This window comes from Brienomyrus brachyistius, unplaced genomic scaffold (assembly GCF_023856365.1).
Source record: "Brienomyrus brachyistius isolate T26 unplaced genomic scaffold, BBRACH_0.4 scaffold96, whole genome shotgun sequence".
NCBI lineage: Eukaryota > Metazoa > Chordata > Actinopteri > Osteoglossiformes > Mormyridae > Brienomyrus > Brienomyrus brachyistius.
The window spans coordinates 660390-721488 of record NW_026042371.1 but is presented as its reverse complement, the minus strand read 5'-3'; the positions used below and the strand labels follow the sequence as shown (position 1 = coordinate 721488).

Below are 61099 nucleotides of genomic sequence, written 5' to 3'. Positions count from 1 at the left end.
AAGGCCCCACAGCAATTAAAAATAGTTCATTTAAATTGGAAAAAAAATCTACAAAAGTCTAAGTCACATATTGAAGAGCTCATTTTTAAATTTAATGCTAGCATTTCATTATATTATGTTATGTTCTATACTTTATCCTTACATTTTAATCTTGCGGAAAGGTACTTGATGCAACTAGAAATAGTTTGTCCATTAATTGTCAGAGATAATGAGCAGGAATTGTTTGCAGATATCTCTGGATTAGGAAATGCAAGAGCTTTTTCCTTTATCTGCAATATGCTACGAGCTGAACACTTGGAAATTCAACATAAAAAAAATGCATGACCAAAATCCTGCAAGTTTCTTTTGGTGAGAAAGCATTTGTTTTGTTACTTGAAAAAAGGTGCATTGATTAATAGTCGTGTATTTGTTGTGTTCTGCATATCATCTCTGCATACCCTCCTTAAAAATGCAGAAAAAACGTTTTATGAGTTAACCGAGAACTGAGACAACTGACCATTAATTTAGGAAAAGAAATGACAGTGTATGCTATGAATGAATGATTTGTACAGTGCGATTTGTCAGTTCAATAATTATTTGTATTATATAAAATATATCAAAATAAAACTTTCTGTTCTTCAAAATTTATACTTTATTTATATGGGAAAAGGTACATGCTTTTTGAAATATAATGCACAAATCTCTTTCATCTTACAAAAAAATAATACTCTCTCAAAATAAATGAAACGCATATTAAAATACTTTACATTGGACATTAATTCTTATCTAACAAGGGAAAAGACGGATTGACAGGATAACCTGACCTGGTTATGGCCATGATAACCGATAACAGATAACTCTGTATAAATTATTTGCCCGTTTTGTTTGTTTAAAGCTTTTTTTAAGTCATACACTGCAAGTTCATTATCCAAGCAAAAGTCATTGTGACATCGAAATGTGATCTGGTACATTTAATCAAATACATGATTTATAATGGGTGTGGCAACAAAAAATCCCTTTAAAAGGGTCTCTTGCATGCCCTACCAGTCACACCACAGCAGCCATGAGAGGACTCATTTTAGCCCTCGCAGTAGCCCTTGTGGGTGAGTACTTTACTCGTTGTCATTATGGGGACATTTGCAACCAAAAGATTCTATATTGAATTATTTCTTTCAGCGACTATATATATATATATATATTTATATGCATTTCAATATTTTACATAACATTCCTAATGTTTGTGTCCTCTTAAAGTTTTTTTTATCCAAATTTCATCAAAAAGCACATTTTTATACAAAGATATTGCATTTTTTTCTGTCAGTATTTATCAATTCAGACTTTGTAATCTTTTTTTACCTTTCAGCAAGTCAACAGATAAGTGAGTATGACCTGACAATCTCTTAGTATTTCATTGAATAATTATGATTTTTAACATTGACTATTTGAAATATCTAAACGATTGCATGTCTGCCATGAAAATTGAATTGTTCTTTTACCAGCACCAGATTTTAGTACAAGTAAGACCTACGTGTACAAGTATGAAGCACTGCTCCTCGGCGGACTCCCTAATGAGGGCTTGGCCAGAGCCGGAATGAAGATTGTCAGCAAGGTTCTCATCAGCGGAATTGCCCAGAACACCTACCTGCTTCAAGTAAGCCGTCATCAGAGCGTCGGAAGTGTCCTTAGCACCTTCTGCGGAATAACATCTAGGACTAAAATACATAATGTTGAATAAACTCCTTCATTGACTTTCTGTTCATTTTCTAATATTCCAGATCGGTTTATCCATTAAACCTGTTTCTGTGCACTTCTAGCTCTCGAACCCTGAGATCTTGGAATACAGCGGCAACTGGCCGAAAGATCAGTTCACCCCGGCCCAGAAGCTCACCGAGGCCCTGTCTGCCCAGCTGCGCACCCCCATTAAGTTCGAGTATACCAATGGTGTGGTGGGTAAGGTGTTTGCCCCTGCGGGAGTGTCTGCTACTGTTCTCAACATCCACAGAGGAATCCTCAACATCATCCAGCTCAACATCAAGAAAACACAGAAAGTCTATGAATTACAGGAGGTGAGGCATTCCACTCATTCCACTCATTTAACTACTTGACATTACCCAGTGTTCTATCTTGCCACAGATAATAATAATAATAATAATAATAATAATAATAATAATGATAATCTTCATTTATATAGCACTTTTCATACTTGAATTGCAGCTCAAACTGCTTCACATAAGGGATTAATATAGGGGACAAAGACAAAGAAAATGTATAAAATATACAAGGTATAACTCAAAGAAAGTGTAGGAAGAAGGAATGGGAATTTTAAACAGACTGAATTAAGTAAATAAGAATACAATGCTTTAAGTAAGAATAAAGCAGAATAAAATTGCCATGTCTTCTCTTCCCCAGGCTGGAACTCAGGGAGTATGTAAGACTGACTATGTGATAGATGAGGATACAAAGGGTGAGCACATTTACGTGATTAAGTCCAAGGATCTGGATAACTGCCACGAGCGGATCGTTACCGATGTGGGAATGGAATACATAGAATCATGTGACCGATGCCAGCAGGTAAAGAGGACTTCAACTTTTTCTCCTGGTCAGTTCTCCTTGGTCATGGTAAAGGTCTCAAGAAGCTGTTTCTCCTGATCAGAGAGTAAAGAACCTGAGAGGAGCTGCATCATACAACTATGTGATGAAACCAAGTGGTGCTGGGAGTCTGATCACTGAGGCGACTGTTCAGGAGGTACACCAGTTCACACCATTCCACGAAATGACTGGAGCTGGCCAGATGGAAGCAAGGTAGTGCGCGTCTGTATATCAAAACTAAAAGGTTGTACCCAAATAGAATTCACATTTCCTATACCAATTAATCCTTTTTGTTTCCTAGACAAGTCCTGCGGTTTTCTGAGATGCAGAATGTCCCAGTACAGCCCATACAAGCAGACTATATCGCCCGTGGATCCCTGCAATATGAATTTGATACTGAACTTGACCAGACCCCTATTCAACTCATTAAAGTCAATAATGCACAGACCCAGGTACTACTTCTTACTATCTATCTTTTATGCTCACTTATCCAGTAGAGGGTACCAGTCATGGGACACCCTGGGTAGGCTGCCAGTTTATCACAGTATATGCATACATTCACAAACTATAAGTAATTTAGAGATGCTCGCCTTGTTTGTGGGAGTGCAGAAGTCAGAGATTACAGTTTCCCTATACTCTTGTTTCACTACCATTGATGTTATAATTTTGGTTGTTTTATACAAAAAGAGCTTGGTAGATGCCATCTTCCCATAGTCATACTCTTCTTCTCTATGTTCACAGATTGTGGAAACCTTGACTCATCTGGCCACAAACAATGTGGCCCAGGTTCATGAAGATGCTCCATTAAAGTTTATTCAGCTGGTCCAGCTAATGCGTGATGCAGAAATGGAGACTGTTGAGACCATCTGGACTCAGTTCAAGGCTAAACCAACTTACAGGTACATATCTATATTTAAAATTTTATTTTTAATGTTATAGTGAAGCTGACATGTTGCAGAAAGGCATGGTTACAATTCTGCACACTGAGGCTGTGGCTTCACAAGGAAAAATTGTTCTGCTTTAGACGTTGGATCGTGGATGCTGTTCCTGCAATTGGAGATGCAAGCGCTATGAAGTTCATCAAGGAAAAGTTCCTGGCTGGTGATCTAACAACACCTGAATTCATCCAGGCTCTGTTGAGTACTGTGCACCTGGTGGACGCTGATCAGGAGACCATGAACATAGCAAAGGTATGTAGCACGTAGTATTCCTCATTGCATTCAACAATATAATTTCATTCTCGTTGGGTAAATAGTAAAGTGTTACATCTCTCCCATCTCCAGGCTCTGGCATTTCATCCCAGAGTTCAGCAGCACAACATTGTCAGAGACACAGCCATGCTTGTGTACGGTTCCATGGCATTTAAGTTTTGTGCTGAAACCCCGAACTGTCCTGCAGATATTATAAAGGTAAATGCAAAGAGTTTTTTTTCATTTGTTTCATATTTTTGATTTTAACTATAAATTTCCTATATCGTTCATTTGATAATTTTTTTTTACCATACTATACCTTTTTTCCCCTCTACAGCCAGTCCATGACTTTGCTGCAGATGCCATTGCTAAGGGAGATGTTGCAGATATTGCCCTAGCCGTTAAAGTCATCGGCAATGCTGGTCACCCTGCCAGCATGAAGCCAATCCTGAAGGTGCTGCCTGGGTTTGGTTCTGCAGCCGCTTCGCTCACAGTCAAAGCCCAGGTTGATGCTGTCATGGCCCTGAGGAACATTGCCAAAAGGGAACGCAGAGCGGTGTGTTTACCATTAAGCCCAAATTTATTAAGAGTAGCAGTGATTATCCAGTGATTTACTATATGACCTTCCACTGACATCTGTGCCTGTTGCTTTGGTTCAGGTTCAGGAAATTGCCCTTCAGTTGTTTATGGACAGAGACAATCACCCAGAAGTACGGATGGTTGCCTGTGTTGTGCTCTTTGAGACCAAACCCACCATGGGTGTGGTAGCTATAGTTACTCAAACTCTGCAGAAGGAGACCAGCTTGCAAGTGGCTAGCTTCACCTACTCTCATATGAAGGCCCTGACCAGGAGTACAGCCCCCGATCTTGCTCCAGTGTAAGACAGTAATCTCCTTGTAGCACATTATTCTCTCTTGGTTGCTGATTTTCCATTTTGAGTCAAATTATCTTCTTTCTATTTAGTGCTGCTGCATGCAATGTTGCTGTGAAGATCCTCAGCCCCAAACTGGACAGACTAAGCTATCGTTTCAGTAAAGCCATCCGTGTGGACTACTTCAAAAGTAAGAGCATTTTTGTATTTCTGTTGTTTTGTCCTCGTGTTAGATGTCTGGACCAACTATAGTCAGACAACCCCCACCTAACTTACTGTATATTTTGTTTACTTTAATAATTTTGCTCATTTGTTTTGATAGATGACCTGATGGCTGGTGCTGCTGCTAGCGCTTTCATCATCAATGATGCTGCCACCATTTTGCCCAGAGCACTTGTGACCAAAGTCCGTGCCTACATGGTTGGGGCGGCTGCTGATGTTGTGGAGGTGCGAAGTGGTCTTCATAAGATAAGAGTATAATTCTTATGATAAGTGAGGATTCCTATCAGGTTGATTAAGCCACTCTTTCTCGCAGCTTGGGGTAAGAACAGAAGGACTTCAGGAGGCCCTTTTGAAAGCACCAGCTGCTCCTGCCAATGCTGACAGAATCACAAGGATAAAGCGTATTCTCAATACTGTGAGTCACCGCATTTGGGTGCATAATTTTATTGTGAGCAAACTAATAGAAATATATCTGGATATTTTGGCTCTTGTGTTTATATGATATAAGCCCTTCATTTTCATTCTGTTTCCCATAAAGCTATCAAACTGGAAGGCATTACCCACAGACCAACCGTTGGCTTCCATGTACCTGAAACTCTTCGGTCAAGAGATTGCCTTTGCCAACATTGATAGGGACCTCATTGAACAAGCAGTACAGGTACTCCTAAATGTGTAATTTTGTTGTTTATTTGAAATGGATTTTTAAAGAAAATCAGTCGATGTCGTTAGCATTGTATTGATGTTCAGTCTTACTCATTCTCTTGTTCTTTTGAAGCTGGCCACAGGACCTGCAGCACAGCACGCAATTGTGAGGAATGTGCTCAGTGCACTGCAGTCTAACCTTGCGATCCAGTGGGCAAAATCCCTGCTGGCCACTGAGGTGCGTCGCATCTTACCCACTTGTGTGGGTGTCCCCATGGAGCTGAGTCTGTACACTGCTGCAGTGGCTGTTGCCAAAATTAATGGTCAGTACTCCGCACTCAGAAACAGAGAATTCATATAGTACCTGTCTTCGCCAATAAAGTATTATGTATTGTGCAGTTTTATTTTTTAATTCACACATGCCTGTACCCACAGCTCAGGCCACCCTGACTCCTCCACCTGCTGAGAACTTCCATATTGCTCAACTCAGGAACACTGACATTCAACTGCAAGCCCATATTGAACCAAGGTAAATCTACAGATGAGCTTTTAAAAATGTCATATGTTGAAACATAGAGCTACTAAATCCAGTATTTACTTTTTTTTTTTGCAGTGTTGCAATGCACACATTTGCAGTGATGGGAGTAAACACAGCTTTCATTCAGGCTGCAGTTGTGCTGAAAGCCAAGGTGCACCACAATCTTCCGATGAAAGTCAACGCAAGAATTAATGTTGCTGAAGGACACTTCAAGATTGAGACTCAACCTATTCAAGATCTGGATAATGTTTTGGATTTGGAGTGAGCAGATTTTTTTTAGTTACACAACACTCAGTTTTACACAGTATTTGCAATATTCTCAAGTTTGAAAAAGTAGGAAAAGTATAAAAGCAGGAAACTATTGTTTTGATACACTGAAAGCATACTAACGGTTCGCAGTAAGAGTGACTCCTTCAATGAATCATTTTCATCAACAGTGCTGAAGCCTTTGCTGTGGCAAGAAACGTGGAAAATCTTTCAGCTGCTAGGAAAACTCCAATCGTACCTGAAGCTTTAGCAGCCCGGATATCCAAGGAGAAATTTACATCTGCAGAATCTTCTGACAGTGACTTGGTAAACCACCAATCTGCTTTGTTTTTGCTAATTTTGTACAGTGCATTTATGATATGGTATAATGCATTTCTGACTCCTCATGCCTGTCTCAATCTTTCTTTTATTTGTAGTCAAGCTCATCGGAAATTATGTCTTCTGGTGCGATCGATACAAACCAGCCAATGGAAACTCGCGTTTCAGCCAGAATTGACCGGAAACTGTGTATCACGATGCAAAGACTTGGTGTAAAGGCTTGTGTTAAGATAGCTTCCCAGAATGCTGGCTTCATGAGAAATTCCCCTCTTTATAAGCTTATTGGAGATCATAACATAACCATTGCTATGAAACCTGGTACGTTATCTGAACGAGAAACAAGCAAACATGATCTGTTAAGTCAAACTCATAATTCTCTAGTGCTCCTTAGCCAAACATAAACCAATCTGAGAATTTTTTTTAATTTCTTATAGTTTCGGATGAAGGCATCGAGAAAATACAGGTTGAGATACAGGTTGGACCAAAGGCTGCATCGAAGCTCATAAAAACAGTCACCCTGCCGGAAGAAAAGGAAAGGCCTGTGGTATCAAAACTGAAGAAAATCCTGCAGACTGACATGGTGCATCATTTTATTTACGATGGTTCCCCAACCTTCACATAAAATAATATTTCAAACAATATCAATGAACTGGGAAGCATAAGTCTATGAACTGACCTGTACCTACACCCTCCTCTTCCTGTAGAGACAGCGACTGAAGAATTCCACCAGTTCCAGCTCGAGCAGTTCCTCCAGTTCCTCTTCCAGCTCTTCTTCAAGTTCTTCATCCAGCTCTTCTTCCAGCTCCTCTTCCAGCTCTTCTTCCAGCTCCTCTTCCAGCTCATCTTCCAGCTCCTCTTCCAGCTCCTCTTCCAGCTCCTCTTCTTCTCCCTCAAATCGGCGAAGAAAGGACGAGGACAAAGGCGCTAAAAACAAGGATAACAAGAGGCGCAGTAGCAGCAGCAGCAGTAGCAGCAGAAGCAGTAAATCCTCCAGCAACTCTGACAGCAGCAGCTCTTCCAGTTCAAGTAGCTCTGAGGTGAGGCCCTCTCACTCTCCCACCAGCTCTTTTGGGAGGTTTTCATCACATTATAGTTTAAGCCATAAAATTTCAATCTAGACATATTTGTGAATGTACGTTTTTATTTTCCTGTACAGGAAGAAGTTTATAAGTACAAATTCATCAAATACAACCAAAAGGAGGTAATAGGATTTGGCTATATTTATGTTAAGGTATATAAGTTTCAAAACTATGCAGGCTTTAAACAAAATTTCTTACACTTCCTTACAGCAAACCAAATCCAAAGCTGATGACCGAAGACGGTCCTCCTCAAGTTCTGAAAGCAGCAGCAGTAGCAGCAGCAGCAGCAGCAGCAGCAGCAGCAGCAGCGACTCCAGCTTCGAAAATATTTACCGGAAGGTAAAAACAATGATGCGCGTGACTGTAAGCCACGTTATACTGTCATAACCGAATTAAGCATTTTCTGAGCTTTCTACCTCTGTCTCTTTGTGGTACAGTCAAGATTGCTTGGAGATTCCATCCCTCCAGAATTCGCCATCATCATCCGTGCGGTGAGGCCTGACGGTAAAATGCAGGGATACCAGGCTGCCGCTTACCTGGACAGGGACACAAGCAGGCTGCAGGTCATCATGGCCGCTCTAGCCGAGAATGACAACTGGAAGATGTGTGCTGATGGTATCCTGCTAAGCATGCACAAAGTCCAGGTGAGATTCAGCACTTCAATTTGCGAGTGTGTCACAAAACGCTCTACCGGAGCAACAGAGTAACTCTACCATTTAGAAGCAGCAATTTAAGGGGCTAAAGAATAAGGGGTAAATACCAAAAAGATCGCTGAATATAAATAAAGGTTTTGTGTTGTCTTTTGCTTCTCTTCTTTTCAAAAGCCAATTTCAAGCTCAGTGTGAATTAACATTACATCCTTTCTTTCAAAATAGGCAAAGGTTGGCTGGGGAGAACATTGCCAGCAATATGGAGTAGATATCGCAGCAGAAACTGGTCTTATGGGTACAAACCCTGCTGCCCGCTTGAAGCTGAAATGGGACAAGATTCCTCGTGCATTGAAGAAGTCTGCAGATATGTAAGTCTCCCCTCCCATCATTAACAATGACCCTTTTAAAATTCCATTATCTGAAATACCGGTTGGAATCTGTCTTTTTGTTGTCTTTTTTCCACAAAGGATCGCTGAGTACATCCCAGGTGCTGCTTTCATGTCTGGACTAAGAGGTGGAAGGGACGAAAACACAAAGAGGCAGATTAAACTGATTGTAACTGTTGCTGCACCCCGGCTACTGAATGTTATCATTAAAACCCCAAGGGTGAATAAATAACACGTCGCCTTCTCTGAATGAATGAATGAAGTGCCCCATAATGAGATAACTCCATTGATAATTATATTCACTGTTTCTGCATACAATGTTTTATATGACTCCCTATAAGTTGGCTGCAGACATTCCCATTGACTTGCTCCATGTGTTTTCTTAGATGACTTTCTACAAGCTGGCTGTATATAATCCCTTTGCCCTGCCTATTGGAGATGCAGCTTCTCAAATACGGCAGGACCAGAGCTTGTCTGACAGAATCCTCTACATGTTTAATGAAGCCAATGCAGGTAAGAAGAACAAGAAAGTTTCTACAGCATTCACCATGTAACAAGCATGATAAATCTTGGGAGTTGGCTACCTAAAACCTAGTACCATTATCTTCCTTCCTGTCAGTGTAGTCTGTACTACTAATTTAAATAAAACAAACCACAGGAATGAAATATTTACTGAATTCTTGTCATTTAAAATAGGTTCCTTGTATCCCACATTGTAATGGTATAAGTGAGTTGCAAATAAATACAATATAAGGTGAAATGTGGACGACACCGTGCTCTAAATTCCAAACATCATTTAAAAATGTTCTTCCTTCATCCATCCAGCCCGCTGCAGTATGGAAAACGACATGCTGACAACTTTCAACAGAAGAAAAATCAGAAGCGTAATGCCTGAATCATGCTACCAAGTTCTGGCTCAGGACTGCACCCCTGAGCTCAAGTTTATGGTTTTGTTAAAAAACAGCAGCTCATCTGATGCACATGCCATTGTCAAGATTTCTAATGTGTGAGTACACGCTACACTAACTTCTCTTTAATTTTTCAGGTTTCCTAAAATTTTGCTCACTGCTACTTTTTACTCTTGCTTTCCCTTCAGAGATATTGACCTGATCATTGAAGAGGACAAAATTCGGGTGAATGTCAATGGAATGCGTATCCCCAGTAGCAGCCTCCCATATGAACATCCTTCAGGTGCCTCCTCAGCTCCAAGTCGGGTTAAAAACAATATCCCAAATATGCCTGCCACACATTTAGCACACATTTCTTTATATTTATACATCTGTGAGGTCAAGTGCACCTATTTCTTCTCACCTTGTTTCATCATATTTTAAGGGTCAGTCCGAATCGTACGCAAAGCCGATGGTGTGTCACTATCTGCTCCTGGCCATGGTCTCCATGAAGTCTACTTTGACGAGAACACATGGGAGGTGAGAAGCTGCTTTTAAATGAATGTGTTTTTAAGATTTATTTCCCCCATTGCACACGATTAACTCTTTGCTGAATTTTGTTCAGATTGTGGTAGATGATTGGATGAAGGGCAAGACCTGTGGAATCTGTGGAAAGGCCGACGGGGAAATAAGAGAGGAATTCCGCACCCCCAATGGACGCCTGGCCAGTAGCGCCATCAGCTTTTCCCACTCCTGGGTTCTTCCTGGAAAAAGCTGCCGGGATGCTGACCGTAAGTGTTTTTGTTTGAACTGTTTTACAAAAGCTATACCCAAAGGGCTTTTTCTAATCCTGAGAAATTCTTCTCCGATGCAGAGTGCTTCATGAAGACAGAGTCCGTTCAGCTGGAGAAGCAAATTAATCTGGGCGGCCAGAATTCTAAATGCTACTCCGTTGAGCCTGTGCTGCGGTGTTTCCCTGGCTGCAACCCACTGAAAACAACCCCTGTGACTGTTGGCTTCCACTGCCTCCCCATCGGTATGTTGTTCACCAATTCCATAGGCAACAGAAAGGCCCATTTTCTGAGCAGCAATAGAATACCGTTGTGCACTTTCATAGTTACTGGAAGACATTTAAGCTTTTGCATTTGCAATGTCTGACATACTGTTTTATTTTCCCTTTTGCAGATTCTAATGTGAACCATCTTAGCAGTTTTTGGGAGAAGAGTGTGGACCTCAAAGAGATCACTGATGCTCACGTTGCCTGCCACTGTACCCACCAATGTGCTTAATGACTGTGAATGTCTGCAGTTCTTTAAGTGAAGCTGCATATCTAAATAATGTATAATCTGTATTTAATTTTGCAGTTAATTAGTTTTAAATAGGATTTGAAGGAATCTTTGTTGCAGAATTTTATCATTGCCAAATTGCTAATCATTTATTGATTATGTAAGTTTTACAATGTGACCCAGAGGACATGCTCTTTTGTAATTCAGCCCCAAACTAAAATGTGTACTTTTATTTCAAATCACATTTAGAATCCATAATTTCCAAAAATTTCCATTATTTGACCATGTAACAATCTACATTAAGAATTGTTGACAATTCAAGAGATAGGGCTGAAGAACTTTCGTAAGATCTTAATATCTGAATATCACAAATGGCTGTCATAGGTATAAATGAATAAGCAAATAGGCAATAGAATGAATTTATGAATAAACAGATGAATGCATATATGTGTCTGTGTGATTGTATATACTATACACACATAATATACAAACCAATGGGGAGGTTGTTTGATACATTTGCTTGCTAATACAAACAGTCTACAAAGAAAGAATACATACAGCATGGAAAATCAGTCAAGAGGTTCACTTCTTGTTCAACTAAGCATTACAACAGCTAATATACTTGATGCACACTATTTTCAAAGTGCTGTGATCTTTTTTGTCATACTTGGTGAATCTTTCTCAGAAACAGCCACTTTCTTGGTATTTTCACATAATGCAGTGCCTGTTGTTCACAGAGAATTTTATCATGAACAAAAACATCCATTCTGTGACTAAAACACCCTGTTCATGAAACACCAGAGTAGGATAGCCAGTCTGATTAAACGGATGGCGAGGAAATTCAAAATTACATCTTGGTGCAACAGTGGTGTACAACAAGTAAATCAGCTTCTTTCAGCGCACACCTCATCTTCATGGAGCAGGAATTTGGACTTACAAACTCTTCCACATAAAGTGGCTACTCAATAACATATACACACACATGGGTTCTTTGGTTCTGCTATCAGTCAGGGTTAAACATAAAGTACTATAAAAATCACATAAACACAGAGGCTAATTGCTGACGGGTACAGGCATATCACAGGGCTGATTGTTACTCTCCTTCAAATGAGACTGTCCTTTCTTGGCTTCCAACCACCAAGTTTTCATTTCACCTTTACCCTGTAAAACAGAGGAAGCTGCTTGTGTCAGTCGTCCATCCTACAAACAGGTTTGATTTAAATGTAAGACCATGCTATGTGTCTCACAGGAAATACAGAAATCAAACATAAAAGGAATTGGGGAGGTTAAATCTCTTGCTCGTACTAATTCCTGGTCTATATTTATTCAAAGGTTCAGTTGCAGATCAAGTAAATGAAACTTAATTTACTGAAAGCAAAATTAGTTGCGTGTATCTATACAAAGTTTATTGGTCTCAGAGGATAAGATGGGGCTATGATGTAGATAGGATTTAATATTGAATGTTCCAAAAGAAACTTAGACTTTTGCAAATATGTTTAGCATTGGGCTGCTGGCAATAAATATTATTTATTATTTATTATTTATAATGATCAATAGTTGTGCTCTGTAAAATAAGTTAGCGTATGTATTACAGGAGCAGCATGGTGGTGCAGTTGCAGCATTGCCTCACACCTCTGGGACTCGGGTTCGAGCCTCCGCCTGGGTCACATGTGTGCGGAGTTTGCATGTTCTCCCCATGTCGTCGTGGGGTTTCCTCCAGGTACTCCGGTTTCCCCCCACAGTCCAAAAACATGCTGAGGCTAATTGGAGTTACTAAATTGCCCGTACAGTAGGTGTGCGTGTAAGAGTGAATGGTGTGCGAGTGTGCCCTGCGATGGGCTGGCCCCCCATCCTGGGTTGTTCCCTGCCTCGTGCCCATTGGTTCCGGGATACGCTCTGGACCCAGTAGGATAAGCGGTTTGGAAAATGGATGGATGGATGTATTACAGGATGCACATCGGCAATAAATATCTACCATTTGTCATCTCATAATTGCTTTATATGTATGACATAACTGCAAGTTGGCTGTTACCTTGACAATGAGTGAGCCCCGGCAGGTGAGAATGAACCCCCCCAATCTGTGGAGCATATCAGCAGTGCTGCCACTGCACTGGATCTTCAAAGCTGTTGATGCATATGAATGTATAGTAGATTATGAACCAGAAAAATCATTTTCATTTGGAAATAACAGAAATTAGAAGCTAGTTTTACAGCCATCAAAAGTAAAACAAGAAGCATTTTGAATGTGTAACATGGTATATATTCAATCTCACTATAGACTAAATCTATTTAAATTTACTTTTAAAAAGGCAAGATGAAGACTTCAATGTATGCCCATTAAATTCTTTACTAATTTTTTGTCTTAATCAGCTTTTCATTCCTTGAATGACAAATTAATGCATTATCGCCAAGTTGAATAAAAGTATTCAAGGTTTCAGAAGTAGCTCCCAGCAGAATTTTAAAATAATCAACATACCTAATATTCACCGAGCAACACTTTTTTCTACCTTCTGTACAATGAAATCAGGTCATTCAGAATGTATTTTGGCAGGTACCAGGATTTTTAAAGAATACCCACCCTGCATCCCTCCTCAATGATAACATGGATACATGCTAATGTTAGATGCCCTTCGCGCATCAGAGACTATCAACATAATCCTTAAGTCCTTGGCTCTCCCTACCTTCACTCGTTGATTCCATTCGCGAGGCCGTATTCACCGTATCGCCAAACAGACAATACCGCGGCATCTTCGTACCCACGACACCAGCAACCACAGGTCCTGTGCGAATAGGCAGAAATTAAAGTGAAAGTTTACTTTCCCTGAAATATAGTATTCTTTTATAAAAAACAATAAAGTATGGTTAGGTAGTGGAAAAATTATATTTTGAAATCTTGGCGATAAATTTGATCATGGATCCCACTCCCCTAATTTCCAAGATTTCAAAATATCAGCGTACTACTGCTTTGACAAGAACAGTTAATATACCGAATACCATGGTGCAATGTCTAGAAACTATGATGGTCTAAAAAAAATACATTCCATGAAGTCCATTATACTCAATGATTATATTGCTGACAGAAAATTATACCTGAGTGGATCCCAGCCCGTATCTTCAACTGCGTTGTGGGTTTGTGAGGTATTTGAAAAGTCTGGCACACACTGACCAGGTCAAGAGCCATGCTGGCAATCTCCCCAGCATGATTGATGCCATTTTCACTCGGAACACCTGAAACAACCATATCTGACAAAGAAAAGAAAATGTTTCTGGACAAATTTAAACATCTTCTGTCTTAAGAGCTGAATTATCCATATAACACCTAAATCAGTACAATACACAGCCTGCCCAGACCTATAACCTCCTCATGTCATCGAAATTGCAATAAGATGTTTAAAAAGGTCTTTTTTGGTATTTGTCTTCCAAAGTAAATACATAAAACATACTTCAATTCAGAATAAAGTTTATGGGGAACTGTAAATTATATGTTGGTGAGTGTGGAGTGTGCGGTAAGCCTTAATGTACTCCCAGTTGAAACTCAAAGGTTTACTTACATGCATCTCCTATAGTCTCTACTTTGTACACATCGTGATTGTCGATGATCTCATCAAAGATAGTGTAGAGCTTGTTCAGGAAGTCCACCACTTGGTGAGGTGTACTTGATCCGGAGAGCTGGGTAAAGCCTACAATATCACTGCCACATCAGAAACAAACGGTGGTCACTAACCTCTGTTTTTTTGTTGTTGTCGTTGTTTTTAACAGTAAAGAAAGCCAAGTAAACACTTGACTAAAAACAAAGTGGGACTTTTCTGAATTCCACAACACAGCACAAGGAATTAGTTGACACATCGCACATTTATACAATCGTTAAAACCTGCCTGAAATACACTGTAGCATTGCAGTAGCTTTGAGCTTCTGCTGTTCGGCCTTGGCGGAGATCATCAGCTACTGGCTTTGGTAGCATACCTAATAAAATGGATATTTCTTCTCATGTAAAAGCAAGTCTTATTTTTGTAGACGTATTGTGCAGAATTTGACAGTCATACTCACAACTCACATCTGAGTCATTTTATTTGTACACATTACAATGTATTTATATGGTCCTGCAGTTAAATGAAAAGTATGAATAGTATTCTAATTATAAAAATGAAATATATATATTTGCAGAACATAATGTCTTATGAAGTTCATAGTGACGCAGACTATTATGATTAGACTGCAAATAATAAATACTTGGTTACTCATATTGTTCATATTTCATCATATCCAGGTTGTACCCAAGCATTGTGGCCTATGATCCATGTTACCACCCCACCCCCCCACCCCCCCCCCCCCCAAAACCACTACCAACATAAGTGTTTGGAAGATGGCAGACAGCATGATACATTGCTGAAATTTAATCAATTCGCATTTATTATTAAATTAGTAACTAACCTAAGAAGAGTAAAAATGCAGCCAGCAGTAGATGAGTATCTTACTGTAAAGCAAACGATCTGTCTTCTGCTTCTCTTGAAGAAGATCCTGGGTTCTCTCTGCCACAACAGCTTCCAAATGTTTACTGTATTTTTCCATCTGGAATTGATGTGAAAAATATTTATATACGGCAGTTGGCAAAAATAATACTGGATTTTAAACTTCAAAGGTTGGTGATGTCACGAGTTATTCCAGCCCCCATATTTGGGTTTTGAATGTTTACTTAAAGGCTTTACTTGAGAACATCTCATTGAAGAATTTTCTAGTGTAAAACTACAACATTTAGTCTACATTCAGAAAATCTTTAATAGTTCCATGAAACTACAGGCATACCATAGACACGTTCTTACCCAATATTAAAACAGTAGTTTTTGTCCCGCCCAATATTTTCCAGGATTTTGCTTTTAAAAATATCAATACATTTATCAGGAGAATTTGGCTCTCCTCTAATCTACTGACTGAGAGGAAAAAACGTGTAGCTTGTATACACATGAATGAATGTATATTGTCAAAGCTGAAATGTACAGCCAGCCTATACATAGGTACCATATACAAGGTCATACAGGATAATGTGAGAGGACTGATTTGGCTCAGTCACTTAATGGATCTGTCCCTGCCCCCCCTCAATACTGAAAACACAGTGATGCCCTGGTGTGAGTTGTATGTGTGCTCATGCTGGTTGTTGAGAGTACTGTACCAGGTTCATCATCATGTCCACTGGGCTGACTTTGTGTGGATTCATCTTCTCCAACATCTTCTTCACCTGCCCGAATGTTGGCCTCATTGTCGCATTATGGGACCAGCATTTCTTTATCAGCTGGATAAAGTTTAACCGTAGTTTAGAGAGTATCACTTACCCCATGTGGTTTAAGATCACAGTGTAACAAAATTGATACTCCATTTTGTATAAACAGAAATAATTTCTTGTGAATTGATATGTATTTAGAGTATCAGCATATATTACAGTAAGATTCATTTTTAGCAGCAATTCAAAAGTTGTTTGTATCTTTAAACAGAAAAAAAATAGTTTTTGAACAAAATATAAATGTGCTAGAAAGATAATAAAAAACAGAATCAATGGATGGGGATTTCCATCTCAAATGAGATTAATGAAATTTGTATTTAATCTATTTATAGACCATATTAATTAATGAATTACGAGAAACGAAAGTAATCACAGTTGACAGACCTCACAGTAATCTGCCTCATTTGGACAGTCATTGTCTGATTTCCCAGCCTTCAGTTCAGGAAGAGGAGGACGCCACACGACATCCAGCTTAACAACCTCCATTTGACACTGCTGAAGAAAAATCATGAACAGCCCTGAGTGGCGACACCCAATCTGTGCATATAAAGGGGGCATCATCGAAGGAGTAAAGCAGAATACTCACAGAAATAAGGTCACAGCGAGTAGCAATCTCAACCAAGATAATAGAGTAACTAAAAGAGAAATAAAAAAGCAATCCAAAGAAATCCAAGCATAAATAAAAGGCATCATCCCACAAACAGGATTCTATTTGTAAATGAGATGTACAGTATAGTACTCATTTAAAAAGCTTAACAAAATCACACATTTGCTAAGCAGGCATTAAAACTACTAGAACCCAACATGACAGCAGGGTTATATTTAAAACTATGACACAAGGCCCAAAGAATCCAGTGCTCCAATCACCACTGTCCTAAGAACCAGTGTGTTGCCATTATCTTTACCTGTAGACGTCAGCAGCTGCAGTGAAAAAACCAGAGGTTCCAAGGAGGACCTCTGGAGCACAGTAGATACGGTAGAAATTACGAGACCGGTAACTATTACTCACTACCTCAGCGTCTGCTTTTCTATAAGCTGCGAGTCCATAGTCTAGAATGCAAAACAAAATATCTTCAGAAAATTTGTCGGCAGATCATTTATAACGTTTACAAAATCGAACTCTACAACACAAGTGTCTGAATACTTTTTGTAAGGTACTATATCTGTGTTATCTTACAGAATAAAAATATAAAATTTCACAATAAACACTATATATATATATATATATATATAAAAATCTCTTATTATATAAATTATATAATATTATATAAAACTCTTTAAAACTCATTGTTGCAGGTGCATGATGTCTCATTACTTAAACCAACATCTGTTCATTTTGTTTTTACGGTGATTTTATCACAATTATACCTGAAATCTTACAGACCCAACGATCATCAATTATGCAATTCCGAGAATGAAGCCGTCCATGAAACATCTTGTGCTGGTGGAGGTAAGACATCCCACGAGCTAAATCACTGGCAAACGACAGCCTGGGTGACAGAATCAGGGGTTTAGCCAGTCGTCTACTTCAATTTTCGCAAAGAATACAACAAAAATTATTTCACAGTGAGCCGTGGAACATAATAATATAAAACTATAAATATACTTACCGAAATCCCCAGTTAATCGGTATATCGTCATTTAAAAGAACATCAGCTAAGCTTCCTTTTGGGCAATACTCTGTAATAATGCTTATGTAAGGAACTTCAATAGATCCACCAATAAATTTGCACAGGTTAGGGTGGTCCAGTGTCCTGTCGGGTAATAATATTGTCCAATTAAAAACTTTGATTATTCACTTATGATTGGATGATATTGAAGTAGTCAGTCTATAATTCTTACCTTACTTCTTTCACCTCCTTTCTGATTGTTTTTGAAAGCGTGAAATGTTTCTTCTGTATAAGTTTTACTGCCACTGTTCGTCCATCACTGTAAAAAAAAAAAAACATGAATCCAGAGACATACTTACGAAATCCAGTCACTGTCTACATCATGTGCTGGAATCAATGATCCAGCCAAGCATAACCACTAATGTAGTCAGTGTTGCAGCCTTCTGTGAGATTTTCAGTGTTTTAGCAAGACCAACAAAGGAATCCATCCAAACATGGAAAAAATCTGAACATTCTTCATACCTCTGCATGTAATGACTACATGATTATATTAAGCTTTAAACTAAAAAAATCTTTAATTTAAATCAAAGCCACTAAACATAATGCCCGTAGAGATGATGACAACATGGCAGGTAATAAAAATCATACCAGGAATTACAAATAAATACTAGCACCCCACCAGGGTGTAGTCCTGCCTTGTGTTCTCGTGGCCTCCCTGTGACCCGGCTCCGCATAAACAGCTGGAAGATGGGTGGGTGGATGGACAGCAGATCTTTAAATCGGTTTTGAATGGAAATGAACATTCAAACATCGGATGTAAGGGTAGTGACCGAAACAGTGAGACTGCAGATACAAGTTTAGCGGTCTTTATAGGAAACTGTATGCGGGGAGTGATACAGGATGCAGGATGGGGTGGCAAACAAAACGGCAAATGGCAATTTTTTTGTTTTAAAGTGGGTGTCAATGATGGTGGTACCATATGCGCGCATGCATGGGTGTGTGTGAGTTCCCGTAACAGGTGTGTCCAATGCTATTGATGAGCTGTGGGATATGGTCCCCACAATGTAATGCAAACTTAACCCGCACACACAGACATTTCAGAATACCTTCCTCCAAATAATTTCTGATTATTTGCATCACAGTTAGAGGAACGGTGATAAATATTACAGTATGTGTAGTTTATTTTACATTTCAGGTGAATGAGGTCCACTTACTAAATTCCTGGCTGAATGGAGCCCTCCCTGTAGACAGTGTTGACCACAGTGCACAACGTCACATCAGTTATGGTGCTGACACTAGAGTTTCTTTTCCCCGGCTGTAGGCTGGCAGTACTGGAGAAACCCGCACAGTATGTTTTAACTGCAAAACAATTTCAATCATTACTGTCTGGAACTCGAGTCATTACTGCACTTATAGAATTTAAGTAACTACCTCTCACCGAACATGATATCTTTATAACTGATGATCCAGCTTTCATCCCAAAACATCTTCTGCTTCTGATACTGAAGCCACTAAAATGAGATAATATTTTGGCCAATGGCATATTACCACTAACGGACAGACTGTAAGATTTCTGTGGCTCTGTAAATTGAATTATACTTTGTTTTTGTCTTACCGCTACAATTAAGATGAAGCCAGTGCAGAACAGGGCCACTGGGAGGCCAGTGGACACCTTGATGGTCATGGACATGGGACAGACCCCACAGTCCGCTGGGCAAGTGAGGCAGCTCTCCCCGTGTTCACAGATGTCATCCCCGCACACTGAGAAATTGGGTAACAGAGGCAAGAAAATAATCTGAATTACAAACTACTTCCAGACAGAGACACTACACTCCCCTCCCCCCACCCCACCTCCAGTTCTGTCACTGTTACTCATCAAATTTAGTTTTCCTAAAAGCTTCAGTTTGACCTACTTCCTTTACTGCTTTCACCATGCCCTCAGTAATGTCACAATGTTTTTATGTTTTGGGATCGCCGTTCATAATGGCAGCTTTGTCTCCATGTTTCTGTAATGTTCACATATGAAACAGATAAGACAAGTTAAGAGCGGTTCCTTATCTTTCATTATGAATCTGTGCGTTACTGAAGCCAATTCACTGCACATGAACAGTGCGAGTATTACTCAAGGGTCTCAGTGCGGTTGTTTTGGTCCGCACCAGAGTGAGATCACTGTGTCCACACTGGCCAAGTGAATCGCACCATGCAAGAAATCAAACCAGAGTTAATTTTAATCAGAATAAAATGTATTGGTGTGAAAACGCAATAAGAAACGTATATCTAATGAAGACTGTAATCCTATATCGGTCAAAAACATTTTATCATGTGAATCCAGTGGCGTCACGCGCATTGAAACTGAGGTAGTACATGCACGTTCTGGCTAGTTAGCTGGTCATGACTTGTAACAGCATCTTGACAGTTACCACTTTTTGTCACCACTATCACAAGTTATACTTAGCAAAACGCTGAATTCCATTTATCTCCAGGTTAAGATGAAGGGGAAAAAAATTCAGCATCGTTTCAAAAAAAGACGGACAGTCCCAGTCCTGTCAAGTTTCAGAAAAAGGGGGGAAGACACCCCTACTCTAATTGTGCCCGCTCAGAATTTTGGCTTGCATGATGCCCCTGTATGGATTAGTATTTTATTCATGAAACTGCACCCTAAACAGTGTTACTCTTATTTTAAATGATGAAACCTTTGATATCTTAGATTTTCATAATATCATACTGTTGGGGAAAGCGCCCGGCGTTTCCACCCCAACTCCACATTTACGAGACACACACTTTATAGTTTTACTTGCAAGGGTACCCACACTCTCTGCAATGCAAACTACAGCAGAATGTGTTACAAAGGGTGGTTCCCCTTGACTCCTTTATTTATAGTCAGTGGGAGGCGCAAGAGTCATGCAGAATAGGGAGGTGAGAGAAAGTTCTGGTTTTGCTAAGGTGGGAATGCTATTATTAATATAATCTAAAGTATGAGGCTAGGGGAAAACAAAATAATGTATATACATATTTACATTCATTGCTGATCATACAGGAGTGATAACAAAATGATTAATAACAGTTTCTTCAACCTAACACATACTAAATATGTATCATGATATCTTTCTTGCTTTCATAATGTGACTGTTCCATTCGTGGCCATTGAAATTTCATGATACACATCAAACCCCCCCCCCCCCCCCCCCACTAAGAAGGCAAATACAGTCCTGCCCAATGTCAAATTGCAGCTGATGCCTTTGCCTTAAAGTAAAAGATGTAATACATATATTTGGATTAAGATACTGTTTATCAATCTGTCATAACCATACTACTCAAAACTGTACATGAGTGATTATAACAGATTGCATCATTTGCATTTATCATGGAGACATATGCCACTTCTGTTATTTATGCTCAAAAGGTACAACAAGAACACAAAATGCATGGAGTATTTTGACAAGGACTTGCTGACCTTGAGCACTGACGACCAGGACCTTGGTCTCTAAGGCTGCATGCATCTGTCCGACTTTAACGTGAGCAATGACTGAGGTCACACCTACATGGATCAGCACCACCTAGAAAGCGACAATCATAAGACAGTTCTCCAGGTGAAAAGGTGAAAAGTGTCATTTACGCAGCACATGGGCCCAACAGACTTTTTTAGTCATTCAGGCTAAAATTCACCTTTGATGTCCAGTTCTGCTGGCTCATCCGTCCAGCTTTGGACGCCGTATGTGTCACAATCTTGCCATCATCAGGGATCCAAGGTCCACAAATTCCACCTTGCCTCTATAAGAACCATTGACTTTTAAAAGACCAACTGAGTGCAATTGTTTATAGTAATCAATTTGATTTTTGTATGACAGATCTTAGAGTCAAGGTCAAATTTTGTGTTCATGACATGCAGATAATTCAAGAGGAAATGGGCCTTAATAGCTGCCTATTAAAGTAGGCAGTTCTGCCATTTATTGGTCATATTTGAGTATGTCCTCATACCCTAATCAACTTTGATTGTGTTGGTCAGATAATTGCAGTTCCGCTTTTCTCTTTGTCCTTGTAATTACTCTGATGAAAGATGCAATTAGCTGATGTAACTGCCCAATTATATTCTACATTATACCTACAGACAAAGAATGTAGCTCTGAAATATTGTTTTCTGTATGCCTTTGATGAAGCTCAGCAGTGACTAACCAAGCGAGAGAATCCAGGACACCCACCATCAGAGCAAGGGGACAGGAGTGGATGTTGGCGTGGTACACACAGCAGTTGTGCTCACTGGCACTGTTCCAGTTTGATGGACATTCATGCTCATGACAGAACTTCTTGGCCTCTGATCCGTCCCTGTTAAAATGAAACACGACTCTTGTAATAAGATACCATGTATTCCTAGAATGTATCACAACCCACATGTTATGGGACATTCGGAAGTACAGTACAAATACTCTGTTAACGATTCAGCTCAGGGTTTCTTGAAAATGTCAAAGAAGAAATTCTTATAGTCTTTTGGAATTACCTAAAACTGAATATCTTGTTCTTGACTGCATACTCATAGAACGAATCCGACGCTGTCACCGAGTAAGTCACATTAAACTCTTCGCCATTGGTGACTTTTTCCGGAGGTCGCTGCACCCACGCCATCTCAAGCCCTGCTCAGCCACAGCAATGACCACATATTATATATATATCTATATATATATATATATATATATATATATATATATATATATATATATATATATAGCACTGAATTTCACAGAATCGTTCTTTAATATAGTATCTACCTACAGTATATTGTTATAGGTTTTAAGCAGAGGTAGAGATTTCAGGTCCAGAGAGTACAAATCCTGACCACAAATCCTGAGACTTTGTTTCAACCAACCAGTTGAGTGACTGTGACTCTTTATATGCAACGTGTTGGTTGAAACAAAATCTTGGTCTGGATTTGTACTCTCTGGACCTAAACTCTCCACCTCTGGTTTTACGTGGGGAGCAGACACCTGCATTCAATGCACATCATCATTTATGAGGTCAAAGGTTGGAAGAGACAGGATCAACAAAATTGACCTCAATGTCCATACTAACCCATAGAGAGGAGAATAAAGCTTAAGAGCAACAGCTATAATTCTTGTCTTAAAAGAAATCTTTTCTTTACCTCCACAGTCGATCATATTGTAATCATTAGGTTGTGATATAGGCCAGCAGTCAAACTCTGTATTGTCCAGGTCATGCCAACAATTTACAACCTATGGAATAACATAGTATAATGTCAGAGTATAATTAAAGTCAAGAATTTACAAAACCGAAAACCTGTAGCATATGTTAGTCTTCAGTCCGTTTGCGTTATTTTTCATGTTTACTACCGATAAAGAAAATATTTGGTTTCACCCTCAATTAGCATCACTGTTACACGTCTGCAAATATATCATAAATGTGATAGTCTGAAATTCTATATTATTATATATACACTTTACAATCCATAATATGGGCTATGCATAACACAATACGTGTCAATCTAAACCCACAAACAAGAACACAAGAACTTAGAATCTTAAGGAGTGCAACAAAAGAAAAGCCACAGTTATTCCAGCATTCCTAAAACACAAAGTGCACTAATGCCAAATGTAGATGCTGCATGTCAGATGTCCCAAGTGCAAGAAAGACACTGCAAGAAAGTGTGAACTTGTTCATGGAATTTTCCTTAAACTCACTCTGCGATCTTAAAATTAATAAAAAATAATCCCAGAATAAATTTTTTTAAATGTCATCTTAAGTGAAAATTAGGATTCCTGACCCAGTTTGGAGTTAAGCAATACACCAATATACACCAATTTGCATTTTACGCTTACCAGAATGAGGGCCAAGCTAACAGCAATCCCCAGTGCCATGCGATCAGCGGTGAGCTTCTCTTCTCCAGCTGCCTGAACGCTTCTGTCGCCCCAGCTATAGAGGCCCTTACTAATAGAATCGATGAAGAGTCATCTAACCAGAAACCTGTTTTTCACTCACAGCTGTGCTCCAGCGGAAATTGTCTGACCTTGACCCAAAAGCCCATCAAGTGTAACAACAGCACTCGGTTACAGAAATCATCTGATTGTTTATTAATTTATTTTGTAGAATAGAGGGAGAGACGCAGGAGAGACGACCGAAAAAAAATGTACGAGCAAAATTGTCTGGCTATATATAATCTAAGTTTAACTGATATAAATATTGAGTGATATTTACTGTTTTTGCCAAACTTTTGGAATCCAGTTTGAAAGCAAGATAGTACACTATATGAGGGTTAGTTAATCCTGATCCTGGAGTGTCGGTATCCAGCAGGTTTTCTATCGTACCTGGTCTCTGATGACCCACACCTGATCTCAGGCAGATAGTAAGTCATCAGGTAGGATAGAAAACCTGCTGGATACCGGCCCTCCAGGATCAGGGTCACCTTCCTCTGTACTATATGAATAATATGAGAGACTGGGAGATAACCACAGACCATTCTGACCTATGTGCCTCCATTGCAGCATTATAATGCAAAAACAATGGCAAAATACATATAGCAAATAGTAGTCTAGTGAATTAATTGTGCACCATACTAGGCTTGAATGCCAGTGTTACATCTCTCTTGTGAGAGATGGGAAAGCAGAAAGGAGTGTTCAAATTAATAATACATTAATAATTTGTTTCAACCAACCAGTTGAGTGATGACAAAATACAAGGATTAAAAATAATTAGTGGCAATGAGAAAAGTCATGTTAAGGTATTATATGGCTTTATGGTTTTGTAACCAGAAGAGACAGCCTGCACTAATTGAACCATGCAGAGTTGTTGCAGGTTAGTCCCAAGAACACCTGTGATTTCCTCCACAGATAGTTTTCCAAGAATAATTGTTACTGCTGGTTCTTTTGTAACTCACTTCTGCTTTTGTCAGGTGATTCTAAATGCTTTCCTTGTGTAGATGATCTGAGATTGACAGGTGTAAATCATACGGAAAATGGGAGTTTCTGCTTTTAACACAGGATTGATTGTTCATCAGAATGCACTGTTTTCTGTCAGCTAATTGTGTTTGGTCAAGGTTTATGCATGGAAAAGCTGCAAAGTGCTAACATTAGCAACGTTGCTGCGATGTGGCAGTCTATTAAAAGGAAATAATATGTTCTGAAATAAGTAACCGTGGACATGAGAGAAGGTATGGTGACAGGCAAGACACTCATACAGTGTGAAGAATATTTAAATGTGGCATTAAAAAAGCCTGTAACCGTGACGTTGTTTTGATATTAATGAAGTGCAACTGGTTGATATGAAATCTTGGACAAAAATCTGGCAAGTTCCCTGTTTGCTTTCTTTCTACAAGTATTTCATGTTGCAGTGAACTGTGTAGCGTGCCGGCAGGCTAACAGGAACACGCCTAAATAAGCCACATTTCCCAGAACATACTGTATATCCAGTAAATGTGACTACTCTTTGCTTTTTGTTACACGCTGCTGCCTTTTTAGTTTTAATTGAAGAAATATATATGTTGTGCGAAAGAATATGAAAAACAATAAAAATCAGGCAATGATAAAAGTTTGCAGTGCAAAGGTATGTATCACAGTTGTTCTTGTGGATCAGCAACGTTATTATTATTATTATTATTATTATTATTATTATTATTACCATAATGCCAGCTTTTATCATCCCCTAATTACTGGGTAGCTTTATTTGTCACATGCACAGGTCAGGTATACTGGTAAAACTCACAGTATAGTTGATCTAGTTAATAACTAAGAAAATAATTTGTATAAGAATCAACAAAGTTGTATTGGCTCAGCCCCATGTGATCATTAGGTTGCTTTATGTCTGTGGACCCTTGAGCACGGTCCTAATGCCCCAGCTCCAGGGGAGCTGCACACTGCCCGACCCTGCACTGCAACCCCCATGTCAGTACTGCAACCTCCATGTCAGTTCTGCAACCTCCATGCCTGCACTGCGACCCCCATGTCAGTACTGCAACCTCCATGCCTGCACTGCGACCCCCATGTCAGTACTGCAACCTCCATGCCTGCATTGCGACCCCCATGTCAGCACTGCAACCCCCATGCCTGCATTGCGACCCCCATGCCTGCACTGAGACCCCCATGTCAGCACAGCAACCCCCATGCCTGCATTGCGACCCCCATGTCAGCACAGCAACCCCCATGTCAGCACAGCAACCCCCATGCCTGCATTGCGACCCCCATGCCTGCACTGCGACCCCCATGTCAGCACAGCAACCCCCATGCCTGCACTGCGACCCCCATGCTTGCTCTTACCTGTATGTGTGTCTCACGGGGAACAAGATGCAGTAGGTGAAAAGAAAATTTCCTCTCAGGCATTAATAAAGTATCATTATTCTATTCTGTTCTATTCTATTCTATTGTAATATGGTATCAAAAAGCACCAGTACCAAATGTTTATCCATCCATCCACCCATCCATCCATCCTTCCATCCATCCATTTCCCATAGCCATATATCCAATGCAGGGTTAGAGTGAACCATAGGGAGAATCCAGTTGCATAGTAAATCAGAGAAACACAAATCTGCCAAAACCAAACGTCATGGGACTGTGGGAGAAAACCAGTCTATCCAGGGAAAACCCAAACGAACAGGCAAGAACCTGCGCATTTCATACGCAAAGAAATAAATTCACCAGTGCTAGAGGTGAAGGGCACTAATGCTATTGACTGAGCCTTCATGTCCCCTCAAACAAAGCTTCTTGATTGGCTTATAATTATGTTTAACTGAGATGGAATTGTCAAAAAAAATAAAGATGGAATCTCTGTTGCGATTGGAAAATCATAATGACTATACACATGAAAACAGACCACATGAAAATATTATTATTATGACAATATTATCCACTGAGACATTATTCACTGGCATTGAAATTTCATAATTACATAGTTTTAGCCAAGGGAAATACAGCCATTAAATTCCTGTCATTAACAGTAATATTTCCAGCAGAACCACTGTTATTCTGGAGGGCAGAATCATACATTTCACAGCCTTAGTTGTAGAAAAAGCTCAGTAAGAATCAGAAACTGCAAAGTCTTGCAAAGATAAATATCACAATTACACATAAGATCCAACCTCATATATTTGTAACATCTTGTCAAGCACATGCGCTTACAGTGACAAACGCACATGCCTTCGCTAAACCATGACAACAGGTCCACTTTATTATGTATATATTTACCTTTACGTGTTTCAAATTTATATAACCAAACAATTATATTAGGAATATTCACAAATATATATACCTATCAACTTTGGCTTCCCATCCTTGCAGTGTAGTAGGTAATTGATGTCTACAGTATCTGCATGATGTCATAACATACAATTACGGAATGCTGATAAATTAAGAAAAATACAATAATATAGTGAAAAGCAATATGGAATTTAGACTGAAGAAATAAAAGCCCCCCGACTTCTATTTTTCTTCTCTGAGACTCTGCAGCTCGCTATCCTCTGCCATCCACTTCTTTTCACAGCAGGTAATGCCGGATTCAATACAAGACGTAGAATTCGCTCAGCATCGCAGTGCTATAGCCAGCAGAGAGAAGTGTGATAAAATCCCACCCCCCCCCCCTCACCGAAAGGGATCCAGAAGCACTTAGGAACACGCCCTGGACCTGCTCACCAGCTGCGAAATCGGCGCTAATCGGATCACCCGTTGTCTCTGCACCTTTATCAAAATGACCAGATTAATCTTAGGTGGTACTTCTTATTGCTATCCTTCCATTAGTTATTAGTTATTAGTTATTAGTTAGCCTTAAAGGCTACAATGAAGAAGACACTGAAAAACTGCTGCAGGAAGAGGAGGGTAAAATAAGAAAATTCTCCGTATGTATTTAAGTTGCAGTCAGGGCATAGTCTTCCCATGTTCTCCTTACCCATGAATCATACATGAGGGACCTCTTGTGACACTTTAGTGAGAATCTAATGCAGCACTGGGTGGCTCCACTCTTGACTGTTGACAGTATTGTTAAAGTTATTGTTTGTGTATTCAATAACCTAGCCTTCTGAAACATGTCAGTCCATACAAATGATTGACCATGGCAGTCATTTGGATAACAGTGTCATCTAGCAATTATTTATCTATTTACAGTAAAAAGTGCATTCTGATATCAAAAGATTAAAAAAGCATTAATGTAATAATATAACTGAATGAAATGTTCAATTTTTGATACAGAGTATTCCATGGTGCTAAATGAACTCGGATTTTCCATCTGCACTAAAAGTTATCAAATTTAGTGATACAGATTCATTGGCACCTAACAGTAGTTTACGTTTCTTCTAAAGAATACATTTTTAACAAAAAATACATTAAAACAATTGAAATAAAAAATGAATTAATCAATCTAAGAACAAAATCTACTGTTGCAAAAAAATGCAATAAGAAAGGTAAAATTCAGTACAAAATTTTTATATCAAAATAGAATTTATATAACTGGTCTATTCATTTAAACTGAAAACCGAGAACAACACATATTGAATTAGACACTTACATCTGATTTGTAAGGTTTAAATATTACAGTGAACACCTGCAGAACTGTGAACCTCTTTGTCCACACTAACAATCTGCATGTCACATTCTCTTCTTATTCCCAGTAAACCAGTTGCGGGGTGAACTCACGCCTGGAGAATTTCCTTACTGGAAACCTTGTCATCAGAGGTGCAGGGAGTGCTGCCCGGATCCTCCTTGGAGCTCAGGGCCCGGGAGTTAACCCGAGAGGACCTTTGCCTCCGGGTCCCATTGCATACGCAACGCAAGAAATTCTTGAAAGTCATCCACATTTCCTCATCCTTGTAGGAGTAGATGATGGGATTCATGACGGAATTGAGCACAGCCAAGAGGAGTAACCACCTTTTGAAGACCAGCACCATACACTTTTCGCAGTTCAGACCGTCCATCAGAAGTAACACCAGCCCTGGGGTCCAGCACACCACAAACGCTCCTAGAAGACAGAACCACATGTTGACATGCTGATAGAGAAATACTCAGAGATAGGATGATAGAAACAATTTTCAGTGCAGGGTTTAAGGATTATATTATATGGTATTATATTATACGGTAATTATTACGGTACTGGCACTAATGATTCGAAACTTCAGATTATAAAAAGTGGTAAATATTGCATGTCCCTACGCATCCACCAGTCAGAAAACTCAGTGGAAGTAAAAAAAAAGTATCAATAAGGAAGAAAATAATGTTTATTAACTTGCATTCAGTTGAATGTATTAACTTGCATTCAGTTTCATTTGTCACAATGTACTGTATTAGTTCCATTCATTTTTCAAACATGCTGCTTATGGCCCCAGCCAAACCAGCAAAGACAGAAACCCGCCTACAGATGATAAATGCTTTGACTCAAGCAACACATGTAGGAGCTTGTCTGCTTGGCTGTCTGCTGTGCACAATTTGCACAGAGAGAAAACAAGACTGATCTCTGAAAGTCAAAAACACACCCTCCCTTACAGCACCGACACCTACGTTTATATCGACACCGAAAAGATTTTTTTTTTATGCTGAAATTCAAGTACACTTGGAGACAACTTTGCCAGTGACGAGGTCTCTCTCTATTCATTAGCTCCCCTGTGGCACATAGTATGTCCCCAAAATGTGGACACACTGATTCATTTAATCCTTGTTAAAATGGGTCTTGGTCAAAGGCACAAAGAGTTTCATTCAAGATGTACAGTATTACAGCATCAAATGGTATGCAATAAAAATAACATCATATGGTGACAAATCATCCATGTCATATTCATTTAAGCTTTAATTAAACGTCTCCCATGAACACATCCCACATTTTAACCTCCTATGATGCAACTGAAAGAACACCATATGGGTGCCTAGCTGAAATCATATTATGCGTGCAATGGTTTCTTTCATTAGAATTTAACATTTACTTAATTCAGAATAATTCCTCTACTATCATTATAAACTATGTAATACTGACTTAAAAGCAAACTTGTCTCTAAAATGTCAAAAGGATTGTGGTATTACACACCTGACTGAAACTGTATCACGTGCACAAATGTGAATTAAAGCACAACACATCTAAATAATAAAGTATGGATAAGCGGTAAACAATCTGATCCTCAATTCTGCCATTGAGCTTCACCCACAATTTTAAAAGATGAAAAAAAAAGACAAAATTTTTCATACATCACAAAAATTGTGCCAGGACTGGTTTAGTAAATGAAGGCTATTCAGTTACAAAAATTGCACTGAAAAAGGTATCCCATCTTGTGACATATCAAATGTAGTTTTCGGAAAGCTCAAATGACAACCTATACCGTCTATTCCCAAGACAAGAAATCACACAAATATACACCTACTATTTTCTGTTTGCCAGCTTGTCTTTGTAAATACCGCCCTTGTGTTAGAAAATTACACTGCAGGTTCAGATGAATAATGCAGCAGAGGAGATGTGGCAGCTCCTTAACGTTTCTCTTATCTTGTGGGTGACAGAGCAGAGAGACGCCACAACCACAGAATGCAAGACATCTGAGCTGACCCTTAAACACTAAACTAAAAAAACACAATGAATGGCGCTCTTAAAGGTACATTCTAAACTCTTTACAGTAATACTTATAAGAACTTAAGAAGGACAGCGAATATCATCAAATCAGACTCGTCAAACCTGTACAGATTAGCTATGATGAGGGCGTGACTAATACTCATATTGTTGTTCCACTCATGTTGGGCTAATCTACCCTGTGCACCCAACTAAAACTTAACTATGAGGGAAAAAAATTACTACTTGAAAGACATGTGGAAAAAAACTCTTATTCACAAAAGTCACTCAGCCTGTTTTTCACGCATTTTCAGGTTTGTTTCTCACTGCATTTTACATCTTATGCAACAAGGGATTAAACAGAACTCATCCCATAATTCGCAATTAACAGGTGTTTCGGGTTAATAGGATCCTTATATGGTACATGTTTACTTTTCATCCTTAGGACGTGATCCCATGAACTATTATAAAAAATCCAGGACTCCACAATTCAAACTCCCTAATAAATAATATGTAAGAGTTCTCACAGTACATTTCAGGACACTGTATACCATGGGCACATGTGTTCATGTATTTTTTTCATGTTTTTCTTCTTTTATGGAAAAATTTGTACTATACAATGACTGCACAGGTTTCACAGAAGGTTCTAATGATGCAAACAAGACCCTCTATAGGGATGTGAAGCCTTTTCTCTGCAAATCACACAGCTACCCCAGTAGCCTGTACTACGAAGCAGAGTTACTGGCTTATCGGGGTAATGTGTCGGACTTAAGGCAGTCTGGGCAAAATGTAAGTGAAAGAATATGCAGTCCATTTAAACTGTGGTACCTTAAATCCGACAAGTTACCCTGATAAGCCAGTAACCTCGCTTCGTAGTACCGGTCCCAGGACATCTTAAACTGAGAGTACAACTGAATCTATACTGACCACCTATAACACTGATCGATTAACTTTAAATCATAACTTATATGACTTATCTCATATCTTCTTGAGCTATGGATTTGTTCAGTGCCAAAGAAAGAAAATGAAGATGGTAGTTTCATTTCATGGATAAAACTGTTAAAAAAACTGTTAATCACATCTGTCCTAATATTCATTCAGACCCTGATCTCCCCTCAATAACATCGACACAGTGCTTTCAAATTCATTTTCAAATCCAGAAGAACAAATCAGTGAAGTACACTGTCTGAGATCAGAATTTATTTTGTTTCCTTGCACCATAGAATTATTTCTGTTTAGTTGACACATGTGGTGTTGCTAAATGCAAGGAGCTCTCTTCTCATTGTCATGTGTGCAATACTATAATAGCTACTTGCAAACCAGCTAGCTGCCAGCACCAAACTCAAAAACAATTGGGTCTAACTGACCCCAACCCAGCTTCTCCATACTTGATTTTTGTTAATCAGCCACGTATGCTGAGGGCAGTGGATTACAAATATTCTTTTAAAACTTACAGCTACATCTGGGTACATTTCGAACAGGAGAAGTAACACTACGACTCACCTAGCACCAGCATTACAGTCTTTATGAGCTTGATAGGCGTCCTCTTGCGGTTTAGAGACCCCTTTGTGTGTTTGGACAGAACCGCCGTTTTTCTCTTGACATAAATGTATATCCTCAGGTAGATTGCTACCATAATTAGAAACAGCAACAGATTAGACAGAGACCAGAATACCAGGTAACTCCTGCTGTATATCGGGGCGAGTGTGGAGCATGTGTCCAGATTACAGATACAATTCCAGCCAAGGCTGGGCACGGCACCCATAAATATAGAGAGCGCCCAGACCAGCACGATAAGTAGAGTGACTCGCCGCTTCGTAAGGTTACTGTGCACCTTCCAATTCAGGACAGATATGTAGCGCTCCAGTGCAATAACCAGTAGGTTAGCTAGGGAAGCTGAGAGGCTCGTATCCAGCAAGGCTTGGCGAACGAAATACATGGGAATAGTGAGCTTTCTAGAGACTCCACCTGTGTTGAACATGAGGTAGACATAAGCTATACCAGCAAGAAAGTCTGAGGCAGCAAGGCTGGCAAGCAGGTAGTAAAATGGATAATGAAACCTCTTGTTAGTAATCACAGCAGCAATGACCATGGCGTTGGACAGAAGGATAAAACAGCAAAAGACTGATCCAACGATCTGGACAAAGACAATTTGTGAAGAATCCCAGTCTCCTGTCTGGTTTCTGTTTTCGTAGAAAAAGTCCATATGCTGGTCAAAGTGGCATTCAGTCTGGTTGCTCATCTTGCATCAGCTTCTACAGAAGATGACTGAGAAATACAGAAAATATTATATGAAGAAAGCGTAATTATCTATATTGTAATATTTAATTGCAAATTAATTCTTACTGTGATATGCATACTGCAAAACTGAATGCGCCGATTTCACACATTGCCATACGAGGTTGAATGGCATATACGAATACATAAAATAAGATGAATTATATTACTTTAATATATTTAAGGTGATTTGATACAGATCGTAAATGGCTATTGATAATATAATTTAGTTGCATGTTGTTTGCCTTGAAAACGTCTATCTGACTGTGGGAAATAAAACGTCAGACTGGGTGCCAAGTACAAAGTTCACAGGGATGTAAAAATGATCTCTGTAAACTGTGTAATGTGGACCGCCGCTACTTCGCTGTATGTTTCACACTTTACATCGAAAAGGTAAAAGAAAGAAACAAGCGCAAACAAAGCACTGCTTCTTCGGCAATCTGATTACACCACCAGGGTTACGCATGTAAAATTCGTATACAGTCGAATATAATCACGAATAGATATATATCGCTTTCGAAAACACGACTAAATAGGCTATATGACAGTAAATCAGAGAACCTACCTGATTAATTATATTTAGTTGGCATATAAATATTTTTTTCCGGTATTGAGAGTTCCAGTCTTTCAGGTTCTGTTTGGGACTGGCTACGTCTCCATTGCCTTAGACGGAACTCCGGAGTGCGTGACTGACAGAGAGAAGCGCACCCAGCGGAGTGTGCCGTTCCTGCTGCTCTGCGCATGTTTTACTCTCATTTATGACCAATACCATGTTCTCGCTGTTATTTACATTTAAAGTCGATGCCCAGTTTTGGTCCCAGGATAAAAAAACACAGTTTCCATCACAGGATGCCTGTTTCCGTAAAACAGTAGGTTTACAAATAGGAACTACCACAGAGAGCTTGGGGAAATACGGAAATAGACAATGAATGTTAATGATTCTTGCTTAATGTTAACTTCATATACAAACAAATATGGGAACTCACCTGAATGGGGGACATAAAGTTGTTTCCACCTGTTTGTTTGCTTTTGAAAAACTCTTATATAATGTCAATCCATCCATGTCCTGTAACTGCCAACCTATACCCCCCCATATAACATTTCAATTAAGAAGAAAAAGCACATAGTTTGAGCTGTTCTTAATGAAGTTTTATCGATTTGCATTAAATTGGTTGTAGTTCATCATTGCATTCATACAGTAATGGTTCTCCAAAAGTTATGCTGGCACAAGCCTGTGTAATATTGATCTTATGTTAATTCAACATTAATGAATCATGATTAAACAGATTTTATCTCAATCAGTTACTATATACTGTATCTGTTAATTATTTAAATCTTTTATGACCTACTGAAGGAACAAGTCATGAATAACACAAGTGAAATACTGATCTCAGATTTGTTCATCATTAATGAATTTTATCGCAAGAAGCAACTGTATGCCCAGTTGCCCATGATTGCTTAAGTTTTTTGTACTTCAGTAGTAACTGACTTATTACTAAGAATTTGTGTTCTGTCAAGTAAAGTGTTAGCAATTATTTTGATTAAGTAATCTGCTGATTATTGCAGGACACGTGATAGTTTTTTTTACCAAATGCACAAGACAAACACTTTTGGGAAATCTTCGCCTTCCTGTGTGTCTTAGATTCCTGTAAGGATATGCAGTGTAATGTCACCGTAACTTAATAAATACAAATAGAAGCAAGACACCTCAAATGATATCTGTTTCAAGGGCTTTTGTTTAAGTTTCATTGAAAAGACTGATCCAACGATCTGGACAAAGACAATTTGTGAAGAATCCCAGTCTCCTGTCTGGTTTCTGTTTATGTGTTATACTTAAGAAAATACAAAAATTCAGGTCGGATGCCAATGGTGTTTGAAATAATGAAATGCTTGGTGCCAAAATATTAACATGATTTGTGTTTATCTTATCTACTTGAACGATTGGGTTTATTTCATAATAAAGTTTACATGTAACATTTTTGTGTGATTAATTAGATGGTGGTTCTTTGCCACTAGAAATCAAGGTGTTTTAGAATTCTCAGCTTAATGAGAATTGTTACAGTCATGATCTTCTCACTGGTTAATGCAAGGGAACTGCTTAATGCATGGGACAGTTACCTGGGTTTCAGGTTAGCTATCGGCAAATTTGCACAAAGACAGTTTTAGTTTGGCCCTCGCCATGGCAGTTGCACTGGTCATACAGGATGATTCCTTAGCCAATTCTTGTGTCTCAGGGATCATATTTCTAAGCATGAATTGATAGAATTTCCCTCTTCATTTATTTCAGTCTGATTTATGTGTAATAGGAATGAAGCTATTTAATTTTCATATATACTACTGTAATATTAGTGGTCACACAGAAGATTTAAAAACATTAAGTTTATTACTCTATTTTTGGCATAAAGTGGACAGCTCTGTTATAGTATCTTTTGTGGAATATAGAATTGTGAGAGTACTTTAGCAAACGCTGCCTTAGCATTTGGATTTCTCTGTTTCAAAATTTGTCAGTCACACAAAATGTTGGTATTCACACTGTCTCTTTAAGTAAATAGTAAATGATTTTCTCAGGCTGCTGATCATATATGAATACAAAATATGAACAATAGTCAGTAGGGAGAAATAAAACAATGTATCATCTAACTATTTTCAGTACCTGCTTGTCCTATTGAGAGTTGCAGGGGTTTGGATGCAATGGCTGCAAAGGAAGAAATAACCCAGGATGGGACACCATTTTATGGCAGGGCACACAAACACACACACACGCACATACATATACCAGGCACACACACAAACACACACACGCACATACATATACCATGCACACACACACACACACACACACACACACACACATACATATACCATGCACACACACACACACACACACACGCACATACATATACCATGCACACACACACACACGCACATACATATACCATGCACACACACACACACACACACACACACACACACATACATATACCATGCACACACACACACACACACACACACACATGCACATACATATACCATGCACACACACACACACACGCACATACATATACCATGCAGACACACACACATTAGTCACATCTATGGACAATTTGGTAACTCCAATTCATCTTAGCATGTCTTTGGACTGTGTGAATGTGTGTGTGTGAATGTGTGTGTGTGGGGGGGGGGGTTTCTGGGAGTACCCAGAAAACACCACACGGAGAGAACATGCAAACTCCATGCACAGAACACTGGTCCCAGAGACACCAGGCGACAGTGCTAACTACTGCACCTCGACAATGAATCATAAACATGAATGAGATTTATTAAAGGAAAATTGATATTTTCCTGGAAGTGAAATTATGTGTTGCTTCACAAAACAATGCACAAACAAGCATTTTATTCGAGGATTACTTGTTATTAAACAGCATAAATCAAAAGCAGAAATCTTCTGGAGTATTTTGTAATGTACTAAAAACATACCTGCTACGGAGTAATTCCACAAAAATGTCTTTTAAAATGCATTTTATCTTGATCAAAGATCTTGGGAAAAGCAACACATGCATTTTATTTGTACAAGTGACTTTGAAACCCGTTCAGCACTAAAGAGTTGACTACATTCCATGTAGTGTGAACGGCTCACTGCATGTGTGTACATTCCAATAACCCTCAACCGGATTTGTGACGTTACATTCCAAGTTTTTATTTGCACCATCAACAAAGATCACTTTTTTAGATGTGCAGTTGTAAGTCTACAAAAAATAGGAGAAAGATAAGCACGGGAGGTTCTAGCTATTGGAAAGACCGGGGGCTAAGTCACGTTTACCTGGGGCTTTACTTTGTTTAGTTTTTTTTTTTTGAAGGAAGATTGACTTTGGGGCTACAGCCCCAAGTGATCAGACTAAACGGCGCCCATGAGCACATGCATATCTAGTAGTAAAGAATCAAAAGTATTAAACTGATAGCATCTAATCGGCTCTAATTCATGAGGAAAATATGGCAACTTGTTGAGTTGGGAATGTTATTGAGATTGATATTTTTTTAAGTGTTGGGTGTTTCATTAGGTCTTACTTTCAGTTACCTTAAAGGGGAGCAACATAGTACCATCAAAGAGTATACCCTGTCCTTTATGGTTAACTACAATTTGTTAAATCTTTATGAAAAATGCAACAAGGTTAATGTTAATAATATTGCACATATAAAGATTCCAAAAGTTGTCATTGGGTCTGCGTGATAAACATTTTAAAGAAATTTACCAATCGTGCCATTGTACTATTGTCACTGGAAAGGGGTGTGTGGCATTCTCAATATGGCGCTCCCATTATCTTTGAAAGAGGACAGCAGTCCAATAAGACTCCCTGTCTTGCTGTATGGCTGCAAAACATGGATGCTATCCAGTGATCTGAGACAAAGACTGAACTCCTTCAATACTGTGTCTCTTCAGAGAATCCTTGGCTACTGCTGGTTTGACTTGTGTAGAATGAGTGGTTGCTAGCGAAGTCTCAAATGAGGGACATTGCCTGCATTGTGAGGGAGCGTCAGTTACGGCACTACGGCCATGTGGCGCATTTCCCTGAGGGTGATCCGGCTCACAGGATCCTCATTGCTGAGGACACAAGTGGCTGGACCAGGCCACGTAACACCTGGCTGCGGCAGATAGATGGAAATTTCCGGAAGGTGGGGCAGGACTGCACGTCAACCTGAGGGATCACCAGCTGGGATCCTGAGGTTTTTCATCGTGTATTGGGTATAGCAACACACTGTACTCCCCAACCTGCTCCCTAACCTTCCCATTGTATCTAAATTTATAATTATTATTCATTTTAGTTTATTTAACTGTCAGTGATAACAGTTTCATCTGAAAAGTCCTATAGTTTATCTATGAAATACAGTTTGTCATGAAGCAGAACTTGTGTTAGTATGGAATATCAAGAGTTCTAAGTTAAATGTAACTCTGTTTGTCACAGTATAGTAATAGTCTTATCTCACTGAAAGCTGTTTTTCTATGAGGAATATAAAATCAAAACAACAAATGAAAAACATACTTGCATGGTTCACACAAATGTTGCTGCAGTATTTCAGCCTTTATGGGTACCTACTCATTCATGTGAGGCCATGACATACAAGGAGAAACATTTTCCCATAGCGACCCTGCCTTTCCCTGTAATCAGCACATCACATGGTGTGTCATTTCCATGACCACTAATTTCATTGCTTCTGCCACAGTGGGTTAGCCTCAGTGAGAAGGAAACAATCACATGAAGACTGATGAATTGTGTACCTTCTCCAGGACAACACAAAAAGACTCCCTCTGGTATTGTTTTCTTTAAAACTGGGGAACAGTCACTGTTATCTTTCACGGACATCTACAACTATGAAAACATAAATAAGATCAAAATATTTAGCAGTGGAATAAAAATGTATAATATCAATACGAAAGCAATCTTGATATCATATTGAAAATCTACAGCAGTAATAGTACAAAGTAGATACCTTCATACATTTGGGAGAGTAGGGTCTGTCAGGGGCGAAATCACTTTTCCAGACATGGGATTTGAATTTGTGACCTGTGTTTCATGAGCAGAGAGGTCTAACTCATAGAGTCACTCACCACCCCCACAATAACTGTTATCTTTGCAAAATTCCACAACCTAGCATCACAAAAATTTCAAGGACAGTTTCTAAGTCATAATAAGTTTGTATGGAGTTTGTAGTAGCTTTCAGAAGCTGACATCTGTGATTCATTTTGAAGAGCACTCTTGGGCAGATGAAGAATACCTAAATTATATCCCTGTATTCTCGGCTCTTATGTGCCGCGTCCCTTGTTTTCAGCTGCATGTTTTGTGTACGGTAAAGATTTGGCTCGCAGTGATGTAACTCCACCAATTACACTGTACAGCTAGCCAAATTGCCCCGACTTGGCTGAAACTGCTCCTTCACTGACCATTTACTTGGTGAACAAAAGCATGCAATTTTCTGTGATCCGCGTTTTCAAGAGGAATAAAGGCAGGGAGTAATTCCTCAGCCAAATTTTTAATAAAATCATCCTATAACTTTCTGTCCCCTTCAGATTTTGATCAATGGCTGTTGTAATCGTGTGGTCCAAAGAAAAATTAGATTTCAATAAATAACAATAAATCATCAGTGATGAGCCAATGGCAAACAAGCTTCCAGTACAAAAAAAATGTGCTTTACTTAGGTTTTATTATTGTTCTTTTACATAGTAGGATTTGACATCAAAATATGGTTAATATTTGAAAGTATTTTACCACATCAAGACCTGCAAGATAACCAAATAAGCGGTTTATTCCTTGTTTGAACAGAAAAAAAGATTCTTGTAAAGTTCAATTTATAATTCATATTTACAAGATTTGGTGTAAATAGCAAGATCAAATGCCTCTTGCACAACTGGATCAAACAATGCAGCTTCTTACGTAAAACTTTCAAGTTGGAAACTTTTAGGCAATTTTCATAGCAACAGGACATTAATTCCCTATGTCATAGTTGAAATACTTGGGTGCCTCGAAAAAAAATTGAATTACAAGAGGATATGAAAACCTTTGTACAATATTGCAACTCACAATACAGAACATTTATCTGAATAACTTTTCCCCCACAAAAATTTTACATATTACAATAAACTTTGGTTTATTGAAAATGGACTGCAGACTGGCATTAAATGTACGCACCATTTAAAATGGCTTGAGTTTCACTAACATGCTGATGTCTTAACTGAGAGCGAAGATACAGTATATACTGTGATGAACAAAAGAGTCATAAAAGTTGTTTGTAAATTTAGGGTTATTAGGGTTATGGATTTATGCAATTAAAATCCAGATTTCCACAGCTTACCGAGGACAACAGGAAAGGCATGGAGATGGTACATTCTCTTGCTTGAACATTCCTGAATCAGGCAGGTCTTTACAATCTGCCAAGAAGGCATGCAATTCTGATTCAGGGACACCACTTTGCTGGCGTTTCTATAGGGGGGAAAGTTTGGAATGTAGATATTATACTTACATTTATTTACTTGCTAAATGCTTTTGTACAAAGTGATGCACATGTGAGGCAGAATACAAAGGTCAAGGAGCTTATTTAATCTCCTGTGCTGCTAAGCTCAGCCTCCAATGGGCATTGGAGGAAAAGGTATATAAAACATAGTTAGAACATAAAAGCAAGGCAAAATACCATGAAACTTTGGATCCTACTGGACCAGATAAGTTCAAATTCCAAGAAAGAACATCAATTATTGTCAACTGAGATCATAACAATGGAACAGACAAGTGAAGACAGCAGCAGTTAGTCAAAGTATTCATGGACTAAAGGTTTTGAAACATTTTTTGACCATATTGAGGAACTCTGATGACCAAGTTTGGATGGATAGCTAGTAGATATCACATGACTCTGAACAACATCAGCAACAGATGAAAACTTATGAAAAATTACCTTGATAGTCTCATATGTGTCAGTGATGACAGTGATGAACAGGCTGAGCACTGTGTAGATGAAGATGGACACAAAGGAGTAGAGGTATAGCCGGCTGAATAGCCACACAAGGGAGCTCCTCTGTTGCATGTTCTTGAACGTCGTGAACATGTCGTCTCCATTGATGAGGGAGAACAGGCACTCTGACACGGTGTTGATGGTCCGGAACTGGAAAAGCAGTGTTTTGTCATGGTTTGGTATGGAGGCACATTTCTGCTTTTGCAGTGTATAGAAGGCTTACTTTCTCATGATAAGGTCCCAACACGATCCAACCACAGAAGCAGTAACCAAGGTAGATCATGGAGGCACAGCAGCAAAAACGGACCACGTTTGGAAAAGCCGCTCTCAGCGTTAGGATAAGAATCTGGAGAACAGTTCCAAAATTAAGTAAAAAAGAAAACATATTAAATTAGACTTTATTGTAATGGATTTATTGACTGCATAATGCAAAGTAATGTTTCAAACTTGAGTCTATAATATGTAAGATCCAAGTGGCTGCATCCCAAATGCTAATCCATAGAATTAAGAAATCCATCAAGGTTACAATGACTGAATGCAGTATAAAAACCTGTAATGATGTTTCATTTTTAATGTCAGTCATCTTGCATTTCATGGTGAAGATATTTTCCTGAGCACCAAGCAGTACAGTACTCATCTAGGATTAGGGATTTCAAAGACTGGTCACTTTACAAAATGTAGGACACTTACGTTATATTTCCTAAAGTAGCCTAAGTAACGAATGACTCCAACCCAGGTAAACAGTGTAGCAGTCCCCAGCAGAAAACTACAGACATCATAGCTTGTTAAATTCTAAAATGAAAGACAGAAATAAGTTCCCAATGTGTGGAGTACACTGATTTTATAATTTTATTTATAATAAAATATTATTTTATGTCAAATTAAAGACTAATGAATCCATTATACAACCATATGAAGCTGAAAAATAGTTCAATTTAAGATCAGCAAGTACTGAAATACAACATTTCAGCAAATGGAAAACAAGATTATATAGCAGTATAATGATCAATCCCTGTAGAAAAATTACCATGCACCAAGGCTCTATAATAACAAATAAAATAATAAAAAACACCATATATGATTAAATGATTAAAAATTAAATCAAACTGAATTCTAAATAAAACCAGTTTTCAATATTTTTCTAAAAACTAGAACGTCAGATCCTTCTGAAATAGAAATATTGTAAGATGCGGTAACACTGTGCTTCATCTTTGGCCGCACCTTGGTCTGAATTGCTATTTTCAGAATAGTCCCAACAATGGTTAGAGTATCACTGACAGTGATCAGTATATACCATCCATTTACAAACTCCATCCGATCGGACCAGGGCACATTCTTTCCAAGAAAAGTCCAGAAAAAATGCATGCACTCCTGGCATAAAATGAAAATAAACGTCATTCACTCTCAATATAATGTGATGATATATGATTTCCAAAAAATCTTTAATTAGCTATGATTTAGTGGGACATGTTTATGCAAATGTATCGTGTCGTTATTAAGCTTGTCCCACGCATACATATGACATTCTGTATACTTACAAACTGCAGCTGAATGCCACTGATAATTGAACGGCTACACAGAATCAGGGAGGCCAAACAGACTACAGTTGTTATGCAGTCAAAGAATAATGTGTATTGGATGTTTCTCCCTGCTAAATAAAACATATACATATATATGAATACACTGTGCCAAACCCTAATGTTTAAGCACATTTTTTACATTTAAAGCAGAGCGAAGTGGGAACTCCTGATTAACAATATAATATATACAATTTCTTGCCAAAAAACATGTACAGTAGAATAACTTAATGCAATGTAATGAAGTGGGCAGTGAGGCCAAAGTCCGCTACCCACACCATACGCTAATCAGTGGCTGACTGAATGACTGAGTCACCAGATCCCTGGACATGTGACAGCAAAAAAAATTGCTTAACTTTCAAAAGGGGAAGGAAACAGTTCTGTGAGGGATGTGGCAGGTTGTACAGATAACCAGAATATTCTGGCTTGGGTGTTTGGCATAGTACTTGGTGTAGCTAACAGTAGCAGTCAGAAGTTTGGAGACACCTACCCACAGAAAGGTCGATTTGTACTATTATCTATACTTTAGAATATTTATAAAGACATCAAAACTATAAAATAACATATATGGAATTATGTACTGGCCAAAAAAGTAGAACAAAATTATAATTTGTTTGGGGGAGCCAGCTCTGTGGGTTGGGACTCAGAAGGTGGGAGGTTCAAATCCCATGGTCGACAGAGTGATCCCACCCTCAGGCCTTTGAGAAAGGCCCTTAACCCCAACTGCTCCAGGGATTGGCTGACCCCACAGTCTCCTCTACACCTGGGATGCTCTTCCAGCTGTCCTGAAGTGGGTCCCACATATATGCTTAGCACTCATTATCCGCTTTTCCTTCACTCTCTGGTCAAACTCCTCCCAAGCCATTTCTACTATGTTTAGGTCAGGTTGCCAGGTCATGTGATGCAACACTATATCACTCTGCTTGGTAGGCCGCTTGCTGTGTCCAAACTTTTGAATGGTACTGCATGTCTGAACTTTATTATTGTTGGATGCATCTGTTATTTATGACATGGGCTGGATTCTCCCACTTGAAATTCTTTACGCTCTTTAAATCCCTGAATTCAATGTTAGAACAAAAACCCAACCTTGAATAATAAGCCAGATACAAAAAAATTCACTGTAAGTCATGTATAAAATCAAGGGTGGGGCAGTTAGTATTGCAGCAATACAAATTGACTCACAAAAAGGATAAGGTATTAGTGGAAGTATTCTAGACAAAGACATATCAGTAGCTTATGATTTTCATCATGTTTTAATATCCACCCATCCATCCATCTATCCAGTGCAGGGTTACACCTAAATCCCAGAAGAATCTGGCACAAGGTGGGGGACACCCTGGCTTGGGTGCCTGTCCACAGTGCAGACACTAACACACAATCACACACTATGGGAAATTACACATCTTCATATAAACATATGTTCATATAGCTTGGTGTAGTTTAAAATGAAGAAGAAAAATACTCACACATTCCTATTACATTCCAGTCTCTGCACTGATACATATCAACATCATTCTTAAGATTAAGTTTTATTTGTCCGCTGTGAGCTCTGTTGTCGAAAGTAATCTGTTAGAATTAACCAAGAGACAATAGTTTTCTATAGAGGGGATTTATGTACAATTTCCAGTGCAGGATAATACAGTTTTCAGGCCAAAGGAAAAGTAATCATCACTGTATTTGAAGCTAAATGAAGCCTCACTTTTTTCCTTCTTTAATGATGTTTACATTACATCACTACTTGTAAACCACGAGGTGTATTCAGGTAACATGACCTACCATGACAATAAAGTTATAGCAGTCAGGAAGCTCGTGATGCTCGACGGTCCGAAGATTTATGGCCTTAAGAGTAAAGTTAATATTGACAGACAGAAGCCTGGAATTCAGAAGAACGTTACTGTCAAAATAATGCAGGTCTGATGGATGAATCTATTTTTTTTTATAGTTTAACTGCTAAGTTTTGACAACTTGTCAAATATTTATGCATTCATTTATGCAACAGTTACATGAAGCAAACGATTACATATAAGCCTGCTTACATTATATTTCATCTGAACTGAAATGACATTCCCAGAGCTTTTAGTTCAATATTAAAAAATTGCACCTTTTAAAATTCAAAGTTAGATTCTTCAGGAATTCTTCCAGTCTGTCTTCTGCTGGAGGCTGTCCAGGATAAACTTTAGCACATTCTGTTGAAAACAAAGCATACAAACACTTTCAAACTGTGCATTTACTTCAAAACTGAAACAGCAACCTGTCTGTGAAGGTCGCATGACAAAGCGCTTATTTACAGTCGACTCTTTTGCATTGTGAATTCCTCATGGCGGTTATGATATATCGGGTCGGCATAAGAAATTAATTGGGATTTTTTTTTTTTTTTGGCAATTTTGTGCAGGCCAGCAGATGACACACATAACATTAAGTGACTCATACATGCACACAATATACGTGCGATGCTGGGTTGGAGGACACCAAGCGTGTTTATAGCAGCGCCTCTCATGTGATATCTTGCAGTGATCTTTGTTCCTCGCGTTTCTCATATGTTTCTCATATCTCGTGCTCTGAAAATCCTACGTAGTTTTTCTAGTGCCAGGGGCTGCGCCCCCAACCCCCGTGATGTGGAAGGTTCGATTTTAAAAGTTGCTGATGCGTCAGCGTTCACATGCAAAAAAAACAGCACATATATTTGTCTAACCTGATTCATAAGCACCTTTTTTCTTACCTGGTCCTTTTTATTGCATATAATTTTTTTTTTTACCTGTTTCAATTTTCGTATCGATGTCAAACGTTTCATTTTCAGAAGAAATGCTAGCATTTCTATAAAAATCCTGACAAACGGAGAGTGGTGCATAGATTCCTTCATTTTTATCATAAGCGTGGTTTCCAACTGTGATGTTAGGCAAGTTCATGTACTGTAAAGAGGATACAATGACATGTGTTTATTGTATCAATGAATAATATCAATATCAATTATATTTTAAATAATTACATTAGAATAAGAGTCAACCAGTAATGTTCTATGTTCCTGGCAGTTATCTGTATTTGAGAAGCATTGTTAGTAGCTGGCTGGAGGGTGAGGCAAACCTTCCACCCGCGACCCACTAAAACTCATTTTAAAAAGAGTATAATATGCACTTATATGCATAGAATCTACATGCCTATGTAATTATGCGAATATTTCATTATGTTAGCCAGACATTCCCATATTCAGCTTTATTGATTGTAAGTTTATAACATAGATTTCAATGGAAAAGTCATGGAGCAGAGAAAAAACTTCCCGTTATAAATGACTAATTCATTCTGCTCGGTTTTAATACGATCATTACGTTTAATTTCCTCAGTGCACATTCTGCACAATACAGAGCTGAGAAAGTAATACAAGTCTTTCATATTGGCATATGACTGAATAATACATAATATTAAAGTAAGTGTATTACCCAAAATAACACATGACAACGAATTGTGTGTGTGTGTGTGTGTGTGTGTGTGTGTGTGTGTGTGTGTGAGAGAGAGAGAGAGAGAGAGAGAGAGAGAATATTTTACTTGGTTATTTATGGTTATGGTTAGGGCTGGCTAGGGGTTAAGGTTTTCACAGTTAGCGTTAGCATTTTTCCCATAGAAGTGAATGAGCGGTCACCATAAGGATATGTTTACCTGACACACACACACACACACACACAGTCATGTAACCATATCTTTTTAGCGACCACTCATCCATTTCTATGGGAAAGATGCTAACTATTACAACCTTAACCCCCACCCAGCCCTAACCATAACCATAAGTAACCAAACAAAATACAAGAGTTTTTGCATTTTTAGGAAACTGGTCCCCATAAGGAAAAAAAATAAAACGGGTATTCATCATGTTGTGGGGACATTTGGTCCCCACAAGGCAAAGGAATTCCTGTCTGTGTGTGTGCTAGTGTGCCCTTTGTTTGCATGTGTTCTCTACATACCTGATCTGCTATGAATAAGATGTGGTCGTAGACATCGTCCTTTGAATACACTGTGTGAGTGTCAGTGATTCGGTCAGAATATCCTTTAAGGAAAATATGCTTGAACGACACCAAATTCTCCTCTTTGAAGGTGACCACCATCTCATTACTGAGTCCAAATGAGACCAACTGGATAAAAAAAATATATATATATGTATATTTATACATAAATCTTCTAACCACTTATCCAGACAGGGTTGTGGGGAGGCTTGGAGCCTATCCCAGACATTAAAACGCCATCGCAGGGCGTACACTCATACACTCACACTTAACATTAAGCCATCATATTCTATATAAGCAACAACCAACTGTGCCTTCTATACCAGCTTAAACAATACATAACACCCAAGTCTAATACATAGAGTTCCCACCTGAATTGTAGTGATGGCGATTTTAAGAATCTGCAGTGCGAGTTTCCAAGGTTTTCGTCCTCGGACTCTGTATTTCTCACAAGGGTTCATGAAAAAGTATTTCAGTTTCCACCTAAAACCTTCAACTGCAGCTTGGTCCCAGTTCAGACAGTGGCCGTCCATGGTGTTTACTGACGCATAGGCTACAGTGCGTCCTGCCTCGTCCATCTCTTACAGCGAAAATGACACCTATTTCCAAGCTACCCACAGACTCTTTAGTTGCTCAAAGTCCATCTTATTTATAGGGTTGGCCTGCTGTAGTTTATGAAACCCTCAAAAATATTAAAGTTTAACTTTAAAGACCTTGAATGTACAGTAAAAAAGAGTTGTTAGTATGACTATCGTTAAGGCTCATATTCTTACACAAGGTAATGCTTTAGAGTCTCATCATCACCCACCCACCTTCTAACTAATTTTGGAATTACAGGGGCCCCAGAGCAGACCGTAGGCAGAATAGGGCACAAAGCTGGGATGCACCCTGTAAGGGCTACCAGCGCATCACAAAACACACGCGCAAATTAGACAGATATCCTGCGACCTGTCTGCTTTGTAGCTTTGTTCGAAAGCAGCAGCGGACCAATCGTTGCGATTCCTAGCCGTAATCTTCGTGCTGATAGGCTATCTTAACTGTCCATCCACCCAAATCTTTGTAACTACTAGCAACATTGTTGACGCCAGGAAGTAGTAAAAAAGAAACGAAGTTCGAGGATCTGACCACGTTTGAAGAGGTTAGTTCTTGGCATCCTGGGTATAACTATGGTATACATGCCTTAATATAACTTTGTTTCAGCTTATTATAAAGTGATAGCTTACTTACAATGATTACAGTGATAGTTACCTAGCTTACAATGGTAGTTTGAAAAAAAAGTCACTGCAACCCATATGCATAGTTATATGTAGTTTAATTAATAATGTATTTGTAAAAAGTATATAGTACGTCATTTATCAGATCGCAGTTAAACAACAAGTGGGAATCTGTATTGTTACTCTAAATGATAGTAACATTACGATACACAAGGTGTCGCTGTATGTCAAAGTATCTCGCGAAATTAGAAAAGTACCGTACGCCTACAGTATGTACGCCTATACATATTGGGTTAATCTATCTGTGTATTTGTGTATCAAACTTATGGTGCCGTTGGTCTAAAGTTTAATTCTTTAAATGGTCTTAAATGGTTTCAGCCGCTGAAATATTCCTTTGATTCACTGATGGCTTCTAAAGAACCCAAGAGTACTGGAGGTAAAGTCAGCGGTAGAGTGACGGATCCAGGCGGCATGAACTGCTTTTTTTATTATTTCCCACAAGATACATAAATAATGTATGTCATATATTCACGTATAAACCTACTTGAAAAACTATTATTACATTTTGTTACAGTGTTCATGCAATATTTGTTTTAAAGTACCTTTTTTTCTGAATATGTTTTAGATAAAAAGAACAATTCTGCCGATTCAATTGGGAGCTCAGCGGAGCTTGGTAAGATTAAAAATATAGTGTATTTTTAAGTCGTCAGTAAGACTTATGCATAGAAAACCCAACAAAGAACCAACATATCTAATTTATGCAATGGGTGGGATTTTAGGTTTCTATACAATATGCAATATACATCATGTAATTTGGTTCGCTGTTTCTTTAAATTCTGATATCGGATGTGGTAAGCACGCTGTAAAACGATTTGAATCTGGTTTAAAATGGTTTAACATGCAGCAGCGCTGTGAGAAGGATTACACACCAACAAATAAATTGCTAAATATTAATGAAATATATATATATATATATATATAAAAAAACATATAGCAGGCGTATTGGCTCACTATTTTGCCTTTATTGTTATATTGAAAGCAATGACATGCTCGGTTTTTCAAAAAGCACTCAAATTTGCCAAGCAATGTTCATTGTTTTGTTACGTAAAAAGCTTTATCCTGAGTTGTTGGCATTAGTGCCAAATAATAATCTTTGTTCATTCATTGTCTGACTGGCGGTATTCCACCAGGTCTGCCTGATGACATCTTCCCTTTGGTTCTGACCTCGGGGACGCAGGAGCTGTTTGAGTGTCGTATTGATAAGGATGTCACACGGGAAAGCCCTTACAAAATCCTCAGGAAAGAGGAGATTCTCAAAGATATAAAGACGAGAGCTGCCGTGTCTGACTTCCATCCCATAAAGCAGACTGTGCTTGTGAGGAGTTTCATCAAAATTTCAATGTGCTTCTAGCAAACTATGTTTTTAGGATCTATGTTTGTTCCTTTTTTGATATGGAGAAAAGACGTAGCACCACAGCACTCTTCTTTAGTCTTGTGTTTCCCCTTAAATTTGTCAAATGATGGTATGTTCAGTCTTGTTCGGTGTGTTTGGTAGATGCAAATTGTGGGTCTGTGTTGCACTGAAATGTTATTTGAAATTTTTCATCCATTTTCCAACTGCTTATTGAGCAAAGGACATGAGGCTGGGGACACACCCAGTCTGCTACATGAGTCTGATTTTGTTTAACGTGTCATATTCTCTGTGAATGTAATTATTTCCTTTGAGTTTTCTTCTTGTAAAAATGTCTCCAGAGCTATCCTGGGGAAGATCTTCTTCTAGTCTTTGACAGCGATTTCACATATGGACAGAACTTCTATCTTGTTTTGAGTGAAGAATCTAAAACAAGAATGACTGAGGTAAGTCAATAAGACATTATTTCAACACTGTTCACCCTCCACTGTTTTTTATGTTAATGGTAAAACGTTAACGGTATTCTAAGGGTCAAATGTTCATCTTCGAAGATGGTGCAGAATGGCTTCCTGTGTGTCTGGTGTTTGTTTTGAAGGCCAACCCAGATTTATTGTTCAGCATATTTGGAATAATTTTTAATAAAATATCAAAATAAATGCAAGCTATTCTACTTAATAAGTAAAACGATTTAGAACCATAAACAGCTGTACATTTATTTACCGTGGGAGACATTATTATGCTGTATTATTTTATTTAGAGTTGCATGTCTCCATGTATCCTGCAGCCCCCTGTGTCTGCAAGAGAAGACACAGCAGAGGGGACATCATTGGATTCGTCTCCATGCAAAACACCTGAGACTCAGCCATGGGTGTCCTTAGGAAGTGAGCGGGAGATTGAGGAAGAGTCTGTGAGGGACTCAAGACCAAGAGTAAGATTCCAGACTCCCTGTTCCTCTGTGAATGGCTGGCTAGATGAAAGGTTACATTTAAGGGTCATAATAGCTATATTGTTCTTTTGATATACAATACGTCAGGATTCCGGCTTCTTTTTACGTGCCATGTCCAAAGCACAAGTTTTTGTGAAAAACTTTTGTCTTTTTTATCACCTGTCCTATGGTTGCCTGCAGTTTTTCATAACTACAGAAAATGTGATATAATTTATTATGAATAACAATGAAAATTTAGAAAATTATATTTTGTGAACAAAATGGAGTGGCTTGTTGGAGACATTTTTACACTAGATAGACAAATAAAATATGAAAGATGTGAACACTGAAAATTCATATATTTTATAGGATTAAAATGGTACCAGGTCTTAACGTATGCACAGTCTATGAATGGAATTATATTATGTTTGATTGCTGAAATTGCTTAGAAAATGCCAGAAGCTATTAAGGATTAAAGATAAGTAAACATTTTGATACAGTACAGTAGTAATAAAATCTAAGTACTTTCATTTTTGAGCAAATGCACTGATACTTTGCAGCAGGTTAAATAAAATAATATAATAAATCCCAAAAAAATCTAGAGAAAATTATGTACATAGAAGGCTTGAAAAATCCAGATGCATCTCTCTTTGAATTAAGAAGCCCTGTCTGAGAGAGATTTCCACCTGAAAGATCTACAGTATATTCCTTCCTTCTCAGCTGAAGTACAGGATCTCACGGGTGCGACGGAAATTTGGAGCTGCAGTGACATTCACTCACTGTAATGCCCTGGAATCAAAGGATAAGTGCACAGAATGTACCTCCTACCATGACAAAAAGTTTAGCACGGAACGGATGGAAATAACGACGGGGGTACAAGCTGTTCCCACCTTGAGGAGTATTAGTACACAAACACGATGGTATGTGCTCATGTCTCATGAAGAGTTATCCTCAAACGTGTTAATAAATCTTATAAAAATGTAGTGTTCTTAAAATGTATATTTAAGTGACTTTATGGAAAAAAAATTAAAACAACAATATATTCAGACATAATAAGCATTGCATTCTTGATGACGTTTTTTGAGATTTTGAAAATCTAGTCATGTTGGACTGATATACGAAATGCGTTCTTCTAGGTCATACCCAAGAAATATGTGTTCACAGTACGAGTTCAGAGAATTTACAGAAGAAGAAAAAGAAAACATTTCGAACTCTGAGAACGTTAGGAATTTTATTAATTCTGTTGTTTCGAGGTAATCATTTTATTACTCATTGCTGATTGGTTTGGCTTTACATCTACCTATACTCTTCTTGTTTCATGGGGAATATCTAAATTGTTAAAAACATATCATTGTCATTGTATGGGGCTCCTTGTTTGAATGTCTCCATACCTGACCCTCTTTGATAGCTATTTGTCAGTGTTTTTGTCTTCTTCCTCACAGATTTGAGGTTGCTGCTCAGCAAAACATGATTTTGGATGTGTTTTTCAATGACTGGCAAGCACTTAACGAGGAGGATGGCGTCTTTGGTGGGAAAGCTGAAACGCACCTGAAGGAATACCAATCCTTCACAGACCTACACTTCACCAAAGAGAAGACAATCAGTGATATCAACTGGCACCCTACTATTAATGGTGAGACCACACCCCATTTCACTCATAGTTGTCATTCAGCAGTGGGAGGTTGTGCATCTCGCGAATCCATAACTGAAAGAAAGAGTGAATAGCAGTGAAACACTCGACATGACAAAGATGTTTCTCTAGTTACCAAGGCACCTGAGGGAAAACATCTTTAAAAAAAAACCATCCGGTGAATTGCAATTCGCCATGAGTAAGATATTAAATATAATAAAAGTAGAATTAAGCTAGCAATGATGTGTGAATGTGTTCAAGATTTATTTATAATGTTAAGAAGATGACTTTGTAACATGAAAACCACAAAAAGCTATATGCCCTCGTCTCTGTCTTGCTTTCTGTGATGTGACTCTGATAGGGCTGATTGCAGTCTCTGTAATGGAGAAGCTATCCTCTGAAGGAAAGATCAATGGGTCCGCTAAGCTGCTTCAAAACCCTCCACTCATTTTCTTCTGGAGCTTCTCTGATCCCATTAACCCCCAGGTGTGTTTTAATCCTCTTTCATTGCATCCCAATATATAAACCCACTTTGAGAGGTTTAACCTTTGGGAGCATTCAAGTACTGTTTTCATCTTTATTGATTATTATAAAATCAATTGACATGCTTCTGAGCTATATGCTACAGTGCTTTTACATGCAATGTTTTCTCGTGGGTGATGTTAGACCAAGGATACCACTTAGGGTTTATAATTAAATTAAATTTCAAATAATAGGTGAATTGTATAAAATATACATTTTAAGTATTTGTTTTACTTGACATTTTACAAACGGATATCTCAGTAAGAGTGCATTGTTAATATTTGATTCATTGTTGGTGTTGAAAATGTATATTCTGCTGTTGTTTAAGAGTACAGACAACTATATAGCATAGTTCTGTGATGGCAATGAAAAATGAATAGAAGTTGGTAGACCAAGCAAACGAGCTTTGTAAAGTTAGCTGTAAGAAAGTCTGTCCACTTATTTTCCTAATCCGAATGTTTTGGTTATATAATAAGATATGAGTTGGTCTTTGGAGTCGACACTCAAAATGTTATCATTTATGCAGGAAGACATCATTGGATGTGCGTCATCATTGGAAACAGATGACTGTTCATCAGGGATATACAGTCCTGCACAAATGTCTTAGGCAGGGAATGTTTAAAACTATATATCTGGGTAATTAATGTGTATTTGCTCCAGATCAAAAATCACAATTTAACCTTAAATCATATGTAAATTCACAGTAACAATAAAAGACTAACCAGAGTCTCTTCTGTTCTTCAAAAAGTTACTGATATCTTGTTGGATGGCTAGATGAACACCGCTTCAGTTCCCAAACCTCTCCTCAGGGGCACCCCAGCTATTCCATGTCTTTGTTCAGTTTCGCCACCAGCTCAGTTATTTAATTAATTGAATTAGTTTGAAAAAGTCAATGGTGTATTGATTAACCATAGGAGGTTTAATCGTGGCCAAGACAAAAAAACATATGGGAGTATTGGATGGGTGCTGCAAACACTGGGATGATTTTAGGAGAGGTTTTGAAGTGGCTAAGTTGACACACTTCAACAGATGTTATGTCATAGTTCTACATCAACAAGAAGGTCATTTAAATACTTTAAATGTCTTTTTTTTTTTGACTGCCTAAGACTTTTGCACAGTACCAAGCACAGTTCCTCGGTATTCATCAGACTGACTGGTGGTGATGAAACATTGAATTGACGGTTTCTTTCAGAATGAGGCCTACAGTCTGTGCAAGGCCTGGAATGGAACATTTGTGTGTCGTGGACATAGGGCTGATACTTAATGCTGCACGCAGTGATGATTGACAGGAAAACAGCAGTCATCCGTAAACCTAGCTCCGGGGAGTTCTTGTCGGGAGGCCCAGATTGTGGCGTCTTTAGCAGAGGTCACGGAAAAATGCTACTAAGGATTATTCAGTTTTTCGCATTACCATTTATTTGAAGTGACTACTGTTTTTAACCTTTATTCTATGTCAATGGCCGATGGCCATTTCTGTTGCAGCTGTTGTTGGAGTGCCCAGATGACGTACTCTCCTTTCAGTTTTGTCCTTCGAATCCCAACATAATTGTTGGCGGTTGCATGAATGGCCAGGTAATAGCTTGATTTATGTTTTAAACTCATATACGAGTTTTACGTAGTTTTTTTTTTTTTTTAAGTGTTTATTTTTATTGGATTTCCTACAAAAATTAAGAGGAGTTATTCACTGTCCCAGGTTGTGTTATGGGATGTCTCTGCTTATGCAGACAGACTGCAAGGCACTCGATCTGCAGTGGGGAAGGCTACCTCAGCAAATGAATGTGCTTTGGTGAGTATCCTGTGTCAAAGGCCACGCTTCTCTGCTATTTGTGGGAGACGTATGTGGCTCATTTAAAATAAACTGGGTATCACAACCTTGTGATATTTCATCATGGTATAAAACTTCACTGTCACAAACCATTTTCTAATTGTTATTGCTGTTCAAAATTCTCTGATGGCAAATACAGGAGGGTCAGGAATCCCCCTAAACTTGCTACTTTATACAAAATGTATTATATTTTGGTTGGCTGCATGAAAACTATCATGCATGCAAATGTACATATGCTTGTTAGGATATATTCAATATCCTGGTATATACAATGTATTACAAAATATATCATAAAAATGTAATGATGTACATAATTGTTGATTTTCAAAGTGTATTGATTTCAATCAGTCTTATATCTGCTTATCCTTGTCAGGGTCACAGCGGTTATTGATTTAATATATTATAAATGAAAAATTGCTGCTATATTTTAACATGCCCTGTTTGTAACACACGGTAGTATGAATGTAATTCTATCCAGTAATTCTGTCCTTTCTCACACATCCTTGTGAATGAAATGCAGAGGACTGTCCTTTCGTGATAATCCCTCTTTGTTTGGCCTCGCAGCCGCCCTTCCAGGATAAGAGAGAGCTCAACACTCCTGTTGTGCGCTACTGCGCTGTCTCAGGCATGGAGAATGGGCACAAGGCACGAATCACAGACGTACAGTGGTTACCGGAGAACTTTGAGGTGTGAGGCTCCCAAAACGGACATGTTACACATAAATGCACCAGTCTGGTATACGATTCATTTCACATAATGCACACATAATTCAAAAAAATTTCCTACCCAGTTTTTCTTAACGGACTTTTTCTATAAAAGCACACGATATGGATTGAATAGCTGATCAAAATAGCTAGTCCTGATTTTCATACTAAGAACATGAACATGTTACTCCTTTACATATCTCTTGTTCTACACATAGATCTCCAAAACAGGGGTTCCTGTGGAAAACAAGGCTCGTATCTGTGTCCAGGTCGTCACCTGTGCCCCTGATTGGTACTACATTCCCCACCCACTCCCGTTTTAGCATTATTTAACTTCTTAAGTTTTTCGCTTTAGTTTGATTACAAACATATGTGACTTTACACCCGTCATCCTTTTGTTTGTCTACATGTTGACATGCTTGACCAGTTGTGTGATGTTCTGGGACATTCGCGTGCCACGGGCTGCAACGCATTCTCTGACGGAGAGAAAGTCCAAAGTGACTGAGCCCCCTCGCGTGAACCAAAGTGACGTTCCCAATACGTTTAAACACCTAGACCTATCTTGGAAGCCTTTCATCAAGGTACATTATCTAGTCTTCGCCGTATGCATGAAATAATTACTTTATGAATCATTTGGGAACATATCATTAACATGGTTGAAAGTTCATTATTTCCCTCCAATTTCTCTTAGGTGGCACTTCCAAAAAAAGGCACCGCTGGTGAATATAGTCCTTTGAAATTCAGCCTGAGGGACAATATGAATGACAAGCAGACAGGCGGCAGCACTGGTGAGCGATATGCCTCTCTTCATTTCACTGCGTCGTTGGATAAATGCCTGGTGGGACTACAGAGTGTTGGAAGAAGGATAACTTCTGAGAATCCAGTCTGTGACTTAGTCTTTCTGGTCTTTGGTGTTTCTGCTAATCAGAAAGGTTACGCTTAACATTTGACTTTTAAGTCCATTTACTCCATGTCATTAGACAGGGCTGGAATGGCGATTTGGCCTACTGCGTATTGTATGTTGACCGTATAGCTTAGGCAAAAGTTATTATGGGGCTCCCATTCACACAAACACAGACACACACACACTTTGCTAAATTTATTGTGGGGCTATCCAAGTCCCCACAGTCCAGGGGAGCTGATTGCTCAATCAGAGTGTGTCTCTGAGCTATAGAAATAACACAAAATATCCACCCGAAGTAATTATGCTGTATAATTTCATGGTTAAATTTGATATAGTTAGTAAATGTCAAATTTAACCTCTAATGAATGTTTTGCAGAGTAATTTGATCATTCATACATGTGTGTGGAGTTTGCATGTTCTCCCCATGTCGTCGTGGGGTTTCCTCCGGGTACTCCAGTTTCCCCCCACAGTCCAAAGACATGCTGAGGCTAATTGGAGTTACTAAATTGCCCATAGGTGTGCATGTGTGAGTGCATGGTGTGTGAATGTGCCCTGCGATGGGCTGGCCCCCCATCCTGGGTTGTTCCCTGCCTCGTGCCCATTGCTTCTAGGATAGGCTCCGGACTCCCCACGACCCAGTAGGATAAGCGGTTTGGAAAATGGATGGATGGATTTGATCATTCAGTTGATCAGTGTTTGTTTTTGTTTTTTTTTTTGTCTTTTGAATTGCCCTTGATTAGAAACCTCTCAGCAGAACCTGGAGAAATCTGAAGGAGGAACTGAATATGCTCTCCTCAGAGCTTCTTCAGCCAAACAACTTAAACCACTAGAGGACATCAGCACCAGGTTCTACGTTGGAACAGAGGTAGGCTTTGCCATTTGATATGAAATTAATCTAGAGTTAAGTTCCAGTCTAACCCAGACGCTTAGGAAATCTTTTATCCATCCATCCATTTTCCAAACCGCCTATCCTTCTGGGTCGTGGGGAGTCCGGAGCCTAAGCAGGGTGGGGGGCCAGAACATGCAAACTCCACACACATGTAACCCAGGCGGAGACTCGAACCCGGGTCCCAGAGGTGTGAGGCAACAGTGCTAACCACTGCACCACCATGCTAACCACTGCACCACCATGCTAACCACTGCACCACCATGCTAACCACTGCACCACCATGCCGCCCGGAAATCTTTTAATAATGAACTAAATATTTTTCGGCTGAAATTTAGGACGGTGAAGTTGTGTACACAGATTGGAAGATGGAAAAGGATAATGACTCTGGGAGACTGCTTAGTAAGTAATGCTTAAAGTTTCTACAAGGATGTTTTCTTTCCCTTCAGTCTGTTTTAGTTGTAATAATGTTTGAGTTCCCACTATTGCTGCGAAGTGGTCATTTTTTAACTTAACGAAGTATAAGGAAAGAATAAAAAAGTTCTATTTGCATTTATTTCCACAATAAACAAAGGAACCCACAAAAAGTTGCCAAATTTGCAAATAACGGTTGGCCTTTAAGCTGTTGCCACAGAAATATCAGATAATAGTTTCTTGTTTTTTTTATGAACACCATAACAATAGTTATTCTCTTTCACAAACCTAACATCAGCTTTTCTCACATTACTCAGGATTGAGGTTAACCGCAATTGCAACGATCTCTGTAAACAAAGCTTAAATAAAGGAATAATTTAGTTCAAATGTTTAATCATAATAACAATCAGCTATTTAAGGAAATGAATGTTTGTAATTATATGAGAGATCTTGGGCACCATTAATTATAGTAAAGAATTTGATTACTGTGCTGAAAATTGTGAAACTTCTTGGTTGCATACAAAATATTTATTGACAAAATATCTCAGCAGCTTTTCATGCAGGGTGCTAAATTAATTTAATCCCTATTATTTTTCCCTCTGCATTACGACTGTTCTCAGGTACCAAGCCCTCTCATCGTTTTCTCATACACGATGGGTTCGTCAACAGTGTGAGGAGGTCCCCCTTTTTCAAAGACATCATCCTGACCGTGGGAGGCTGGACCTTTGCCATCTGGAAGGAGGGTGTCATGGTAAATTAGCCTGTAAATTACTGCAACAAGATGTGTCAGACTCACAATCAGGCACTTTTTTTCCCTGACAGGTCCGCTTCCTCAGACAATGGCTAAAAAAGGATTTAAAACAGGAAGGCTTTGGTGTTTAAAAGGGCTTAACATAATTATGATGCAGCATATCCTGCTACCATCAGTATCAGTTCAATCATGCAAATTTATAAGCAGCACATACAAAATGTTCTCGATATCAATCTTAGCTCAAAAATCTTATATTTGTATTAGCAGAAGGAAACAGTTTATAATTATCATCTGTATATAAAAAGTAATTGTTATTACAAGAAAAAAATAGGAACTGCCTATATATGTCTGTATATGTCTGCACTTCAGAAATGACCACTGCAATTTCGCTGTACAGGTAGCATCTGTGCTCCAGTACGACAATAAAAGGCTTTCTGTTTCTATGATTTTAAGTAACATTTGCTTGTTGATATAATTATCTCGTGTTCCTGCTCCCTATAGCAGCTACCCCGAACACTATCACATACAGGGTTTTTTTTTTGTTTTAAGTACAATAGTTAATATTACTCCTTTCTGTAAATGCAGGACTTGTCTTAATATTTAAATGGAATAGTTTAATATGTTTTTTGTCTCTCTTCAAACTGTCTTGGATCACAGTTTAGAGACACTCTGTATGCAGAGTTCGCGAGAGAGAGCCATTGTTACATGCTCCCTGAGCTTTGCGATTGTGTTTCAGAATGGGCCTATCATCCATTCGTCCTGCTCTCCAAAGAAATGCACGGTAGGTTACTGGTCTCCGTCAAGACCAGGAGTGTTCTTCATTGGAAAAGAGGACGGGAACGTCGAGGTGTGGGACTTGCTGGAAAAGACCCATGAAGCATCCCAAACCCAAAATCTCAGCACTACGCAGATTACCTGCATAAAGCCCTGGATCGTACCCCGTGAGTCACATTTCCTGAAACACATACAAATGGAACAGACTGTGATATATGGACATTCTCTGAAGATGATCTGTGTTTCGTTTTTTTTTAAGCAAAGCAGCACCTTTTAGCTGTGTCTGATCACTCTGGCACTCTCCACATTCTGGAGGTTCCCTGGTCTCTATGCAGTCCGTCATACAATGAGGTTTGTAGCCTTGCATACCAGCAATTACTTAGTCATACACTTATTCCATAAAAGTGTATTTTCTGAACATTTGACATTGTAAAACAGTTTATTCAGAATGTATAGTTATACCTGAAGGGGGTGAAATATTTTTTATTTTTCTTTAACGGTCTAAGGTAAAAGAATATTACCTAGCTAGCTAGAATGCTAATGTTTTTCTGCAATTCGTATCCCGTACATTGCTGGCATCCTATGTAAAAGCAGACACATGGCCTCCCAAAATTAATAGGGGGATCTCAGTAAAATCTGTTTTCTGTGGATACAGCTTCTTAAAGGCCACATTGTAAAATAGCATTTATTGAGTCTTTTTTAACATTATACTATTTAAACAGTGTAAGTATCGTGTTGTCCTCAGAAATCCAATATGGCCAAGTATTTTGAGAAAGAAGTGGACCGTTTAATCTTTTTGAATAAACGGATGGAGATGAGAGCGAAGGAGAAGAAAGACAAGGAAGCAGAGGAGCAACAGAAAAAAATGGTAAAACGTGGGTTAAGGCCTTAATCTGTTTGATTATGCATAACTATGTTTCCAGCATCCTTTACAATGACCCTTATACTGTATGTCATTTTCATTTAATGACTAAATAACATTAAAGCTTTTAACACCTAAATAATAGTAGCCTAGCGTCATGCGTCAATGGTAAGAAAATGTTAACTTGATTTAATACTTCTGTGTAGCTATATTTTTGTCTCTGTAAAGCAGTTACATTTAAATTGTCATTCTCCTTCCTGCCATCATTCTCCAGTAAACCCGCATCACATGGTGTAACAATACTAAGCCACTTCAAGAATGTGAAACCATTATGACTAATTACTGTTTACAAAGATGCGTCCCTCAGCTTTCTGTAATCGTAGGTCAAAAATCACCATGAGTGGACAGAACAGGCGTCCAGTTTTAAATATTGCGTAAGGTTTGATAAAGCAAGTCTTCTTGTGGGAGAACTGAATATATGGCTCTGTGATTTTTGTAACCCCAGTGGTATCTTTCCCCCCATGAACAGGAACCAAAAATGCCTGAGAAGCTGGAGGAGCAGATTGAAGAGGAGAACCTAGCGCACTATATGACGTACCTAGCTATGGAGAAGGTGATCCTGAAGAACATGGGTCTTCTGTCAGATGAGGAACCAGCCCTTAATTGATATATGACACATACTTAAATAATGCTCCTATTTTATGTTAAGTCAGAGGAACTAATACATTGTTTCTGTGTTGTTTTTTCAGTAACATTTTCTATGAATGATATGTCTGAAAAAATACGTTCAAAACACATTATAGCGCTTTCATAAAGCATTATAAACATGGTTATAAATATTTACAAAAAAGGCGTAACACATTATAGCTATGTTTATTATGCATTATGAAGCTCTTATCTATAATGCACTACAAATACCTGCATAATGCAGTACAAAATATCCTTAATTATTTTTCTGATCATTATAATGAATTACAAAGGTATCTATAGTGCATTATCGATGAGAGCTTCATTGGAGCTATGAAGTATTATAATCAGCACAGTGATGTCTTATGTAATGCTTTATTAATTCTTATACTGAGCATCTATAATGCAGTAAAATGCAACCATTTTTCCATTCAGTTGTAATAAATTACAGTATGTAATGTCCATTATTTTTTATGCTACATTGTTTTACAAAAGCAGTACAGTTTTCATGTACATATATAACTTAGCTGGCATCTCGTCCAGCATGCACCCAGCTTTGTGCCTTGTGCTGTCTGGAATAGGCTCCATGTAACTGTGACCTGGATAAGCAGTCACCATATAGATGGATGGCATGAGAAAGTTGTATAAATTGACATATTTGTTCTTTTTGGCAAGTATATGTTTTTGAGAAGCAGTGTTATGATGACTGTGGCCAAAACATGGGCAAAATTTTAAACAATTTGACATTTTAAATGTAACAAAAGAAATACATTTTTAGATTTCCCAATAGATTTCATTGTTTTATTCATTTTCGTTATTTTATTTAGATACCTGCATAAATCTTCAAATTTGTTTATTTAAATCCAGTACATATTACTTTGAGTACTTTTAATAATTGGAAGTATGGGGTATTGGTCTTGTTTTTGCGGTATATTCCATGTAAACAGGTAGTAAATAGTGCTTCATTAGCCACTGGTAGCAGGTGGTTGACATTATCAAAGGGAGGAAACCCTCATTACACAGCTGCCTGTTGCTAAGTATCCCTCCCTGATATACGTGTCATATAAGCCATTGAATGATCTGGAACGGAAATTAAGTGTAGGAAAATTAAACAAAATAAAGGTGACTTCACTCTTTCTGTGACTAAGACAAGAATACAGACGTCCATTTGGCACCAGCCATGACAGTGAGGTATGATCTGTAGAAAATAACTGCCCTGCATGGATCTGGTCAGTGTCCGATCTGACATGTTTGAGTGCTGAGATTTGTTTTAAGCTGCTGGTTGCACTTTTTACTATGACAAATCCATAAAAATAGACTCTTCAGTAATTGTCTTTGTGTGGGACAAAACGTGGACGTTGTTGATGTCTTCATATAAGTCCAAATGATTTTTACAAAAGAAAAAAGGATCTCTCTGTTCACTGAGAAAATCCTTGGGCAGCTGCTGTATAAATGGCAAGGGCCTAGTGTGTGCAGTTGGATCCCAGTTTATTCAGGACGGCATGTAGACCTGCACTATTTGATGATACTTTTGTAAAGCAGGACAAAGAAGTTCAAGCAAAAATTATACAGCAGATGAGGATATTTTTGTCACAAATTAGCATTTTTTTCTGCTAATTTTCCAGATGGATTTGTCATCGTAAGAAGCTGAGAAATTGTTTGCTCCTCCACCCTAAACATGACGTCTGGCAGACAACTTTCCTTCTCAGGCTCACCCAGATTATTTTTAGAATCCTCCCAGTGCCCTGACCTCCGCTTTTGGCTGCCGTTTGGAAGGTGCCGACATGATTCCCTAGTTTGGCACATAGGTGATCTTGCTTATGAGGAAGCACTTCCAGGAAGCAGAAGAGCCATACTCACTTCTGTGTTTCACACCTCGAGATCACTGAATGGAAATCATGATAAACTCAATGTTACTATCATATTAAAATGGTATAGCATACCTATA

At 38.6% G+C, this 61099-nt stretch overlaps 5 protein-coding genes across 16 annotated transcripts; 2 read left to right on the top strand and 3 right to left on the bottom strand.

Annotated features, from left to right (window-relative positions):
- Nucleotides 1–1042: 1042 nt before the first annotated feature.
- LOC125727382 (vitellogenin-like) lies at nucleotides 1043–11181 on the top strand. Its single transcript, XM_049004051.1, has 35 exons — nucleotides 1043–1082; nucleotides 1343–1357; nucleotides 1479–1630; nucleotides 1794–2045; nucleotides 2389–2550; nucleotides 2633–2781; nucleotides 2870–3020; nucleotides 3310–3467; nucleotides 3593–3758; nucleotides 3852–3977; nucleotides 4096–4314; nucleotides 4418–4635; nucleotides 4722–4819; nucleotides 4952–5076; nucleotides 5165–5266; nucleotides 5390–5509; nucleotides 5627–5816; nucleotides 5929–6022; nucleotides 6107–6292; nucleotides 6469–6604; nucleotides 6715–6934; nucleotides 7051–7196; nucleotides 7321–7653; nucleotides 7773–7817; nucleotides 7906–8034; nucleotides 8133–8339; nucleotides 8571–8713; nucleotides 8813–8951; nucleotides 9118–9244; nucleotides 9557–9737; nucleotides 9828–9922; nucleotides 10064–10158; nucleotides 10244–10409; nucleotides 10493–10654; nucleotides 10804–11181. The coding sequence occupies exons 1-35, from the start codon at nucleotides 1043–1045 to the stop codon at nucleotides 10905–10907; spliced, it is 5151 nt and encodes a 1716-aa protein (XP_048860008.1). The 3' UTR covers nucleotides 10908–11181.
- A 128-nt stretch (nucleotides 11182–11309) lies between these two features.
- LOC125727380 (atrial natriuretic peptide receptor 2-like) lies at nucleotides 11310–26718 on the bottom strand. 9 transcript variants are annotated; one of them, XM_049004044.1, is made up of 24 exons: nucleotides 26048–26718; nucleotides 23618–23726; nucleotides 22924–23014; nucleotides 22285–22417; nucleotides 21989–22112; nucleotides 21456–21560; nucleotides 21244–21346; nucleotides 19405–19550; nucleotides 19228–19300; nucleotides 19004–19148; nucleotides 18022–18108; nucleotides 17790–17933; nucleotides 17548–17669; nucleotides 17085–17229; nucleotides 16766–16814; nucleotides 16564–16674; nucleotides 16072–16191; nucleotides 15380–15473; nucleotides 14780–14867; nucleotides 14456–14595; nucleotides 13995–14147; nucleotides 13586–13684; nucleotides 12937–13028; nucleotides 11310–12065 (listed from the first exon to the last, which is right to left on the bottom strand). In XM_049004044.1, the coding sequence occupies exons 2-24, from the start codon at nucleotides 23654–23656 to the stop codon at nucleotides 11958–11960; spliced, it is 2511 nt and encodes an 836-aa protein (XP_048860001.1). In that variant the 5' UTR covers nucleotides 23657–23726; nucleotides 26048–26718; the 3' UTR covers nucleotides 11310–11957. The 9 variants fall into 9 exon arrangements, 6 of the variants coding, with proteins under 6 accessions (XP_048860001.1, XP_048860000.1, XP_048860003.1 ...); XM_049004043.1 differs by lacking the exon at nucleotides 26048–26718 and adding an exon at nucleotides 25750–25814 and having other exon boundaries at nucleotides 23618–25689; XM_049004046.1 differs by lacking the exon at nucleotides 26048–26718 and having other exon boundaries at nucleotides 19004–19120; nucleotides 19221–19300; nucleotides 23618–25824.
- A 136-nt stretch (nucleotides 26719–26854) lies between these two features.
- LOC125727381 (lysophosphatidic acid receptor 3-like) lies at nucleotides 26855–33317 on the bottom strand. Its single transcript, XM_049004050.1, has 3 exons — nucleotides 33142–33317; nucleotides 31803–32567; nucleotides 26855–28733 (listed from the first exon to the last, which is right to left on the bottom strand). The coding sequence occupies exons 2-3, from the start codon at nucleotides 32539–32541 to the stop codon at nucleotides 28408–28410; spliced, it is 1065 nt and encodes a 354-aa protein (XP_048860007.1). The 5' UTR covers nucleotides 32542–32567; nucleotides 33142–33317; the 3' UTR covers nucleotides 26855–28407.
- Nucleotides 33318–39418: 6101 nt separating this feature from the next.
- Nucleotides 39419–46390, bottom strand: LOC125727391 (mucolipin-3-like). 2 transcript variants are annotated; one of them, XM_049004062.1, is made up of 12 exons: nucleotides 46014–46390; nucleotides 45604–45771; nucleotides 44406–44559; nucleotides 43752–43836; nucleotides 43427–43523; nucleotides 43117–43216; nucleotides 41612–41724; nucleotides 41295–41444; nucleotides 40764–40865; nucleotides 40297–40419; nucleotides 40017–40223; nucleotides 39419–39550 (listed from the first exon to the last, which is right to left on the bottom strand). In XM_049004062.1, the coding sequence occupies exons 1-12, from the start codon at nucleotides 46218–46220 to the stop codon at nucleotides 39419–39421; spliced, it is 1638 nt and encodes a 545-aa protein (XP_048860019.1). In that variant the 5' UTR covers nucleotides 46221–46390. The 2 variants fall into 2 exon arrangements, with proteins under 2 accessions (XP_048860019.1, XP_048860020.1); XM_049004063.1 differs by lacking the exon at nucleotides 45604–45771.
- A 332-nt stretch (nucleotides 46391–46722) lies between these two features.
- LOC125727413 (dynein axonemal intermediate chain 3-like) lies at nucleotides 46723–59938 on the top strand. Of its 3 annotated transcripts, none has more exons than XM_049004088.1 (23): nucleotides 46723–46780; nucleotides 47235–47292; nucleotides 47482–47529; nucleotides 48047–48231; nucleotides 48609–48713; nucleotides 49052–49195; nucleotides 49913–50112; nucleotides 50329–50445; nucleotides 50635–50825; nucleotides 51184–51308; nucleotides 52827–52916; nucleotides 53038–53130; nucleotides 53734–53856; nucleotides 54092–54165; nucleotides 54301–54454; nucleotides 54565–54661; nucleotides 55518–55642; nucleotides 56002–56065; nucleotides 56698–56828; nucleotides 57565–57769; nucleotides 57862–57953; nucleotides 58348–58470; nucleotides 58994–59938. In XM_049004088.1, exons 2-23 carry the CDS (start codon nucleotides 47262–47264, stop codon nucleotides 59129–59131), a joined length of 2655 nt encoding a protein of 884 aa, XP_048860045.1. In that variant the 5' UTR covers nucleotides 46723–46780; nucleotides 47235–47261; the 3' UTR covers nucleotides 59132–59938. The 3 variants fall into 3 exon arrangements, with proteins under 3 accessions (XP_048860045.1, XP_048860047.1, XP_048860048.1); XM_049004090.1 differs by having other exon boundaries at nucleotides 46726–46780; nucleotides 58348–58477; XM_049004091.1 differs by having other exon boundaries at nucleotides 46730–46780; nucleotides 47235–47371; nucleotides 48047–48379.
- Nucleotides 59939–61099: the final 1161 nt, after the last annotated feature.

Excerpts from the sequence above, each read along its gene's own strand:
- LOC125727382 (XM_049004051.1), top strand. The coding sequence starts at position 1,043 with ATGAGAGGACTCATTTTAGCCCTCGCAGTAGCCCTTGTGG. Across the intron at positions 3,978-4,095 it reads GTCCTGCAGATATTATAAAG|CCAGTCCATGACTTTGCTGC; the intron begins GTAAATGCAAAG and ends TCCCCTCTACAG. Across the intron at positions 6,935-7,050 it reads AACCATTGCTATGAAACCTG|TTTCGGATGAAGGCATCGAG; the intron begins GTACGTTATCTG and ends AATTTCTTATAG.
- LOC125727380 (XM_049004044.1), bottom strand. The coding sequence starts at position 23,656 with ATGGCACTGGGGATTGCTGTTAGCTTGGCCCTCATTCTG. Across the intron at positions 14,148-14,455 it reads AGAGACTATAGGAGATGCAT|ATATGGTTGTTTCAGGTGTT; the intron begins GTAAGTAAACCT and ends TTTCTTTGTCAG. Across the intron at positions 12,066-12,936 it reads GGGGCTCACTCATTGTCAAG|GGTAAAGGTGAAATGAAAAC; the intron begins GTAACAGCCAAC and ends TCTGTTTTACAG.
- LOC125727381 (XM_049004050.1), bottom strand. The coding sequence starts at position 32,541 with ATGAGCAACCAGACTGAATGCCACTTTGACCAGCATATGGACTTTTTC. Across the intron at positions 28,734-31,802 it reads GACTGTAATGCTGGTGCTAG|GAGCGTTTGTGGTGTGCTGG; the intron begins GTGAGTCGTAGT and ends TCTGTCTTCTAG.
- LOC125727391 (XM_049004062.1), bottom strand. The coding sequence starts at position 46,220 with ATGGACGAGGCAGGACGCACTGTAGCCTATGCGTCAGTAAACACCATG. Across the intron at positions 44,560-45,603 it reads TCTTATTCATAGCAGATCAG|TACATGAACTTGCCTAACAT; the intron begins GTATGTAGAGAA and ends TCCTCTTTACAG. Across the intron at positions 43,837-44,405 it reads CGATACGAAAATTGAAACAG|AATGTGCTAAAGTTTATCCT; the intron begins GTAAAAAAAAAA and ends TGTTTTCAACAG.
- LOC125727413 (XM_049004088.1), top strand. The coding sequence starts at position 47,262 with ATGGCTTCTAAAGAACCCAAGAGTACTGGAG. Across the intron at positions 50,113-50,328 it reads ATTAGTACACAAACACGATG|GTCATACCCAAGAAATATGT; the intron begins GTATGTGCTCAT and ends GCGTTCTTCTAG. Across the intron at positions 53,857-54,091 it reads GGTTACCGGAGAACTTTGAG|ATCTCCAAAACAGGGGTTCC; the intron begins GTGTGAGGCTCC and ends TTCTACACATAG.